Genomic DNA, 72,089 nt, shown 5'->3' on the forward strand with positions numbered 1-72,089 from the left:
AGGGTGGTGGAAGGTATTCAATACAAGTGTTCAAAGGGGAACTGGATAATTAATTGACGGGCAAGTAAGTGTTATGGGCAAGACCAAGGCTATGATTTTGCACCCACATCCATGTTTGGGGGGTGAGAGTGGGGGGGGGGGTGTGCCCTTGTGCATGTGTGTGGGGGCTCTCCGTGTATGTGGTGGCGGTGCGGCGAGGGGGGTTGGGGGGGGGGTGGGGGGTTCCTTGTCTCTTATTGGAGATTGGTGTGCCCATTTTTAAAGAGGCACAGTGGTCAGCACTGCTGCCTCACCGCGCCAGGGACCCGTGTTCAATTCCTGGCTTGGGTCACTGTCTGTGCGGAGCCTGCACCTTCTCCCCGTGTGGGTTTCCTCCGGGTGCTCTGGTTTCCCCCCATAGTCCGAAAGACGTGCTGGTTAAGTGCACTGGCCCCGTGCTAAATTCTCCCTCACTGTACCCAAACAGGCAGCAGAGTGTGGCGACTAGGGGACTTTCACAGTAACTCCATTGCAGTGTTAATAATGTAAGCCCACTTGTGAAACCAACAAAATAAACTTTTAAAAAGCACTAAAAGTGAGAGAAATTAGAATAATTTTAAACTAAAGGGCGCCCCAATCTTGACATTACCGACATTCTCCAGCCCCGCCCTGCCAGTGTGGCGGTGTGGGCTATGCCTGCAGGTTGTATTTTGGACAGAGTGCTGGTGAGAAAAGTGGGCTGTGCAGCCAACGAGCTGCACAATGGGAAACTGGGAAATTCTGCCACGAGTGGGTCGGACTAATTGCATAGCGATTGGATAGAACGAGCACAGGCACGATGGGTCAAATGGCCTCCTACTGTGTTGTATGATTGCATGACTATTTGTGCCTGTGACAAATGCTGTATTATACTCTGTGTATCTTTGGTTATGGGCTAGCAGCCCGAACGAACTAACGGCTACAGCAGTGCGATATTGTGTATTCAGACAGTTAGAGAAAAGCGCCACATCCGAAACAAGCAAAGCTGAATCAGTTAGTTTATAAAGTCCAGAAGTTTGTTCTGGCTCACTTTACCCGCTGCCCCTCCCTCAACAATATAAGCTTTGTCAAATGTTTTTTTTTCCCCCACTGGAAGACTGTACTTCTTTAAGGCTTTCACAGTGAATTGAGAAGATCAGTTTGTATACCCATGCAGCTGACCTCCACTTTTCACCCCTATGCTTTCTGGTTTAGTGATTGGCAGCCACTCAGGAACAAAGAGCAGAGGTCAGGAGTATGAGTACACAGCCTGGACGTCACTGAAATTAATCTCGGTGGCAAAACTTTAACTACCTAAACGTAGGTGGGACTGGGAGACCATTTCTCTGCTTTGACCTACCGGTTTACTATTACACGTCAGTTCGCCCCTGAATTTCTGGATTGTCCCTAATTGTTTTGCATCCCAAACTGAGTCTGCTTTTATTTAAGGCCAAGTTAGAAAAGGCTTCACTCACTTCTTCGCCATTCAGGCTACATTTAAGGGAATTTGCTGGACGCGGACATACAAAACATACCTCGAATATTACAACGCAACCGTGGGTCAGTGCAGCTGTAACATGATTCCCGAAGGATATGTATGAAGGAAGAAAAAACAGCGATAAACTGACAATTAGAGCATTTCTGTCAATGCCAGCCATCAACTAGTTTCACAGTCGCGGAATTGAGGGAAGTTTTAAACACAGAGGCAAACTGAATTTTGTCAAAATTGGAGACAGCTTCTTACATTTCTCCTTTCTACTCCTTCCACATATAATCCAGACAGTCTTGCACCTTTTGAGTGCCTGATTGATATTTGTATACATGCATGGTCCCTTTGTCAGTATGTTTGCTCACACCATCACTTTCACCGACTTCCCCCATTTGGCAGCCTGTTGGACTTCTTCCTGTCCTGAATGCCAGATTCCCCAGTATTCATGCCCAGTCATTAGCACCCTGTCCCCTACTGAAATTATGAATGAAAAGGCTTGTTGTTCTTTACAAATAATGCAGGCTTCCTCAGTCAGTCAAATTCAAATGGGACTGGCCGCAAGACAAAGCGCCTGTATGATGGACAGCCCCTCTCAGCAAGTGATCAATGCGCAGGATGTTTTTTTTTTATTATTAGCACAATATAGGTAGAGCTAGTTCACCCATGTCCACGCTGGCTGAGGAGTTCTTAGCGGAGGGCAGGAAGGGATGCAAAGCCAGTTCTGCCTGAGCAGCACTTATAAACCTTCCCCCCTCCCCTCCACACCGCCCCTCCATCCCATTCATCTCCACATACACCTTTAGTAATGCTACTCAGGGAAAGAAAAGGGCAGGCACCATTTATTTGGTTTTGAATGCTGTGCTATGCAGAGAGTGGGCTGCATACTCTGGAGCAGCATAGACCCCAGCTGGGAATCCATTGTCCTTGGTCCTCTTTTCAAACCTTGGCGGGCGGGGAAGGGGGTGGGGGTGGGGGTGGGGGGGGGGGGGGGCGAGGAGGGAGGTAGGAGGAGGAGGGAAGTGGGGGGAGGTTGGTTGGGAGGGTGAAGAGGCAATTGACAAGCTTATTGTTCCGTCTGGAGTCCCACTGCTTTAAAATACTCCGTGGCCCCAGTCACATGTTGTCAATATAAAAAAAAAACTGTCAGGACTGACGGGTTAAGAAGGGCGGTTCAGGAAACAGCTTTTACCCTTCAAGTGGACAGGCCTCAGTGACTTCTCCAGTGGTCCGTCTGCCACAGCCATTCCAGCCAAAAATAACCCCGCAGCCATAATTTATGCCTGTTTCCTGAGGCATACAAGCAACAGCTGGTGATTTTTTTTCCTCTTTCACTTTTTTTTTACAAAGTAAAACAGTCAGATTTACTTTGGCATCGGAGACAGGGCACGCCGAATGTGACAGAACATTTAATCCCATAAGCCGCAGGTTTAAACAATATATATTTTTTTACCCCTTTAATTTGGACTCAAGTCAGATTCAGATGTGGTTCGGGTTGCAATATACAGAGGAGACACATTTAACATGGAACAGTGAGACTCTGGAGCCATGTTTGCATTTACTTTGATCCCAAATGTCCAATCTGTAAATAACAAGTAAGCACATTCAGCATCTCAGGCTGGTGCCTGGCTTCAGCCTATTGATGACAACATCCTTCCAGCAAGACACTGAAGTTTTACAACGCTCTCTTTCATGTTCATTCCATTGGCAAAGATTAATTATTTTTTAAAAAAACACTATATTTGGGCATGCATTTCTAAAGTTCTATTTATTTACTTAGTATGTTTATATTTTGTACTTTCATCATGGCATAGCACTTGAAAGCAAATTAATAGTGTATCAGGCAAAGCTCGTGTACACTGTTAACCCTCTATTGCATTGTTGCTACCCAGTCCACTACCTGGCAATAAGCACCACTCTACCCCCAGCCCAAAGGACACAGTCAGAAGCCTCACAACACCAGGTTAAAGTCCAACAAGTTTATTTGGAATCAGGAGCTTTGGGAGCGCTCAGGTGAGTGATGAAAGAGCAGCGCTCCGAAAGCTTGTGGTTCCAAATAAACCTGTTGGACTTTAACCTGGTGTTGTGAGACTTCTTACTGTGCCCACCCCAGTCCAACGCCGGCATCTCCACATCCTAGCCCAAAGGGTAACCTTTCCCAGTTCTGACACAGTGTGCTCCATGATAGAAAGGAAATAATTAATATACCACCTTTTACATCCTCCTGATTTCAAAGGGCTTTAGAACTAATAGATTACATTTGTTGTTGGCGTGTCTTAGACTGCTTTACTTACAGGTGCACTCCTCATTTTCCCAGTCCAGACGCAGATGGAATTCTTAAATACTTTCTCATCCTCGACCTCTTTCTATCTCCTCACCACACTATCAATATTCAATGCAGCCAAGGAGTTTCCTGATACCTCCGCAGCACCGCCTCTACCCAAAGCAAATCTGCCAGCCCTTACATCGCAGACACACGGCTGATTTTCCACACACTTGTTCCAAGTTCACTTTTATTGTTAATTTACATGATATTACCAATCCCCAGCCCAGATGTATTCCTGTAATTACCTTGCTGACATAAACCCCCTAAATACTGTTAATCCTTCATTAAACTGATGAAGAGCGGCATGGTGGCACAGTGGTTAGCACTGCTGCCTCACAGCACCAGGGACCTGTGTTCAATTCCCAGCTTGGGTCACTGTCTTTGTGGAGTTTGCACATCCTCCCTGTGTCTGTATAGGATTCCTCCGGGTGCTCTGGTTTCCTCCCACAGTCCAAAGATGCGCGGGTTAGGTGGATTGGCAATGCTAAATTGCCCCTTAAGTGTCAGGGGGACTAGCTAGGGTAAATGCATGGGGTTATGGCTGGCCAGCATTTATTGCCCATTCCTAATTGCCCTTGGAAGATAATTGAGAATCAACCACATTGCTGTGGCCCTGGAGTCACATGTAGGCCAGACCAGGCAAGAACGGCAGATTTCCTTCCCTAAAGGACATTAGTGAATCAAATGGGTTTTTCCGACAATCAACAATGGTTTCATGGTCATCAGTAGATTCTTAATTCCAGACGCTTTTTGTTGAATTCAAATTCCACCATCCGCTGTGGTGGGATTCGAAGCAGGGTCCCCGGAACATTAGCTGAGTTTCTGGATTAATAGTCTAATGATAATACCACTAGGCCATTGCTTCCCCTTTCTTTAGGAAGCAGAATGAGGCCTTCTGAGTGTCCAACGCAGAATAAGCATTGTAGAGTTGAAATCTCAAAGCTCTAGATGCACATCATATTCAATAAGGTTGTGATTGTTGTGTAAGTTATGGAATGTCCCCATAGTGTCCTGGAGTGCCTGGTCGGTGACCCATATGCTCAGCATCCATTTGAAGTGGGGCAGCTAAACTGAACCATCTAAATTTTAGTTGGGCCTTCAGATTTCTCTGTAACAGTTGTTCATACTGTTTCTGTGCTAGCGTGTGGGAGAAACAAAGTTAATGAAACTTAGCCTCACTGAAACCGCATCTGTTATCTTTTCCCAGGAATGGCCATTGTGTGTTACTTAAAGAGAAATACTATATGTATGCCTATAGGCACATTTCTTCACTTGCAGGATCTGAGGGAAACAAGAAGCATTCTTGGAGATATGCCAGACAGATGTACTTGTACATTAGGAGATCAGTCAGAGTGCCGGTCATGCCTGTAGGCCCAGTTATTTTTACACACAAACATACGAATCAGGAGCAGGAGTAGGCCACTCAGCCCCTCGAGCCTGCTCCACCATTCAATAAATGGATCAGATTGTAACCTCAAACCCACATTCCCACTTACACCCAATAACCTTTCATCCCTTTGCTTATCAAGAATCTAGCTCTGCTTTAAAAATATTTAAAGATCCTGCTTCCACTACCTTTTGAGGAAGAGTTGCAAAGACTTATGACCCTCAGAGAGAAAAAAAAATTCTCCTAATTTCTGCCTTAAATGGGTGACCTCTTATTTTTTAAACAGAGACCCATAATTCTAGGTTCCCCGACAAAAGGAAACATCCTTTCCATATCCACCCTGTCAAGACACCTCAGCATGTTATAAGTTTCCAATTCAGACATATCAGATGGAACACACACACTTTTCATCTGCAATTCCATGGTTTCTTGGAGGGCAAAAGTACTATATTGCTCCAGTGTAGTTGACCAAAGATTGGGCTCATCAGGTTTGTCAGAGTTATGTCCATTCAGAAAACACATTAAATTACAATGGACTTGCATTGTAATCCAGCAGAGGATGTCCCAGCTCCTGGAAATGCTTCAAGTGCACATACAATAGGAGAATAAGAGAAACCCTACCAGGTCAGGAATGTTAATGAGCACTTATACGACTTAAGATTGTGGAAAAGACTGGTAAGGAACCCACATGACTCATCTATCAGACTATATAGGAGGGATTTTACGGCCTTGTTCGGGCGAGATTGTAAAATCCTGCCCAAGGCCAATGGAGATTTCCATTCTGGGAATCTCGCTCGCCCCCATTCCGGTGGTCGAGTTTCAGCCTATCGGTCTGCAAACTTCCTCTGAAATATTAGTTTTGATTGGAATGGCTCAAAGCCTCTTTGCTGCGTTTTGCTGATAAGAAGAGTGGGGTAGTGAACGAATGATCCAGCGGGCCTAGGCTCATGGTCTGAGGCATGGGTTCAAAGCTTACTGTGGCAGCTGGAGGATTTTAAATTCAATTCACAAATCTGGAAATAAAAACTAATCTCAGTGATGGTGACCGTGAACACAAATCTTGTAATGGCTGCTAAATCTCATGAGAGGCCAAAAACGAGATTTGCACCAGCGAGATCTCAGAATGGGATCTTCCGTGTTGCCCCAAGCCCCTCACCGGTGATGTAATTAGGTTTGCGGCCAGGAAAGGCGTGAGCCTGATTTGCATAAAGTAACAGTACATTAACGGCCTTGACGCCACTTCTTCCACCCTCGTCCTAATTTCCCACCCAGCCGACGTCATGTCCCATGAGGGCGTATCACTAGTGGTTGTTAATATTGAAAACCAGTCGCGGTGACCTTGGCAGGGCGCAGAGGTAAATATAGCCCCCCGGAGGGTGAAGGACATGCCTAGGCAGTTCTGCTGCCGGGGGCACGCCAGGGGCTCTGCTCGGGAGCTCCACTGCAGCAACTCCCCTTCAACATGGAGCAGGTGGGCTGCCCTTTTGCGTGTGGGGTCTCAATGGCCATGGGGGTGGGGGTGGGATGGTTTCTTTGTGTGCATGAGGGGGTCTCGATGTCTGTTGGAAGGGTTCCTGACGTCCGTGGGGTGTTTCGGTGTCCATGGAGGGGTTGGGATATCTTTTATTTAAATTGGGCGTCCCGATTTCAACCACACTATAGAAAGCAATGGCAAACTGCAGTACTTTGCCAAGCATAATCATGGGCCAATCCAATGGAACTGCATGGTCATCAATACCCTCTTAAGGGGATGGCAGGAGGAGAAGGAGGACTCTACCTCGATTTGAACTGATGTTCCATACATGTTTAAAATGATATCCTCATTTTTATATTCTATGCCTCACATGATAAAGCCAAGGATTGCCTATAGAGTCATAGAGGTTTACAGCATGGAAACAGGCCCTACGGCCCAACTTGTCCATGCAGCCCTTATTATTATTATTTTTTAAACCCCTAAGCTAATCCCAATTGCCCACATTTGGCCCATATCCCTCTATACCTACCGTACCCATGTAACTATCTAAATGCTTTTAAAAAAGATAAAATTGTACCCGCCTCTACTACCTCTGGCAGCTTGTTTCAGACGCTGATGAAGAGAAATGTTTTCTCTCAGAGTTGTGGAACTTTCCAGCTCAGAAGGAGGTGGAGCTGGGGTCATTCAGTATTTTTAAGGCGGAAGTAGATCTATTCTTGTTCAGAAAGGGCATCAAAGGATATCGGAAGTAGTTGGGAATGTAGAACTTGAAACACAAACAGATCAACTATGATCTTCTCCAATAATGATACAGGCTCGAGGGGCTGAATGGCCTACTTCTGCTCTTATTTTGTAAGGTTGAATGCTTTATTAATCCTTTGTTAACCTGCCCAATCACCATCAGATATTTGTGCATGATCAATCTCTTTTCTGGCACCTCCTTTAATATTTCAGTTTCTCTTTGTTACCTATGAAGGAAAACCCTGTCAAGATGTTTTTCCTACTCAGGGTCAATTATATTACTGCTAAATAACAAAAAGGGGGAAATTGTTCGTATTGCTATGGTATCATTATAAATATACCAGCCTAGACAATTGATACACCCAATCTTAGATGCTTTAACCTCACAGTGTTAACTGCTCAAATGGACTGGTCTGAGGAGCCCCACCTGGACTTTAGGCCTGGACCTTCATCCTAATGCCCACGTGCTGCAGTAGGAGCCTGCATCAGCTAGAGTTCCAATTTCCAGGTAAGCGATGAACTGGTTCAAGAGGGCGTGGAGGAGGAAATGCTGGGCTTTGGAGTCTGTGATCAGGGTTCAGTGGGAGATTAGGTGGGAAGATTACAGGCCCTGGGAGTGCAGTTGGAGGTGTCGACGCTGTCGTCCGAGATCAGATAGGCAGATCACAAACCTTGAGAGTACCATTGGGGCTGTTCAGGAGTCCCACCAGCGGTTTGGAGGGTGAGGAGTATGGGCCCTGAGGGGATTGTGGGGTGATCAGAGTCGACAAATGTATTTCAGGGCCAGGGGCAGCGGTGATTATGGTAAACACTTAACTAATTCCTTAACTTAAGTGTTGTTTAGCATTGGTTTTCCTGGAGGCAGTCAGAACTGGCACAGGCTGCCTCAGAGCAAATTAAGTTACAGCAGGGATCAGAAGCCCTTCATTTATAATGCAAATGGACAAACACCTCCTTCAGGCAAGGGTATGGGATGCTTCCTTTTTGTCCTTCATCAAAATGATGGCCGACATGATTCACGGCATGCATACATCAGATGCCACTTCTGTCTCCAGTTGGTGCTAACTGGTGCCGCTAAGAATGGGCATGAACAAATCCCAATTTTGAGCCCATTCTATTCGAATATATTGATGAGTCATAGAAACATAGAAACTAGAAGCAGGAGTAGGCCATTTGGCCCTTCGAGCCCGCTCCGCCATTCATTTTGATCATGATTGATCATCGAATTCAACATCTTGATTCCCCTGTCCCCCCCGTTTCCCTTGACCCCTTGAGCCCCAAGAGCTATTTCTAATTTCTTCTTGAAACCAGACAACGTTTTGGCCTCAACTACATTCTGTGGTAACGAATGCCACACATTCACCACCCTCTGGGTGAAGAAATTTCTCCTTACAGTTCTAAAAGGTTTACCCCTTATTCTTAAACTAAAACCCCTAGTTCTGGACTCCCCCACCATCGAGAACATTATTTCTGAACCTACCCTGTCTAACCCTGTTAGAATTTAACATTTTCTATGAGATCCCCTCTCGCTCTTCTAAGCTCCAGTGAATACAATCCTAACTGACTTAGTCTGTCCTCATATGACAGACCTGCCATCCCAGGAATCAGCCTGATAAACCCTCACTGTTCTCCTTATGTAGCAAGGACATTCTTCCTGAATCCCCACACATAGTGACTTCCTCCCTAAATTAGTACTTTTGAAATCAAATTTAACGCATGCACTAGCTCTAATTTCGATGGTAAATTAAATTCAGAAGCGTGGTCACACTTTGTTAAAGAGCTACCTTTACATCGACCATTCCATAGAAAATCCACATTTTAAAGAGGTCTTAAAAGACATTTTAATTTTCAAACCAGTCCATTAAGTACCTCATGTGGGGTTTGAACCGATAACCCCCTGGCGAAAAATTGCAAGTATTCCCATGGCTATATTGTACACGTTCCTCTTGTTTCTTGTGTAGTCGTATGTTCATACATATTGGAGACATGATATCTGGTATATTTTTCAGCCATTCCACTTATTTTTTGAATTGTCCATTTATTTTCTTGGGTCGAATTCAAATTAAAACCAGACCTTTTTTGAACCGCACCAGCGGGACAGCAGGATCCTTCATCGGCAATGGAACAGAGCACAATTTTTCTTTGCACCTTCAACTGAGTGTTGTTCTGATCAATAATCAAGGTTGGCAATGAATACACTCAATTTTGTTATTCTGCATAATCGTAAAATCGGTTCAGAGACTGCCAAAGTTGTGTGTAACTGGCATTACTGAAGGTTGCAACCTTGAGACAATTTTCACAGATTACATTAATTTGAATTTGTTTGAGGTTAACACGTGAATCAAATGAAACAGAATGGGGTTCACAATTAAATTCAATTATAAAATGCAGGCTGCAGCGTATGGCACTGGTTCCAGTGTTAATTCAGCCTTTTCCCCGTAACAAGAAGTTTACTTATCAGGGCTGTAATATGAGCTGTACACTGAGTACATTCTGACCATAAATCTTGGAACAAGCAAACACAAAAAAAACGGATTCCAGTATGTTGATGTCACTGTGTCTTGAGTTTGGACACAAAACTCGAATGAAGACCCTAAAAGTAAACCTGCATCAACTGATGTTGGTAACTGCACCTATAGAAGAGATCAGAAATCTTGTTCAGACTTAATGCAGGCATAGTCAACAAATTAAACTCTGGGTTTATCTTGCCTTCTGGTCACTGCAGTCCTGGCTGGTTTTTGTTCTATGTCTATTGCACCAACACTGAATTTCATAATTGCTGCCCTATCTTGCACAGTTGCCATACAGATCCAGTAACCAGGAGGAGTGATCTCTGTAGGAAGAGCTGGAAGGGCATCATGGCCAACTTTAATGACCCATGACTCCCTCAAACCCCTTTCCCGCCCTCCACCCAACAAAGAAACAATCATCCATAAATTCCACACGAGATCAATGTGCGGACATCAGGTAGAGGCAATACTGGGCTCCTCTGTAATATTCCTCATGATCAAATAGTGCTCCAGCACTTGCTGTGAACAGGTCCACCCATGAAGATGATCACTTGGGTGAGGTAACCATTCTCAGTGGGGCCATGCACAAGCATTAATCTTTGCCTTTAGAAGTGAAAGGGAAATGGACAGAATTTCTGCAAATGTGGCACTGTATCGTTGTGTGATGCAGAAAAGAGTGTATAATCTAAAACACAAAACACCATGCAACTGCATTGCAGTTAGATGGCTGAAATATTGGAGATTTTGGTTTCATTCCAACTTTAAGCAGTTTTGGCTAGGCCATGCTTCACATTAGCAGTTTCAATTTCATTCTAACTCACAGTTTTTCAAGTTGAAAGCGTGTGGTATAACTGGGATATAAAAAGTGTTTTAGGGGGTCTGACAGGCACACTCGATGTTTCCCAATTGGGACTGTGGGCCCAAACATACACAAGGCTGCAACCCAGAGTAAATGCTACGATGTGTCTGCCCATGACATTTTAAAGATTTATTTATGGGTTGTGGGCTTCGCTGGCTAGGCCAGCATTTATTGCCCATCCCTAATTGCCCCTGAGAAGGTGGTGGTGAGCTGCCTTCTTGAACTGCTGCAGTCTATGTGGTATAGGTACACCCACAGCGCTGTTATGGAGGGCATTCCAGGATTTTGACCCAACGACAGTGAAGGAACATTAATACATTTCCACGTCAGGATGGTGAGTGGCTTGAAGGGGTACTTCCAGGTGGTGGTGTTCCCATGTGTCCTTCTAGATGGTAGTGGTCGTGGGTTTGGAAGGTGCTGTCTCAAGAACCTTGGGGAGCTCCTATAGTGCATCTTGAGGATCATGCACACAACTGCCACTGTTTGTCGGTGGTGGAAGGAGTGAATATTAATGATTGAAGTGCCAATTAAGTGGGCATTTTTGTCATGGATGGGGTTGAGCTTCTTGAGTATTGTTGGTGCTGCACTCATCCAGGCAAGTGGAGAGTATTCAAACACACTCCAGACTTGTGCCTTGTAGATGGTGGACAGGCTTAGGGGAGTCAGGAGGTGAGTTACTCGCTGAAGAATTCTGAGCCAGTGAGCTTTATATGGCTAGCCCAGTTCAGTTTCTGGTCAATAGTTAATCCCCAGGATGTTGATAGTGGGCAATTCAGCGATGGTAATGCCATTGAATGTCAAGGGGCAAGGGGGTTAGATTCTCCCCTGACTGCCACCGCTGACCCTGCCAAAGGTAGAACTAAATTACATTGTCTGTACTTTTAAGACTTGATTACCTGTAAAGACTCACATTCCAACCATTATCTTGTAAATTGAGTTTGTAGCTATATATGCCCTGTTTGTGAACAGAACTCCCACTCACCTGATAAAGGGGCAGCGCTCTGAAAGCTAGAGGCTTGTGCTACCAAATAAACCTGTTGGACTTTAACCTGGTGTTGCGAGGCTTCTTACTGTGCTTACCCCAGTCCAACGCCGGCATCTCCACATCTTGTCAAATGTCACAGGGTCGGAGGGTGACTTCATAAAAGTGGGCCTTTGGCACCTGAGGAGAAGCATTTATGGTGTCACTACTAGAAAAGGGCACAAGCACAAGAGGAGATACAGACAACCCACCAGATTGAACAGAAGAATTTTCTGCGATTTTTGGCTGGACAGTTCTTGCTTTCTAAAGAGAGTCCGCTTCATCTTAAGATATCCAGATCCATTTCCAGGCCGGATCACTCCATACTGGGGCTCATTTGCGCCTGAGTGGAGTCAGGTGCAGTGTTTCTCCTTTAGGTTATTGGCATGTTACAATAAGCTTCCTGTAAGCCACGACACGGAATCACTCAGTGATGGGAGCTTCTACCCTCAACCTTGCTCCCTCTGACACAAATGCCCATGCATCCTTACAAGACGCTGTAGTAAGTAGCAGAAACAACATCTGCACAGCACAACCGAGGAATTTCGTAGAATCCCTCAGTGCAGAAAGAGGCAATTCAGCCCATTGAGTCTGCACCTACAACAATCCCACCCAGACCCTATCCCCATAACCCCATGTATTTACCCTGCTCGTCCCCCTGACACTGAGGGTGAATTTAGCATGGCCAATCCATTTAATCCGCTCATCTTTGGAGTGTGGGAGGAAACCGGAGTACCCGGAGGAAACCCACACAGACACGGGGAGAAGGTGCAAACTCCATACAGTCACCCGAGGCCGGAATTGAACCCGTGTCCCTGGCGCTGTGAGGCAGCAATGCTAACCACTGTGTCACTGTGCCGCCCTTGAATATAACTCAATCGGAAGGTATGATAGTTTTTTCCATCTGATGCAGTAGCTGCTAAGGGGGCTAAATTAAACAAGTTTTAATCCAGTTTACATTGTATTGTGCAAAGCTGTTTGTCAGTGGCAAGAGAATGGAGTTGCAGATGGGGACAATGAATGCACCCTAACATCCAATAGCTTAATGACCATATAATGCACCAAAAAATTAGCCATGAATAATTTACTCCTGAGTTGAATCTACTGCAGATTCATTCTGGACTAAAAAGCTTGAAGGGAACAGGGCTTTGGTATTTGACTGAGTTAATGACATACATTTTTCTACCTTATTGGTGCAGCACAATGATTCATTTTACGTTTAATTCTAATTTCCGATGTATAAGTAGGTTAAGTAAAATCTGCACAATACATCGAACAGGGACCAAGAAGGTAAAGGGCAGAGGTCAATCTAACTTGCTGATGGGATAGAGCAGGAGTGTTTTAAAGTTTATTTATTTATTAGTCATAAGTAGGCTTACATTCACACTGTAATGAAGTTACTGTGAAAATCCCCGAGTCGCCACACTCCGGCACCTGCTCGGGTATACTGAGGGAGAATTTAGCACAGCCAATTCACCTAACCAATATGTCTTTGGACTGTGGGAGGAAACCTGACCACCCAGAAGAAACTCATGCAGATACAGGGAGAACGTGCATACTCCACACAGATAGTGACCCAAGCTGGGAATCAAACCAGGGTCTCTGGCGCTGTGAGGCAGCAGTGCTAACCACTGTGGCCCCGGGCCGCCCCGGGTAGGTTACCATTCTCAAAGATCATCTGGAAAAATATACCTAAACAATTGTAAATGAGCAACAGCTAAAAGAATTCGGAGCCAAATATGTCATAGTTACATAAACCAACCAGATTTTCATCGGTAAGTGCCTCATAGAATATAATATTGGCCATAATCTAGGAGCATACAGCTTTGGTGCTGAATGAAAATTAAATCACAGGACAGTTGTTGAATGTTTAAGGTCTTCAGTTTTGAGATAACCTGTCTATTCTTATGCATCAGTGGATGGGTTGTTGCATGTATGATTCCTTGAAGGATCTACATTTGAATTCTTTGATGATTAAGTTAATAGCTAAAGGGAATTTGTACCCACGATCAATCAAATTACACTATGATAATATTATATTACAGAAAAACAGTTTATTTTCTTCTTCATTTTCTCCGCTGCTGAAGACATAGAGGCTGGTGTGACTCAGGAGCACGTGAGTGCTGACCTTTGTATGATGGGGTTGATCTGACAAGTTTTTTTTTCTCCAAAAAGACATACTTGTTGCTGGAACGAATATAGGCCAGAGGCTCAACTCAGGGTCAAACAGGATGCAAAAATAGCACACAACTTGGTTGAACCTCAGAGACTGGACAGGGAGGGGGATGGAGCTGGTGGCAAGGAAATGAAGAAAAGGCCACTTCTCCAGCCTGAACCCATCTGGAGGATGGTAGGCCACATGACAGGGGTTGCATTGGCATCCACTGAAATGTCAGGTGCCAACGCCATTGGAATGAAAGCCCCTGCCTGCCGTATCCTCCACCAGTCCAACCCTCCTGACAATAAGTTTCTGCCACTTTCCATATGGAAGTCGGGCAGTTGTCCGACTGAAACGCCTCTGAATCTCTGAGGCAAGTTTCCTCTTCCGCCTCACCCACCAGAGCGGCACTGTGGCACAGTGGTTAGCACTGCTGCCTCACAGCGCCAGGGACCCATTCCTGGCTTGGTTCACTGTCTGTGTGGAGCCTGCGTGGGTTTCCTCCAGGTGCTCCGATTTCCTCCCACAGTCGAAAGATGTGCGGGTCAGGTGGATTGGCCATGCTGAATTGCCCTGTAATGTCAGGGGGACGAGCTAGGCTAAATGCATGGGGTTATGGGGATAGAGCCTGGTTGGGATTGTGGTTGGTGCAGACTAGATGGGCTGAATGGCCTCCTTCTGCACTAGGGATTCTATGATTCAATGTTAGATTGCAAGTGTCAATCGATTGTTCAATGAAGACGGAGGGCTAAGAATGATCTGGTTCACTCACTTTATTTAATGATATCCACAAACAAAAACTCCCCACCTGGAATCGGATGTCAGGACCAATAATGCTGATCTATTGCCCTATCTGGGAACAAGTATCTGTGCACAAAACTGAACCTGGGACCTTTAAACTGTATGACATATTATGCCTGGCAATGTCTTTACTCAACCAACTGTTGCATTTAAAAAATATTCATTTACAGAATGCGGGCATCGCTGGCTAGGCTTGCATTTATTACCCCTTCCAAATTGCCCTTGATAAGGTGGTGGTGAGCCACCTTCTTGAACAGCTGCAATCTCTGTGAACTCCCACCCACCTGACGAAGGAACAGCCAGTTCTGAAAGCGAGTGGCGTTTGCTACAAATAAACCTGTTGGACTTTAACCTGGTGTTGTGAGACTTCTTACTGTGTAGGTATATCCACAGTGCTGTTACCGAGAGAATTCCAGGAACTTGACTTAGCGATTGTGGATTGGCCATGCCGAATTGCCCTGTAATGTCAGGGGGACGAGCTAGGCTAAATGCATGGGGTTATGGGGATAGAACCTGGTTGGGATTGTGGTCAGTGCAGACTAGATGGGCTGAATGGCCTCCTTCTGCACTAGGGATTCTATGATTCAATGTTAGATTGCAAGTGTCAATCGGTTGTTCAATGAAGACGGAGGGCCAAGAGTGATCTGGTTCACTCACTTTATTTAATGACATCCACAAACAAAAACTCCCCACCTGGAATCGGATGTCAGGACCAATAATGCTGATATATTTCCCACTCAGAATGATGAGTGACTTGGAGGAAACATCCAGGTGAGATGTTCCCATGTGTCTGCTGCCCTTCTCCTTCTCGATGGTAGAGGTCGTGGGTTTGGAAGGTGCTGCCTAAGAAGCCTTGATGAGTCCTAACAGTGCATCTTGTAGATGATACACACTGATGCCACTGTGCATCGGCGGTGGGTGGATTAAATGTTTGTGGAAGGGGTGCCAATCAAGTGAGCTGCTTTACTCTAGATGGTGTCAAGCTTCTTGAGTGCTGTTGGAGCTGCACTCATCCAGGGAAGTGGAGAATATTTCATCACACTCCTGACTTGTGCATTGTAGATGGTGGACAAGCTTTGGGGAGTCAGGAGGTGAATTATGGCCTTCGTCTGTGCTGTAACTTTTCTATGGTCCTATGGTTCTATGCTAAGATTCCAGGCCTTTGACCTGCTCTTGTAGCCACAGTATCTATATGGCTTGTGCTGTTCAGTTTCTGGTCAGTGGTAACCCCAGGATGTTCAATGATGGTAATGCCACTGAATGTTAAGGGGCGATGGTTAGATTCTCTCTTGTTGGAGATGACCATTGCCTAGCACTTGTGTGGCATGAATATTATTTTCCACTTGTCAGCCCAAGACTGGATATTGTGCAGATCTTGCTGCATTTGAACATGGACTGCTTCAGTATCTGATGAGTTCCTGAACACTCTACAATCATCAGCGAACATCCCCACTTCTGACTTTACGATAGAAGGAAGGTTGTTGATGAAGCAGCTGAAGATCGTTGGGCCTAGGACACTACCCTGAGGGACACTTGCAATGACGTCTAAGAATTGAGATGATTGACCCCTCAACCATTACAACCATCTTCTTTTATACTCGATATGTCTTCAACAACGGAGAGTTTCCCCTGGTTCCCATTGACTCCAGTTTTGCTCAGGCTCCTTGATGCCAAGTCAAATGGTGCCTTGATGTCAAGGACAGTCACTCTCACCTCACCTCCGGCATTCAGTCCTTTAGTTTATGTTTGAATCAAGGCCAAAATGAGATCCGGACCAGAGTTACTCTGGCAGAACCCAAACTGAACATCAGTGGGGAGGTTATAAGCTATTGCATCTTGATAGCACTGTTGATGACATCTTCCATTACTTGATGTTTGATAGTAAACTGATGGGGTGGTAGTTGGCCAGGTTGGGATTCTCTTGTTTTTTGTGAACATGACATACCTGTGCAATTTTCTATATTGCTGGGTAGATGCCAGTGTTTTGCTGTACTGGAACAGCTTGGCTAGGGGTGTGGCAAGCTCCAGAGCACAAGTCTTCAGTACTATTGCTGCAATATTATCAGGGCCCATTGCCTTTGCAGTATCCAGTGCATTCAGCCAATTCTTCATATCACATGGATTGCATCAAATTGGTTGAAGACTACCATCAGTGATGCTGGGGACCTTTGGAGATGGCCAAGATCGATCATCCACTCAGCACTTCCGGCTGAAGATTGCTGCAAATGGTTCAGTCTTCTCATTTTGTACTGATGTGCTGGGCTCCTTCATCATTGAGGTTGGGGATATTCGTGGAGCCTTCTCCCCCAGTGAGTTGCTTAATTATCCAATATCATTCATGGCTGGGTATGGCAGGACTGCAGAGCTTAGATCCTTCGGTTGTACAATCTATTACTTGCTGCTTATGCAGTTTGGAATGTAAGTAGTCCTGTTTGGAGCTTCACCAGATTGACACCTCATTCTTAGTTACACTTGGTGCTGCTCCCGGCATGCTCTCCTTCATTGAACCAGGGTTGATCCTCTGTCTTACTGGTAATGGTAGAGTGGAGTTTGAAATCTATCCCATTTAGCATGGTGATAGTGCCACACAAGGGCAGCACGGTGGCGCAGTGATTAACACTGCTGTCTCACAACACCAGAGACCTGGCTTGCGTCACTATCTGTGTGGAGTTTGCACGTTCTCCCTGTGTCTGCATGGGTTTCCTGCGGGTGCTCCGGTTTCCTTCCACTGTCCAAAGATGTGCTGGTTAGGTGCATTGGTCGTACTAAATTCTCCCTCAGTGTACCCGAACAGGCGCCGGAGTGTGGCGACAAGGGGATTTTCACAGTAGCTTCATTGCAGTGTGAATGTAAGCCTACTTGTGACTAATAAATAAACTTTAAACTTTAACTTTCAAAACTTTATGATGGAAAGTATTTTGAATGTGAAGGCAGGACTTAATCTCCACAAGGACTCTACAGTGGTGCCTCTGACTGATACTGTCATGGACAGATACATCTGTGACTGGCAGGTTGGTGAGGATGAGGTCAAGTATATTTTTCTCTCTTGTTAATTCCCTCACCACCTGATGCAGACCCAGTCTAGCAACTATGTCCTTTAGGACCCAGCCAGCTTGGTCTGTGATGGTGCTACTGAGCAACTCTTGGTAGTGGACACTGAAGTCCCCCACCCAGATTACATTGTGCATCTTTACCATCCTTAGTGCTTCTTCCAAGTGGTGTTCAACATGCAGGAGCAGTGATTCATCAGCTGATGGGGGGTCGGTAAGTGACAATCAACAGGAGGTTTCTTTATCCATGTTTGACCTGATAGTATAAGACTTCATGGGGTCCAGAGTCAATGTTGAAGACTCCCAGGGCAGCTCTCCCCTGACTTAGCGCCACCTCTGCTGGGTCTGTCCTGCTGGTGGAACAGGACATACCCAGGAATGGTGATGGTGCTGTCTGGCACATTATCTGTAAGGTATGATTTTGCATGTATGACAATGTCAAGCTATTGCTTGACTAGACTGTGAGACAACTCTCCCAATTTTGGTACAAATCCTCAGATGTTAGTAAGGAGGACTTTGCAGAGTCAACGGGGTTTATTTGCCATTAACATTTCCGGCGCCTAGTTCCATGCCAGGTGATCCGTCCAGTTTCATTTCCTTTTATTGACCTTGTAGTGGCTTGATAAAATTAATTGGCTTTCTAGGCCACTCTGGCTTTCAGAGGGAAAGTAAGAAGTAACCACATTGCTGTGAATCTGGAGTCCAGAATGGGTAAAGACAGCAGATTTCCTTCCCTAAAAATATTAATGAACCAGATTGGGTTTTAATGACACTCAACAATGGTCATCGGATTCAATTCCAAATTTTTATTGAATTTGAATTCCACCATTTGCTATGATGGGATCCAAACCCGGGTCCCGGGTTTCGCTGGGTCTCTGGATTACTAGCCCAGTGACAATACCGTTAGTTCATCTCCCTGTTATGCCTTGATATACATTCAGTTATACTTCAGCTTGAGATCAGTTAACTCATCAGAGGTGATGAATCAAACTTGGGAGATATTTGTATAAGCAACCTTTTGTTCCAAAACTGATTTTGTTGTAAATTTATTTCACAAATATTTACATTTTCCCCTCGTCCAGTTTTCTACCCTCCTCTCTTAATGGCACTAACTCTTGCTAAGCAATGGTTCCACAGGTGTTACCTTTTCATTAGTTGATGCAAAAGGCCAATCTTCATTATCTGGTGAGATTACACAATTTAAACTCAAATTCTCTGGAATTTAGAAGGTTAACTTTTCAAGATGTAAGGGTTAATTTTCACAGTGCATCTCCTTGCTTACATGGCCTTACCTTTCAAATGCGTGGATTATTTTGTGCATCTCTGCATGCAATACTGCTTGGTAAATGTGAAATAGTTCCAGAATCAGATCATAGAACAGAATCCCTACAATGCAGAAGGAGGCCATTTGACCCATCGAGTTTGCACTGACCACAATCCCACCCAGGCCCTATTCTCATAACCCTAAATATTTACTCTGCTAATCCCCCTGACACTCAAGTCAATTTAGCACAGCCAATCCGCTTAACCCGCACATCTTTGGACTGTGGGAGGAAACCAGAGCAGCTGGAGGAAACCCACGCAGACACAGGGAGATTGTGCAAACTTCACACAGACAGTGACCCGAGGCTGGAATTGAACCCGTGTCCCTGGCGCTGTGAAGCAGCGGTGCTAACCACTGTGGCACCATGCCGCAATAATGGCAGAACCACTTAAATCAACCTTTCTTCTAAAAAAACACACTTCTTTCCTGTAAAATGACACGCAAAAGTAATTAAAATGAAATGTTTTGATTACTTGGTAGAGAGGAAGAATTTCTGCTGGCTGCAGTGGGAGGGGTGGGGGGGAGCGGTGACTAGGGCTGGGGAGGCACAGTCCAAACACTAGAGTGGGTTTTTTTAAGGACCAAAGTTAGAAAGCACTTCTACATCCAAAGGGTGATAGTGGAAGTGTCAGAGGGTAGCATTCTTGCCCCTGAGTCAAAAGGATGTGGGTTCAATCCCGCTCCAGAACTTGAACCCAAAATTCAAGGCTGACACTCAGGTGCCGCACCGAGGGAATGCTGCACTGTTGGAAATACCATCTTTCAGATGATAGGTTAAACCAAGTCTCTGTCAGGTGGACGTAAAGAATTCCATGTCACTCTTTAAAAGAAGAGGAGGGGAGATAAGCCCGGTGTCCTGGACAGTATTTACCCCTCAATCTAACCTACATCACAAAAACAGATCTTACGGTCATTATCACATTGCTGTTTGTGGGAGCCGTAGTGTCATAGACTCATACAGCACAGAAAGAGGCTTTTTGGCCCATCGTGTCTCCACTGGCTCCACACCTGCTCTGTGCAAATTGGTTCCTGCGTTAATGTGGTAACATTTCCAAAGTGCTTCATTGTCTGTAAAAAACACTTCATGTTTTCCAGTGTTTGTGAAAGGCACCAAATAAATGCACAACCTTTTTGCACAAATGGCAATTGATGCGCAATGAATTAATAATTAAATCTGAGACTGGCAGATTTATGTTCACCAAAGATATTAAGAGATTTCTGTCAAATGCAGGTATGTGGATTGATGTTACAGATAAGTCATGATCTCTTAAATGGTGAACAGACCAAAGAGGCTAAATGATCTACTCCTGTACCTGCGTTCCTGTGATTGTGTCAAGACAGTGCAGACCTCAATTTTCTGGCTATAGTGCCCACCAAAAACATATGTCTCTATTCCTGACACATGGAATTCCCATGACCCTTATGTCCTCACCTGAGTTGATTCTTGCAGTGCTGCACCTGAAGAAGGCTGAAGTCTCCAAATGAAGTGAGAATGAGATATTCATGCCATTGAATGACCTACAATTTGATTTCCTGTCCTGTCGCCAGTCACAGGTCATGTGCTCTCTGCCCAATTAGAAAAAGAAAGGTGCCAGCAAAAGTCAAGAAAATTCTGAGCACTTTCAGAAACTTGAAGTACAGAAATTTTTAACACTGAGAAAACTTCATCCATTGTTGCTAGCCAGACCTTAAAGTGGACAGTTTTGCCCAAAAGGTTTGGTGAGAATAAGGACAACTGAAAACACTGCAGAATTGCAGCCCTATCTATAATTGAGAGAAGGAAAAGCAGAAATGCCTTTAGGGTGCAATATTGTACCCCAAAGTTTCGAGAGCAACAACTCACCACTATCCAACTGGGCAGGTTTATAGACCCTAGTTGGACATTCCTGGATATTATTGAGGAGCAATTCCTCTGGAGTCTTTGGTTGAGTAGGTAGATCACCAAAGACTTGTGTCATCTGCTTGGTCAGGACCTGAAAACACAAGATCTAAGTTCACCGTACAGACTGTGTCAATGACGATTAATGTCTTTATCACTGGAGGGTTTAACGGTGGCCTCTGAGGACATACATTGACACGCCAGTCCTCAGGGCATCCATCAGGGTGTGATGTCTTGTTTATTATTAAATCATCAGGACATTGAGCTTTCCATGAATACCTAGCACATAGCCTTGCCTTTTATACCAACTCATTTACCCTGGATGTAGCAATTTGTTGACAGGGTGAGAGGAATGCCCTTTACATAATTCAAAAGGGACACTACTCCATTATCAACTTGCTAGCATGATATCACTAGCACAGGTGAATGCCAGATTCCTTAGCAACTTCTGCAATGCCATCCTCCTCAGACAGTCCAACATATTCCACCCTTGTTTGAAGAAGGGCAAATATTGAAGGGCTATTTGACAGGGACCGTGATTGACAAAAACCCCTCCATTAAATTTGCCATTTTATGTAAGATTTTTCCCTCAGGATTGCAAATCCATGGAACAATTAACCTTCCCGCTTTCATTTTCCTTTCCTTCTTCTGGCTCAGACTTTTAAACTCCAAACCTGACATTAGCGAACCACTGCCTCATGTACTACTTTTTTTTAACAAGGTCTTGATCCAATTCCTTGACCTCTAGAGCAAAATAAGATAGTTGAGAATCCCAATCTCACAGATAACTATAGGTTTTGACTGTGCCAACTGAGTGTCAGTAGTAATCACCATTAATAGTCATATATATTTATCAACCAGCATGGAATGATGGTATTAACCAATTAGGATGATAATAAACTCTAATGAGAGAGCATCGCTGTCTACCTCAAGATCAATTTTTCATTACTGCAGAGCAGCAAGCTTATGAGTCATGACTTTATCAATTTGTAATTTGATTTTAAATGAGAAATAGTGGAGAGTTTATTGGCGAACATATGCAAAACAATACTTACAAAACTCATAGCTGTAGTTAACCGGATTTCAGGGAGTTTTTCCTGGATCTGGAACACATGCCTGTAAAGGACCAGCCAATTTCCATTCCATTAAATGGGCTTAGACACAGGAAAATCTCTCCCGCTGTTCCAACTACGTACTAAACCAACTAACAGAACATTATGTTAAATTAGTACTATGTATTATTTCTTATTAAACAACTTTGCTTAGCATGTGTTAAACTAGTGTTGAGCTGTGGTACCTTTAAATGCTGATATAATCACTGTTAGCAACGTGGTTCATATAAGCCATTGACCATCTGTTTAAACATCTAACTATTACAAAAAGAGATTCAAAATTGAATGGAATCACTCCCAATTTCTTTCCAATCCTTATCATTAAAAAAATTTCCTGAAAATTATTTCAAGATTGCAATCAGAACTTGGGTTGTGATAACCTCTGTGGTTCATATTGTCGTGTGAAACATAAGACCATAAGATATAGGAGCAGAATTAGGCCATTTGGCCCATTGAGTCTGCTCCACCATTCAATCATGGCTGATATGTTTCTCAACTCCATTTTCCTGCCTTTTCCCCGTAACATCAATTATTCCCTTTTAATTTCTATTTGGCTTCTATTACGTACGGGACATAAGGAAAAAGCATTATTTCAACAAAATCCTACAAACTATTTAATAAAAATGAAACAGCTCTAATAACAGGATAAAAACTGTCCAAAACGCACATGTCGGGAGTGTGGTGGATTATTCTCGACTTGGGTGACTCCAGCTCCAAAAACAGTCAAGGAGTCAACACCATCCAAGATGAAGCAGGCCATTTGATTGGTACTGTATCTGCCACCTTAAACATTCACTCCTTCCATCTCTTTGGCACACAGTGGCAGCAGTGTGTGCCATCTACAAGATGCACTGCATCAACTCTCCAAGCCTCCTTCACCAGCACTTTGCAAACCTGCAACCTCTGCCACTTAAAAGGGCGAGGGCAGCAGGTGCATGGGAACACCACCAGCTGCCAGTTCCCTTTCAAGCCACCACCATCCTGAGTGAGAATAACATCACCACTGTTACTGGAACCCCCTCCCTAACAGCGGTATAGCTGTATTCACCACAGGGACTGCAGGAGCTCAAGAAGGCTGCTTGCCACCATCTTCTGAAGTCTGATTAAGGGCAGGCAATAAACATCCCTCCATTTTAATTGTTTCACTTTTGGTGAACCGGAGGCATCAACGGCAGTGGCAGAGCTTCTGGGTCTGCAACACAGTTGGAAATGGAGCAGAGGCTGAAAGATCTGTGCAATACCCTCTGCCAACTTGACTCCTCCATACTCCATTACAGTGATATGATTTGATTTGATTTGATTTATTATTGTCACATGTATTAGTATACAGTGAAAAGTATTGTTTCCTTTACAGACAAAGCATACCACTCATAGAGAAGGAAAGGAGACAGTACAGAATGTAGTGTTGGAATCATAGCTAGGGTGTAGAGAAAGATCAATTTAGTGCGAGGTAGGTCCATTCAAAAGTCTGATGACAGCAGGGAAGAAGCTGTTCTTGAGTCGGTTGGTACGTGACCTCAGACCTTTGTACCTTTTTCCTGATGAAAGAAGGTGAAAGAGTGTATGTCTGGGGTGCGTGGGGTCCTTAATTATGCTGGGGCTGCCTGGCAGGCCAGCCAATGCACCCAGCATCCTCATCAACATGCTCCTGTGTGCCATCCCATCAAGGTCCTTATCTGAGACCCCTTCAGCCGCTTGTGACGTCACCCTTCGTGAACTGGCACATGAACCACGCTTTACCCCTGACCCGGCTGTACCCACTCCTGGCTGGGTGACTCGTCAGGTGCTCATCCCAACTATATTCTATTCTTTAAGATGCACACAGTGTCAGTATCTGAGCAAGTAGCTGTGAGTGTCCTTTCTTGTGTCAGTAATTCTTCATTTATTGTGTGGTGTTTCTCCCTCTCCATTCCCTGCCCTGCTGAGGATGGATACATAGCAATTCTAGGGCTCAGTATCTGATCACAGAAAATTAGAAGGGCAGAATTGGAGTGAGAGCAGGTACAAGGTGAAGGTACGATAACCACAATCATGTCACCTGCAACTTTCTCAGCATGCCTGATATCAGGATAAAGAGCTGGGAGCCACAAGGGACATAAGACAGGAAGATGGCATCATGTTCAATGTTCTCAGCAATGCCGGATACCATGGGCTGTGAGACAGCTGGCCCTGTGATGCAGAGAATCATCTTGGTCCATGGAACACAGGGAATGCAGGTGTCATTCTCCCCACTTGATCTGCTTTTCTCCCTCCTGCTGTGTACCACCTGGTCCTGTAAGAGAGAAGGCAGAACATCAGTGACTGTGTAATGCTGTATCTGCCATGGCTGAATAGCTGGAGATATGTGGTAGCAGTGAGAGGTGGGTGTGGGGCTGCCAATATTGGTGGCTAGTTCAGGGTGAGGCGGAGTATCTGGATGTCAGAGGTGAGTGCCAGAAGCTGTTGATGGCTTAGGCTTGATGTACACTGACCAGTGTGAGTAGCTGCTTATGTTGTGGGTAGGTGATATCCTGTGAAGTTGATATTGACTGTTGTGTAAGAACAAAGAACAAAGAACAATACAGCACAGGAACAGGCCCTTCGGCCCTCCAAGCCCGCGCCACTCCCTGGTCCCAACTAGACCATTCTTTTGTATCCCTCCATTCCCACTCCGTTCATGTGGCTATCTAGATAAGTCTTAAACGTTCCCAGTGTGTCTGGGAAGGGTAAGGTCACTGGGCTTCTCGTGGCTGCCACATCCTGAATTCCAAAACCCTGTATGTCCACCTGCTGCAAATCCCTTCAGGATCTGATCCTTGAGGGCCTCCTGGCCTCCTACGTAACTATGAAACCTCTTCACCTCCACCACAGAGGCCTCCAGCATAACATTCATGATTATGGAGTCTCATCTGTATCTCTTGTTCCATAGAATAGCAGCAATATCACTCAGCCATGGTTCCCTGTTCTTCGGGCAGCTTGCCTTTAAGAGAGGCTCACTGCCTTTGAGAATGGAAGGCTGACTGCACCACATGGCATCAGCACAACACTGTTCAGTCCCCTGCTGCATGCTGAGGCAGCTGGCAGCATACAGGGGCAACCAGGATCCACTTGGACTACTCTCAGAGAAATTAGGTGGTCACAAAAAGGTTGCATGCTGACCACTCCTACTCGAACTAATGTGACCAGATCACTGCAGTGTCCAACTGTTCTGTGTTTAATTACTTGAGTCTGTTTACTATTGATGCTCACTGTGTTTGATTAGTTAAGCCTGGGTGCTGACTCAGAGGAAAGTAAACAAATTGTAGGAGTTGCTGTAAGTCTGGGGGCCAACATTTTAAAGCACTGTGAATAAAACCTGTTACACACACATAGAAACCAGTGTCATCTCTGCATAGCTTCAAGGCAAACATAATACACAACGTTGTGACCCCCACATCGTATTCAATGCTATCTAATCTTTAGCTCAATGACCTCTCAAAGGCAGTGAGGCTCCACATAGCTGACATTAATTTGTTGCTGCAATAAATGTTTTTTGTTGTAATTATTCATATATCTGTATTTGTGGTTTAACACTCAATCTTCTCTATTCTATTTTTTGTTGCAGATGGCTTTAAAAAGTCATTTGAGTTATCTGCCTCTTTTGGCACATGTTCTTACTGATTCAGTGCACGGTGGAACCTATCCCCATTTCAATTTGTCTGCAGCTTTGAAGATGCCTAAGACATTTCCTTTAAGTTATACTTTTTTTGGAATGTAAATTTGGCAATCACACGAGTTACTTAAGTTACTTAAAATAAACTTACTTTATTTTAGTTTGTTAAGGGAAAACAAATCAAACCTACATGATTGTGGCTTGCAGCTTCTGTTTTTGTGTTAGTGGATAGTCTCAGTGGAAGGTGGACTGATTTCGTGTAGAATGAGTGTTTTTACAGAATGTATTTTTCTGCACTTGACTTGACTTTTTTATCCAGACCTGATGAAGAGAGAAATCATTATTTAACAGCTGGTTTTGACTGTTGTGGCAGGAAAGCGGGCGGTTTGCACATTCAATTCGGATTTGAGATCTGGGTTGGCGTGAAATGTAACTCAAACTGAAAAGTGGTCAAACTTTTGAAACTTTGAACACTTCTTCATGGGCGGTGGCATGGTGGCACAGTGGTTAGCACTGCTGCCTCACAGCACCAGGGACCTGGGCTCAGGTCACTGTGTGGGGTTTTCACGTTCTCCCCGTGTCTTCGTGGCTTTCCTCCGGGTGCTCCGGTTTCCTCCCACAGTCCAAAGATATGTGGGTTAGGTTGATTGGCCATACTAAATTGTTCCTTAGTGTCAGGGGGGCTAGGTAGGGTAAATGCATGGGGTTACAGGGATAGGGCCTGGGTGGGATTGTGGTTGGTGTAGACTCGATGAGCTGAGTGGCCTCCTTCTGCACTGTAGGATTCTGTGACTATGACTGGACGCACCCACACTTTCCCCACTCGAGACATGTTATGGGATCAGCATATAATTTGTACCTAAATATAAATAAATTATTGTTGTCATTATTTCCCATATTTTAGTTATAGCTTCTGTAGTACATTTGGCTGAAGTCGTATTGATGAATGGCCCCACAGCAAAGGAACACGTGGGCAAAGTGTTGGAAACAGGGACCTGTGAAATAATCTCCCAAGGGATAACGGCTCAAACAGAGAAGGGGTGGAAAATTGGATGAAAAAAAAGTGGGGAAAAATTGTTATTAAAAAATAGCAAGGGACAAAACAATGCCCCCCGTCCTCCTCCATCCCCTCCGCCACCCTTTATTTTATGGGAAAAAAGAGCCAGACCGGTGGTAATGTAAAGACAAAATACTGCGGATGCTGGAATCTGAAACAAAAACAGAAAACGCTGGAGAAACTCAGCAGGTCTGACAGCATCTGTGGAGAAAGGATGCAGCCAACATTCTGAGTCTGGTGACCATCCAGACTGGAAACATTGGCTCTATTCTCTCTCCACAGAGGCTGTCAGACCTGCTGAGTTTCTTCAGCATTTTCTGATGACAATGAGCCTAGCCCTTAGTATTGAATCTTGAGAGAGGCATGTGTTTAGCACAGTTTTATCTATATATGGTTGAGACATACATGGCATAGATGAAGCATCTTGATATGGCATGAGTTGGAACTCGAGTGGCTGAGTGGGAGAAGGGACAGAAACATTTGATTTCCAGTAGATTCTGCACTGGAGGTTTGATCATTTATGATTCCTGATAACTATTTGATCCCCAGTAGTCTTTCACATCTCTTGGTGCAGTGTACATCTGCTTATAATAATTATTTGCGTGTGTGAGAGAGGGATTCAATTAATCATTTGGTAATGATGTACTAACTCAACATATGGCAGACCTGTCCTGAGGGTGGTAATGACTAAGGATTTTGAATAACATGAAGAACTTGAGTTCCCAATTTAGCTTTGAAAACTAACTGTGGAAAACTGGGTGGTTCAGTGGGTTTTAATCTGGTCTAGAATGAAAGTCTCCTCAGTCTATTGGCTGCAATGGATAAAATGATACCATGTTATTTATTTTCCAAGTAGATATGGGTTTACAGCATATGAACTGTCCCGAATTCAGCCTAATTGGCAATCTCACTCAGAGACACCACAGATTAGTGTAGGAAATACAGAACATTTAATACTAGTGCAGTAGGAGGTCGGTTTAGCTCAGTTGGCTGGACAGCTGGTTCATAATGCAGAGCGCCGCCAACAGCGTGGGTTCAATTCCCCTACTGGCTGAGATTATTCATGAAGGCTGTACCTTCTCAACCTTGCCTCTCACCTGAGGTGTAGTGATCCTCAAGTTAAATCACCATCTATCAGCTCTCTGCCTCAAAGGGGAGGGCAGCCTGTAGTCACCTGGGACTGTGGTGACTTAATTATTATAGGGAGAATAAAGCAGGGATGGGATTTTCTACCCCCTCCCACCACCGTGGCATGTTTTGCGCAGGTAGCCCACCATTGGTCGGTGGCAAAAGCTTCCAGTCCCATCCTGTCAACGGGTTTTCCCATTGTTCACACGTTCCGCCTCTGGGGAACCCATGGAGGGGGGGATGCCGTCGATGGGATCAGAAGATCCCGTTGGCAGGAATAGCCAAAAAATCTCAGCCTAGGTCTCCGAGAATGGGCTGAGGCATGTTGTGAATGTCAAGTGTCGGCAAGCTATTTAATTATGCAGGGCATCACAGTGAAGCTGTGGAAGAATCTTCAGGTGCTGGAAGAAAATTAACATTGTCGCCCAACATCTTCCTCCCTAGCCAAATCTTTCTGCAATTTATTTTAACCTCTCTCAAAGAAAATTAAGAGTTGTCTAAGTATCTGTACCAGAACCAGCTGCTTTTTCCCCCCCTTTTTTCTTTCCAGGTGATAGGGCAATTGAGGATGCACGTTCGTACTCCATGTGCTGAACTTGCAATTCTATTTGTTATCCAGTTGCTGCTTAAGGGCTTGCTCTGCCAACCCAAATACTGCCAAGAGGAGGTGGAGCAGACCTGATGATATGCCACAAAAACCTTTCCCTTTGAAAACAAAGCCGAAGTGTTTTTCCCACAAAAGAATTCCTGTCCTTGATGGGATAAGAGCCAGGCACATTAATAAAATATATTTAATCCCCAAAACACACTAATTCCAATGAAAATAACGTACAGTAAAATGGGAAGCTTCTGTCTTGAATGAAAACCCCAGTGGGTCAAATCTGGTATTAAATTCATTCACAAATACAAATCTTTGGTTGTAATTCAGAGAAATTCAGGATAAGAATTACCTATTAAAACATAATGTAAGTATAGAAAAACAAAGTAATATGCTGGGCAAAAATGATGATCTACATAATCCCTCATTGAGTTTTCCAACATTATGATGGGTGACATTTTACCCGATTTGAGCCAGAACAAATAAATATGTATTGCTTTTCAAAATTTCTAATGCCTCTCTTAATTGATTTTTCTTTAAGCTCAATTATTCCCTTCATTTCCTGAAGGTGCTGACCTCTTCTCATATCCAGTGTCTTCAGTGCTGTGTAAGGAGTGATAGGAACGGAGGAACATAGGAATTAGGAGCAGAAGTAGGAAAATTCAGCCCTTCGAGCCTGCTCCGCCATTCAATCAGATCATGGCTGATCTCTCCCTGGTCTCAAATCCACCTCCCCACCTGTTCCGCATATGCCTTTATCCCATTTTCTTATTAGAAATATATCTATCTTCTTTTTGAAACCATTCAATGATTTAGACTCTACCGTGCTATGAGGCAGCAAGTTCCACCAATTCATCACCTTCTGCGAGAAGTAGTTCCGCCTCATCTCAGTTTTAAACCTACCGCCTCTCAACCTTTATCTATGACCTCTTGTTCTAGATTGCCCCATAAGAGGAAACATTTGGTCTACGCTTACTCTATCAACCCCTTTTTAAATTATATATACCTCGATCAGATCCCCACTCATCCTTCTAAACTCCAGCGAGTATAAGCCCACACTATTTAATCTCTCATTCTTTACTTGTGAGTTGAGGTAGTGATTGTTACTTGAACATTTAATGATGGAAGCATCAGAGGCAGTCTCAAATCTGGGTTTCCTCTGGGTGCTCCGGTTACCTCACACAGTCCAAAGATGTGCGGGTTAGGTGGATTGGCCATGATAAATTGCCCCTTAGTGTCACGGGGACTAGCTAAGGTAAATGTATGGGGTAACGGGGATAGGGACTGGATGGGATTGTTGTTGGTGTAGACTCAATAGACTGAAATGGCCTCCTTCTGCACTGTAGGATCCTATGATACTATGACTCTATGATACTCGAGTGCATTACCATTGATTGCAATCAGGGGCAGCAGCCCAGGCTGATTTTCCCACCTTAAGGTTAGATGTTAAAGTTTGATTGTAGCACATCAGCCTTGGCTGAGTGGTAATGCTCTCACTGTTTGATCAGTAGGTCGTTGGTTTAAATTCCACTCGACAATCAAGGTTGGCATTCCGTACTGTACGGAGAGGATGATGCACTGTTGCCTTTCACAGAAGGTGTTAAAACTGAGGGCACATCTTCCCATCTCTTCAACAAGCCTTTATATCTCTTTCTTTAACTTGATGCTAATTATACATGATTACACTCATGTGAAGTGTTTTTGGGCATTTCATGGTTCTATACGAATGCAAGTTATCATTGAGAAGTTCATTCCGGTTTTAAATTTCCAAGCAACTTAGTGTACATTTGGATTATAAGCATTAGGAAGTAAATGTACCTTTCATTCTAATCTCTAAATGGTTATAAATTGCTGGGGTTAGCCAGAGGAGTCAGCTTTACTGAGTAATTTACAAAGCAGTAGAACACATTGGGCATATGTCACAGAATCATGTTCTTATTTTTTTCTTCTTTTCAGTCTTTCACTCTTAAAGGGGTAGTTTTGTTTTGATATGTTCCACGGACACTCTTAAGCCTCCAAGACAACACCCATATGTCTAATCAACATGAAGGGCGGCATGGTGGCACAGTGGTTAGCGCTGCTGCTTCACAGCGCCAGGGACCCAGGTTCAATTACCGGGTTTGGGTCATTGTCTGTGCGGAGTTTGCACATTCTCCCTGTGTCTGCGTGGGTTTCCTCTGGGTGGTCTGGTTTCCTCCCACAGTCTTAAAGACATGCTGATTGGGTGCATTGGCCATACTAAATTCTCCCTCAGTGTACCCGAACTGGCGCCAGAGTGTGGCGACCAGGGGATTTTCACAGTAACTGTATTGCAGTGTTAATGTAAGCCTACTTGTGACACTAATAAATATACTTTAAATATACCTCTCGTTGGGCTATTTGACAATGGGTTGGTGGGGGAAGGAGTATCATAATCAAGTCGATGTTTACCTAGCTAGTTCCCCTGACACTAGGGGCAATTTAGCATGGCCAATCAACCTAAACTGCACATCTTTGCAGCGTAGGAGGAAACCGGAGCACCCGGAGGAAACCCACACAGACTCAGGGAGAATGTGCAAACTCCACACAGTCACCCGAGGCCAGAATTGAACCCGGTTTCCTGGTTCTGTGGGACAGTTGTATTAATCACTGTGCCACCGTGCCATCCCAGGATGTCTGTGGTGAGCCCTGAGTGCCACAGTGTGCTGCTGGCTGAGTGGATTGAGCCACGTGAGGGGCGGCTTGGACAGTCCACAGGAGATGTGATGTGCAAATGCATTCACTCATCTTGATGACTTGAATGAGGGCAATAAATTTCTTAAGGCTCTGCTGCCCATATTCTAAGGAAGACACTCTGGGCATTAACCACCCTTGCCTTTGCTTCCTCCTAAGGCTCCCTTTTGGAATGTTCGCAGTGGACAAGCGGCCTCTGCCTTTAAGGTCTCCACGTGTACCTCCAGAGTGGCATCAATGAAGGGCGAGGCATTTCCTGGTCTGTTATGATATTGTCCTTGACCGCGAGTGCTCCAAACCAATTCTCCAGCAACCTGCAGTGGAGCACTGCAGCTTCCCTATTGTAGGGAGCATGTCTGTAATATTGGGAAGCCATTTGCTTTGTACAGAATGTGACCTGACCACCCCCCCACCTCCCCCCTGTAGGGTGCAGAAGCCGCTGACTGTGCTGTAGAGAGGAGGGCAGCGCGGGAGCCACTCAGGACCACGCTACAATCATGGAAAGGCCGTAGGTGCACCAATTTTATGTACAGCTTACCTTGACTGTTACCAACGCGGGCAGATCACGGATCACGCTGCCGCCCTCTGCCGCCGCCATGACCAAATAATGGAGCTATCCAATTTCTAGCCCAAAGTGATTGCAGAAATGTTCACCTCCTTTTCTTCATTGTGTTCAAACAGACGGTATGACATGCACAGAAACATGAAGATAGTACATTGACAATGAGGGAACAGGGGCTGCATTGTACAAGGGCAGTCCTAACAAAAGAAGGGAATCAAAGCTCAGAACAGAAGATGTGTGTGTTGCGTTACACTCTTTCTTAACAGATTTTGTTTTTGTACAGAATATCCATCAGCGTTTATGATACTGGAGTTCAGACAATTGGGAGGGAGGGGGCAGTGGGGGCGAAGACTTTGTCATTATTTCCAAACTATCATCATCCCAAAGTACTGGACATGTAACTAAAGTCTCATTAATTGCATGCAGCTTGATTGTTGGGAGTGGCGGGGGAGGAGGGGGGGGGGGAGGCGGGGATACAAGCGTGGGGAGCTAAATAACAATAACCCCCTTAGGAATCAACAGGGAGGAAGGAAACAAGAATCTCTCTGTAATTAAGCTGCTATAAATGTCCTCGTGTCCTTTGAAACTGTGGTCTGAGGTACATTTTCAAACCATAATAGTTGTTTCTGGAGCCTATTTGGCCAATTAAGCTGGGTTATTTTCACTCATAATGTGGGGTCAGACAGATTGAGGAGGAAGTGAAGTTTCTCATATACAGCTGACTGGAGCCAAGTCAATGATTGTTTATTTCAGCTCTTCTGCATCAGGCCAAAACTATTTATCAATACCAGATTTTTTTTTTCGCTAACAAGCTTTTTAGGATTAAACCTGTGGTCTGAGGTCAGAATGCACCACATCCAAAAATATGACAGGGTCAGTTTATACATAGAATGATAATAACAAGGAAATACAGTCATCAAACCCTCCCTAAAGACTACCTATGAAATATCGCCTTAAGAGCTATCATTTGCTGAAAGCTTATTTTTATTGTGGCTCTCTGACTGATATCACCCAGCGAAAGTCTTCTGTAACAGGCACTGAAGCTATTCTCCACAGCTATCCCAAAGTGCATAGAATCCCTACAGTACTGAAGGAGGCCATTCGGCCCATCGAGCCTGAACCAACAACAATCCCCCCGATCCCCATATATTTACCCTACTAATCCAAAACTAGGGTCAATTTAGCATGGCCAATCAACCTAACCTGCGCATCTTTGGACTGTGGGAGGAAACCCACGCATACACGGGGAGAATGTGCAAACTCCACACATACAGTGACCCAAGCCGGGAATCGAATGCGGGTCCCTGGTGCTGTGAGGCAACAGTGCTAACCACTGTGCCACCGTGCTGCCCCAAATAACTTGCAGCATATAGTTTGTGCATTCTGAAAATTGCCTTCAAATGTTTTCCAGTTTTCTTCTCACTTCTACTGAAGGTGTTCTCGCATGTTGTGTTTTAGTTTAGTTTATTTATTAGTGTCACAAGTAGGCTTACATTAATACTTCAATTAAGGTACTCTGAAAATCCCCTAGTCGCTACACTTCGGCGTCTGTTTGGGTACACTGAGGGAGAATTTAGCATGGCCAATGCACCTAACCAGCACATCTTTCGGACTGTGGGAGGAAACCTTAACCAATGCTCCTCAAATACTTTGTCTAATTGATGTTTCTTCATTTATACAAGCATTGAAACCCTATAGTGCAGAAGGAGGCCAGTCTGCCCGTTGGCTGTGCACTGACTCTTACCCCAGGCTTACCCCGAAACCCCACATATTTACCCCACTAACCCCCCAACCTACACATCTTTGGACACTAAGGGCCTGATTTTACCATTTCGAGTCTAAGTGCCGAATCCGGGCGTCAAATAGATCTGTGCCTGGAACCCTCTTTCCAGTGCGCCCATACGCGTTTTGCTGGCTCCAGTCCGATCCGCGCTGTGGGCGGGGCTTAGCGTTGGCAGACCGATCGGAGCTCTGAACTGCGCATGCGCAGTTCGAAAAAAATCTGACAGGGCACGAAAGAAAAAAAAAACAGAAAGCGGAGAGAGTGGCTCTCTGATGGTCATCCTCTGGGGCGGCGAGGGGGGGGGGGGGGGGGGGGGTTGGGAGGAGGAGGGGGTGCAGGACCCAGATCATCCCCTGGTCGGGAGGTTGGGAGGGGGGGGGGTGGTGGGACCCAGATCATCCTCTGGTCGGGGGCCGGGGGGGGGGGGGGGGGGGGGAGGTGGGGGGGGGGTTGCGGTGGGAGGGGGGGCGCGGGACCCAGATCATCCTCTGGTCGTGGGGGGGGGGTTCCACTGCCAGTCTGCGGCCGATTGGTGGGGAGGGAGGGGGCAGGGGGGTCCGCCGCCACTCTGCGGGCGATCCCTCCTCCCCACTGGAGGAACGAATCCCTCCTGCCATCCCACAAAACCTTCAGGATGAAGCGATTCCTCGCTAAGAAGATGAAGCAGAACCGGCCGATTCCACAGTGGATCCGCATGAAAACCGGCTACAAGATCAGTACAAGCCCAAGAGGAGACACTGGAGAAGGACCAAGCTGGGCCTGTAAAGGGATACACCATCACTGGTACACTACCAGCCACAGCCATCTCTCCCCTGCAGGGAAGAGTAATCTGTGGTTGGTAGTGTGGTGAGCTGCCTTCCTGAACCACTGCAGCCCCTGGGGTGTAGGTACACCCACAGTGCTGTTAGAGAGGGGATTCAAGGATTTTGCCACAGTGACAGTGAAGGAACGACGATATATTTCCAAGTCAGGATGGTGAGTGGCTTGGAGGGGAACTTCCAGCTGCTCTGAAGAAAGGTCATCCAGATTCGAAACATTAGCCCTATTGTCAGACCTGCTGAGATTTTCCAGCATTTTCTGATTCTGTTTCAGATTCCAGCATCCACAGTAATTTGCTTTTATTCCAGGTGGTGGTGTTCCCATGTGTTTGTTGCTCTTGTTCTTCTAGATGGTAGTGGTCGTGGGTTTGAAAGGTGCTGTCTGAGGAATCTTGGTGAGTTCCTGCCGTGTATGCTACGGATGGTCCGCACTGTTGCTACTTTGTGTCAGTAATAGAGGGAGTGAATGTTTGTGGAAGGGGTAGCAATCAAACGGGCTGCTTTATCCAGGATGATTTTGAGCTTCTTGAGTGATGTTGGAGCTGTATTTATCCAGGCAAGTGGAGAGTATTTCATCACACTCCTGACTTGTGTCTTTTAGATGGAGGATAGGTTTCAGTGAGTCAGGAAGTAAGTTACTCGACACAGCATTCTTAGCCTCTGACCAACTCTTGTAGCCATGATGTGGAGATGCCGGCATTGGACTGGGGTAAACACAGTAAGAAGTCTCAAAACACCAAACCTGTTGGACTTTAACTTGGTGTTGTGAGACTTCTTACTGTGTCTACTCTTGTAGCCACAGTGTTTATATGGCTATATACAGAGTTCTATCGAAGGGTCATATTGACTCGAAATGTAACTCTGTTTCTCTCTCCACAGATATTGCCAGGCCCGCTGAGTTTATCCAGCATTTTCTGTTTCAGCATTTGTAGTATTTTGCTTTTATCTATATGACTAGTCCAGTTCAGTTTCTGCTCAATGTTATCTCCCAGGATGTTGCTAGTGGGGAATTCAGCGATAGTAATGCCATTTAAAGTCAAGGGGTGATGGTTAGATTCTCTCTTGCTGGAAATGGTCATTGCCTGGCACTTGTGTGGTGCAAATGTTACTTGCCACTTGCCAGCCCAAGCCTGGATATTGTCTAAGTCATGGTGCATTTGAACATGGACTACTTCAGTATCCGAAGAGTCACAAATGGTGCTAAACATTATGCTGATCTCAGCGAACATCCCTACTTCTAACTATATGATGGAAGGAAGCTCGTTGATGAAGCAGCAGAAGATGTTTGGGCCTAGGACACACCCCTGAGGAACTCTGTAGTGAGGAGCTGAGATGGCTGACCTCCAATCACCACAACCATCTTCCTTTGTGCCAGGTATGACTCCAACCAATAGAAGATTTTCCTCTGATTCCCACTGAGTCTATTTTTGCTGGGGCTCCTTGATGCCACACTCAGTCAAATGCTGCCTTGATGTCAAGGGCAGTCACTCTTTCGTCACCTCTGGCACTCAGCTCTTTTGTCCATGTTTTAACCAATACTGTACTGAGGTCAGGAACAGAGTGATCCTGGTGGAACCCAAACTGAAAATCCGTGAGCAGGTTATTGCTAAGCAATGCCGCTTGACAACACTGTTGATGACTTTCATCACTTTACTAATGATTAAGAATAGACTGAGGGGGCGGCAATTGGTCAGGTTGGATTTGTCCTGTTTCTTGTGCACAGGACAAGATTATGAGGGGCATGGACAGAATGGATAAGGAGCAGCTGTTCTCCTTAGTTGAAGGGTCAGTCATGAGAGGACAGATTCAAGGTGAGGGGCAGGAGGTTTAGAGGGGATGTGAGGAAAGAGGTTTTTACCCAGAGGGTGGTGACAACCTGGAATGCGCTGCCTGAGAGGATGGTAGAGGTGGGTTGCCTCACATCCTTTAAAAAGTACCTGGATGAGCACTTGGCACATCATAACATTCAAGGCTATGGGCCAAGTGCTGGTGGATGGGATTAGGTGGGGGTTCAGGTGTTTTTGGGTGTTGGTGCAGACTCAATGGGCCGAAGGGCCTCTTCTGCCCTGTATGATTCTATGATTCTTTTTTTGGTCAATTTTCCAAAGACCAGTGTTATAAGATACAATAGACAGCCATGCATTGGCTGCCGGTCATATATCTGACCCATATACTTGCCAATTGAAGTGAATGAAAAAGGGAATAGGGCAATGATAGCTTATAGGCAGCCTATCTGTTATCATGTATTTTCCTGTTGATGTTGAACTTTCCTTCCCTGAAGCTGAATTTCTCTCTTTGCTAATGTAATTGAGGCATTAAACTGTGTAAATGAAAGGGTTAATGCTTTGTAAGCGGAGAGAGGAAATTTGACACAAGCACCTGGAACATACATTGCAGCAGCAATTTCCAACCTAGCGGCATTTAGCATGATTATAGATTCACTGAATTTCCAAGACCATTAGAGCTGGAAGCAATGTGGCAACAAAAGAACGGTTTCATAGTGCAGAATATCTGGATACTTTATGACTGTAAAAATGTATACTTTGGGTGAATTCTTTTAAAGTTTTTCACTGCTGTGTGTTGTCCATTCTCCTGCTACTGGGAGTGGTAAAACATACCCCTGTGGGTCGGGTTGTGCCAATAAAGACCGCAGCATCATCTGGCACTTCTTCCTGTCTCGATTCATTTGGAGACCTCCGAGATGTTATCACTGCAGTACTCCAGCTTTCATAAATAACATCCCATTTACAAGGGCAAGTCAACACAGCTCTGTTCCAGTGAAACTGGCAATGATTCCTCGTTATCCCTTAAGCTCATTTCTGTCATTTCTATGGGAGTGAAGTTAAAGTTTGGGGCCAGACTTAAACTCGTGCCCAAACCGGTTCTGATTGTTCCCCTCCTGGTTGAAAAGCTAAACAAAAGATAAGCGTGCACGTCTAAGCTTTCAACCTGCCAAAAGGTTCATCTCTAGTTCAATTGCATTGCAAGTGTGGGACGTCACGGTGGCACAGTGGTTAGCGCTGCTGCCTCATAGAGCCAGGGACTCGGGTTTGATTCCTGGCTTGTGTCACTGTCTGTGTGGAGTTTGCACATTCTCCCCATGTCTGCGCAGGTTTCCTCCGGGTGCTCTGGTTTCCTCCCACAGTCTGAAAGACGTGCTGGTTAGGTGCATTGGCCGTGTTAAATTCTCCCTCAGTGTATCTGAACAGGCGCCGGAGTGTGACGACTAGGGGATTTTCACAGTAACTTCATTGTAGTGTTAATGTAAGCCTACTTGTGACACTAATAAATACACTTTAAAGCTAAACCCCATGAAGTTTTAAACCCCAGGTTAAGATCACCTAAGTACGGCTTCTTGATTTGTCTTGTCTTCTCTCCTTCTTTTAGTGACGTTTTCCCCACACTGAGGCTTGTTTCTTCACTTTCATTTCTCAACAAAATAAAAATTACATTTATTCCGTCTGCACACCGTTCACCTTCAAGATTGTGGACAACTATCCAGGCCTACTTGTGACACTAATAATAAAACTAAACTAACTATTTTAACCTAAAGCCCAAAGCTTGCAATTTACCTCAAGTTTTCTTTATTTTTTCATCGAACGAAGAACGATCCTAAACCTTGCTGAGGAGTTAAACTGGTTGAGTTACGTCTCAGCCGCTGTGACAGATATTTATATTACACCAGCCACAGATATCATGGCCACGATTTTCTGGTCTTGCAGATCGTGCACGTCCCAGAAAATTGTGTGTGGGCCTAAAAACACGTTTTGCGCCCGGCGCCAAATGGTTTGCAATCTTCCCGGTCCCTTTCTGCTGGCGCAAACCAGATCGCGCCCAGAGGCTGATTAGCACAGGATTGACTGGCTTTCAACCTGGAATTGCCAAGATTCTCCAATTGGGAAGCGCGATATCCGGTAGCTCCAACCCCCACCCTTCGCCCCCGCCCCCTCTTCCCCCAGAAAGCCTTCAAGCCCCTCCCTTCCAGAACCCTTGCCCACACTCCTCGACATAGCACACCCCCATCCCCCCTCTGAGGCTCTCATTGACATCACACCAGGGTGATGGGCCTGGGGTGACCATGTCAGTGAATGACTTGTCAAGGTGGGAGGGTGATGACGACTCGCTGTGATGCTGCTCTGATTCTGCACAAGTCTGACTCCTACCTGCCTTCTGACTGCACACAGACTTCCAGGTTCATGTCTTAATGAGGGTGGGGGCACCATTGTTCGGCTCAGTGCTCCAGGGGTGGGTGGGGGGGGGAGGGGTTTGGGCGGGTGGCGAGGGGGTTGTGAGGGTGGAGGGGGGCTGGGTCTAGGCTTATGTGGCTGATGAGGCTGCCATTTCAGTCCATGTGGGTGTCCATGTTCAGCACGGCTGGGATCGCTTGGACGGCCAGTAGGAGATACTGAGTACAACACGGTAAGAAACTCCCTGTGGGAACAGCCAAAGACAGAGGAGTTGTGGCTTTGAGGTGCCTCACAGCGCCAAGGACCTGGCTTCGATTCCCGGCTTGGGTCACTGTCTGTGTGGGGTTTACAGGTTGTTCCTGTGTCTGCGTGGGTTTCCTCCGGGTGCTCCGGTTTCCTCCCACAGTCCAAAGATGAGCAGGTTCGGTGGATTGACCATAGAGTCATAGAGGTTTACAGCATGAAAACAGGCCCTTCGGCCCAACAGAGGAAGGGATGTCCATGTTAAATTTCCTCTTAGTATCAGGGGGACTAGCAAGGTAAACATTACAACATTACACAGATAGGGCCTGGGTGGGATTGTTATCAGTGCAGGCTTGATGGGCCGAATGTCCTCCTTTTGCACTGTAGGAATTCTGTGGATTATTTAATACGGCCTATCTACCGTGCCAGTAACCCTACCCTAACTACAGTGTCTACCTTCACTCATCCCCTCATGGTGTCCCTACATCTTTTTAGTCTTGCGTGGCCTGATGCTACATCTAAGTGAACCCCCCTCCCAGGATGCACATTGGAGGTGGAAGAGGCCTGCTGTGTTCCATGCCCCTTAACGGGCGTCCATTAGAGGGCTGGGCCCTGGGGGGCCCTGGCCCATCTCTGCGTATCATGGATGCACTCATGCCACCCTGTTCAGCCCGCTGCCCATGAGATGCACCGGTGTTGGGACAGCAGGCACCCAGAAGGGCTGGAGACTGTTGGAGTCTCCTTGGTGGGAGCCCTGGGAATGTCTCCAGTACTTCCTCCTCACTTGGGGCACCCATGGGTTTCTAGGACACCCCATGGGATGGAGGGGCAGCTGGAGTGAGCCCAGAAGCCTTTGTGTTTCCTAGACACTCAACATTGCCCGCACCATGGTGTGTGAGCCCTCTAAGTCTGGACCAAGCTCCTGGTGTGTCTGGAGCACGCTCCTGAGGACCTCAGCCATGGTCCTCTGAGACTCGGCCATGCCTTGGACCCTGCCACCCATGGCTACAAATTCCTGCCCAGGCTTTCCACTACAGTCGCCACCCTTGCAATGTTGGCCTGGGTGCCACGCAATGCTGGCACCATCTCCTGTGCCTGAAAGCTGTAGGAATCCTCCAAACGGCCTTGCAGTTGCCAGAATGTTGCTGCCACCCCCTCCTTCAATCTGCCACTGCATCTCCAGCAGCTTCGGGAGAACCTATTCCAGCGGGTTGGCACGTGGGGGCCAGCTCTTTCCTGGGATCCAGGAGACATCCACATGCCCGATCCATTGGACGTTCCCGCCTCCACCTGCTGTGCATCAACAGCTGTGTGGTGCTCGGCAGATAATGACCCTGAAGCATGTCTGCTAATTGTGCCCAGTGAGGTGTGTGTCTCTGCGCTGGTGGATGGTGCGGGTAATGGCTGTGACATCTGATTGGTGTTTACCTCGGGGCTTTCCACTGAGGTGCTGGTGGGGGGTCATGGGGGGGGGAGGGGGAGGGGGAGGGGTGGGGGTCGTTGGCTCCTGAGGCCCCAGCCTCATCAGTCGTTGCTCCTGAAAGACAAGACGCATGGTTCAGAGAAAGGGAGGGACAAGTATCTGGGCAGCTTGGAACTCACTTTAGACAGGTCATATAGATGAAGGTTCTGTGGATCCTCACGTCAGTGGTGCAGCCCAACCTCACAGACACTCACAGCTCTCTCCCTTGAGAGCTCCATCGCTGACTCCTCATCAGGGGCTAGCAGATGCAACTCAGGAATTCCCTGCCTGTTTTCTCTTCTATGATTGGCCATCTTCTCCCACAGGGACAAACAGGAATGATTGAAAGTCTGATGGCTGGCAGACCTGGGGTGTGGGAGGGGGGAGGGGGTTGGGGGAATGGCGTGTGGAGGGGCAACATCTGTTGGCATTGTACCTTGACAGGCAGATGTTGTGACAAGGAATGCCTGAGGGGTTTGAGGGCGATGCTGGAGCATCGAGTGCTGGAAGATCGAGGGTGTCAGGGGATAGTTTGATGTGAATATTCCAGGTGACAGACGGGACTGATGTTGGGATGTGACAGATGGATATTTACCCTGCCAGCTCAAATGAGGGCATTCATTTTCTTGCGGCATTGGGCGCCAGTCCTTAGTGTCAGGCTGCTGGCACTGACCACTGCAGTCGCCAGGCCGCATTTGCTTCCCTGCTCCTGGGTCATCTACCCACTCGGGGGTAGAGGGTGGCCCGCCTCTCCTCTACTGCGTCCAGAAGCCTTCTGAGACCTGACTCCATGAAGCAGTGAGCCACTCTCTGCGCTGTCATCCTCATGGTGTGAGTGGCTGTGAGTGCAGGGGGAGCATTTAAATGCAGCTCCCCCTTGTTAACAGTGCACAACTGTGAGCCAGTTTGGACGAGTCACACACCTGTGGACTGCATACTGGTGTGGGGGTCTTTCAGTGCTCTAAGTGCGGGACGATTGTGGTCCAGACCATGGCGGATAGACTGGTGTGGCTCACTCCAGTTCTCTCGCCGTTATGCCACTTAGTCACTTTTTTTTGGAAATTTCCACCCCATGTGTTTCTAATTGTTGTTACGCTGCACACCACAGAATTTAAGTCAGATTTCCTCTATGTGTTGGAAGCAATGTTCATGAGTGTTTTGGACAATAACTTTTCTTTGTTAGTGCCAGCATTTAAATAGTTCTCTTTTTCTGCTTTCTTGAAAATATTCATCAATGCCCACTATTAATGTCGAGATGACGTGAAGAAGTTATTTGTTTGTTAAGTCTTTTATAATGTCTTATTAATAGGAACCATGCTAATTTTCTCATGCTTTCTATCATTTCCACAGCATCATTTCTTCATCCAGTTGAAACAGGAGTAAAGGGCAATGGAAGGAGTGTAGATTTTAAGGGGTGCACAGAGCAGGTCTATCGTTAAAATACTGAACAAGATGTGTTTCAGTTCACACAGAAACACAAATGCAGGATCTAGTCTGTCATCAGCTTTGACGAAGGGTCATCCAGATTCGAAACGTTGGCTCTATTCTCTGTCCACAGATGCTGTCAGACCTGCTGAGATTTTCCAGCATTTTCTGTTTTTGTTTCAAGTCTGTCATTCCTTGACTGTTGAGAGAAGAGGAGCAGGAATGGCAAAAGAGGAAACTCTATAGGAGATTTATCGGGCATAGGTGGCGAATCATTCGGACACCTTCCAGTGTAAGTGCTTGGAGACCTGCAAGAAGTCATACTTCCAATATTAATGCAGAGTTGGAGAGGGTACTGTGAAGTATTATGGGGCATGCCCCTTTAAGAGAACGGGTCAGGTGACCCGGGACTCAAGCTCCACCCTGGATGGAGCTTGCCTAGCCAGTCTTGTGCTGGGGAATAAGTGGATAAATAAACAATTCCAGTTAGTTTACTCCCACTTACCTCGTGGTCTTTTATTAGTCCATATCAGACCTTATATATAAGAGGTACAGAATGCCCTAAATTGGCCAAAGAGCTGGGTAAGGATACCTTGCTGATCCTCCCATGTCCAGCCAAGCCTGTGCATCTGGAGGGCAAGAAAAGAAAGATGGTACATCCATGTAGAAGCTTTCATATCCTCAAGCTGCCACCAAGTATCTTACACCCAAAGAAGGTAACTGCAGTTACTGTTGTAATGTACAGTTTGTGCACAGCCATGTTTGCAACAGAGATAATGACCGGAATTTTATGCATAGGGCAGAATTTTCTTGCCCCATCTGCTACGAGAATCGTAGCGGGCGGGACAGACGACCATGCAAAAGTCCGTTGACCTCAGGCGGGATTTTCCGATCTTGGGACGAGAGCGGCCGGAAATTCCTGCCCACCAAGTTCAACAAGCAACACAACAGCAGCTGGAGACACAAAGACATTTAATGAATTAGATGGTATTCTTAGGCTATGAGGTACAGTTGATTGAATGATCATATTATATCAACTTTAAGGACCATAATTCTCCATTTTATTAATGGGAAGAGTTACTGTCGACTTAATGTCCAGATGGTATGTGGTGCCGGCAAAATATTATGCAAAGAAATTTGTCGTTTTCCCTGAAGCAGACATCTTGATATAATCAAACATGCTTCATGCTAAAATGGTATAATACTGAGAGATATGTTTACCTGGTCGCGATGTGACTGAAGACATATGAATGAGTACATGAATATATATACACATAAATCAAGCACAATTCAGAGAAAAGAATGATCATAATAGAACATAGAACCTTACAGCGCAGTACAGGCCCATCGGCCCTCGATGTTGCGCCGACCAGTGAAACCAATCTAAAGCCCCTCTAATCTACACTATTCCAATATCATCCATATGTTTATCCAATAACCATTTGAATGCTCTTAACGTTGACGAGTCCACTACTGCTGCAGGCAGGGCATTCCACGCCCTTACTACTGTCTGAGTAAAGAACCTACCTCTAACATCTGTCCTATATCTCTCACCCCTCAATTTAAAGCTATGTCCCCTCGTGTTAGCCATCACCTTCCGAGGAAAAAGGCTCTCACTATCCACCCTATCTAATCCTCTGATCATCTTGTATGTCTCTATTAAGTCACCTCTTAACCTTCTTCTCTCTAACGAAAACAACCTCAAGTCCCTCAGCCTTTCCTCATACGATCTTCCCACCATACCAGGCAACATCCTGGTAAATCTCCTCTTTCCAACCCTTTCCAACACTTCCACATCTTTCCTATAATGCGGCGACCAGAACTGTACGCAATACTCCAAGTGCAACCGCACCAGAGTTTTATACAGTTGCAGCATGACCTCCTGGCTCCAGAACTCAATCCCTCTACCAATAAAAGCTAACACACCGTACGCCTTCTTAACAACCCTATCAACCTGGGTGCCAACTTTCAGGGATCTATGCACATGGACACCCAGATCCCTCTGTTCATCCACACTACCAAGTATCTTACCATTAGCCCAGTACTCTGTAATCCTGTTACTCCTTCCAAAGTGAATCACCTCACACTTTTCTGCATTAAACTCCATTTGCCACCTCTCAGCCCAGCTCTGCAGCTTATCTATGTCCCTCTGTAACCTGCCATTTCCCTCCGCACTGTCTACAACTCCACCGACTTTAGTGTCATCCGCAAATTTACTAATCCATCCTTCTACGCCCTCATCCAGGTCATTAATAAAAATGACAAACAGCAGTGGCCCCAAAACAGATCCTTGCGGTACACCACTAGTAACTGAACTCCAGGATGAATATTTCCCATCAACCATCACCCTCTGTTTTCTTACAGCTAGTCAATTCCTGATCCAAACCACTAAATCACTCTCAATCCCATGTGTCCGTATTTTCTGCAAAAGCTTACCATGGGGAACCTTATAATAAGAGGTCACTGGACAGTGTTATAGAAAGATGTAGTTCCCCGGCACTACTAACACATCCTGATAATGTTGATGCCTCAGTTATTGTATGAAGTGAATTAGAATCTATATCAATTATCGTAGGAAGTTCTTTAAGAAAAATAAATTAGTGAAGGATTCCACCTTCGATCATAATCCTGTGACTCCTGATACTAACCACACCTGGAGAAAAGTTGAATGACAAAATGATTGGGCCAGGCTCTAGTGCTCTTTGTGACAAAACTGCTTCTTGACGCTTGCTGTTGAACATGAAGAATGCTACTTCAATGAGGGACCAGAAGCTGGCAGTCCAGGGGGTCATCAGCCACATTTGAAGTGGTTATCTCTTGTCTCTTAGAAGCTGCCTTTTAAATGTGCTTCAGGTCGCAAGTCGTCAGGTGTCTTGGACTGTTACAGGATGAATGAAGTATGGGAATCCTACTGTCATGATGTGGAGATGCCGGCGTTGGACTGGGGTAAACACAGTAAGGAGTTTAACAACACCAGGTTAAAGTCCAACAGGTTTATTTGGTAGCAAAAGCCACACAAGCTTTCGGAGCTGCAAGCCCCTTCTTCAGGTGAGTGGGAATTCTGTTCACAAGCAGTGAATGTTCTGTTTGTGAACAGAATTCCCACTCACCTGAAGAAGGGGCTTGCAGCTCCGAAAGCTTGTGTGGCTTTTGCTACCAAATAAACCTGTTGGACTTTAACCTGGTGTTGTTAAACTCCTTACAATCCTACTGTCACCAGCAACAAAAATCTTTTTACAGGTGTACAATGATGCAGTCGAAGCCTTTGCCGCTGACTGATTGATCTGGTGGGTGCATAGATTGAGACGTGTTGGCAGCTAGTGGCGTCCTGTGGGAAATCCGTCAGAGACCCAAATTTGAGTGTCCAATCACCAGCTTCGGTACGGTGGCACAATGGTTAGCATTGCCTCACAGCTCCAGGGACCCGGGTTCGATTCTGGCCTCAGGTGACTGTCTGCGTGGAGTTTGTGCATTCTCCCCGTGTCTGCGTGGGTTTCCTTTGGGTGCTCTGGTTTCCTCCCACTGTTCAAAAATGTGCAGGTTAGGTGGATGGGCATGCTAAATTGCCTCTTAGTGTCCAAAGATGTGCGGGTTAGTTGGTTTGGCCATGTTAAATTGCCCCTTAGTGTCAGGGGGATTAGCAGGGTAAATACATGGGGTTATGGGGATAGGGCCTGATGGGATTGTTGTCGGTGCAGGCTCGATGGGCCGAATGGCCACCTTCTGCACTGTAGGGATTCTATGATTCTAAGTAAAGTTCATGTAAGTGCCAGCCCTGGCAAACAACTTTGCTTTTGGCATTTGTGGCCCCCTGGCTGGAAGATCATGAATACAGTGTCCATGGCAGAGTGCCGGGAGGGTTTGGAGGAGAGAAAAAGTTCATTTCGAATTGGACAGCCACTGATAATGCCTGACCAGCAAGCTCAGCTGAGAGTCTTCAAGGAGAAAACCTGAGCCTCATGAAGCATCGCGGTTCCGATATATCAAGGAAACTCGAATCTCTGCCACGCACTCCGTGTCACAGGTGGTTCTTGCTGCTCCTCTCTCTCTTGCTTCCCTCAGCTGTCCACTTACAGGTCACTTCAAAATTATCCCCACAATGGACAAGTATTTCATCGTTTCAACAGTGAGCCGCTTCACAGGGCTGGTCTTACTGCTCCTGCTTAGAGCGCCCAATCTGAGGCAGTAAACCTTGATGCAATTTAGAAAACTGTTGACAAAAGTATTGTGAACCAATCTTCTCCCACTACTAGTAAACTAACTGTGAGTATTGAGTATTTATTGCAGTGTATGAGTTTGAGTCATTGTTTTCAATTGCAATCATAGAATCATAGAATCCCTAAAATGCAGGAGGCCATTCAGCCCATCAAATCTGTACGAACTCTCAGAGAGAGTATCGTACCCAGGCCCTCTCCCCCACCCTATCCCCATAACTCCACACATTTACCATGGCTAATCCAGCTGACCTAAACATCTTGGGACACTAAGAGGCAATTTTACCATGGTCAATCCACCTAATCTACACATCTTTGGAGGGCGGGAGGAAACTAGAGCACCTGGAGGAAACCCATGCAGACATGGGGAGGATGTGCAAACTCCATTCGGATAGTCACCCAAGGCTGGAATCAAACCCTGGCCCCTGGAGTTGTGAGGCAGCAGAGCTAACCACTGTACCACTGTACACGTAGTCAACCTGGCTTCACTGGCAAATTTCAGGAGGAGGGGGAAATTGACTTGCTTTCATTTCAAATTGTGATGAAATATTCCTATAATTGAACAATTACCGAATGGTAATAGACAACCTCCCTCTCCTGAAGGGCTTGCACACAGGCTATCGGCGCTGGAGTTAAAGGTAGAAGTTGATAGGATAGAGATGGCTTCCCTCTGTGTTTGTGTCTGCTAATTTTAATTCCCACATACCCAAAGCCACGGACTCCTCCAGCTTCATGTTCCCCCCACAGTATCGCATCACTATTGCCTCGTTTGTAGGTATCCATTGAAAGAAAATGGATGAATGCTCCCTTCAGCCATCATAATTGATGACGATGTAAAGAAAATGGCTGCTTTTGGGGCAAGAGTTTCATGAAACAAAACCTCGAATCTTCATAGAATCCCACAGTGCAGAAAGAGGCCATTCGGCCCATCGAGTCTGCACCAACCACAATCCCACCCAGGGCCTATCCCCATAACACCATGCATTTACCCTAGCTAGTCCCCCTGACACACAGAGGCAATTTAGCATGGCCAATCCACCTAACCTGCACATCTTTGGACTGTGGGAGGAAACCGGGGCACCCGGAGGAAACTCACGCAGACACGGGGAGAACGTGCAAACTCCACACAGACAGTGACCCAAGTCGGGAATCGAATCCGGGTCCCTGGTACTATGAGGCAGCAGTGCTAACCACTGTGCCACCATGCCACCCAAATCTTGATCAAAGAATTTAGATTGGGAACTTCTTAGTTGTGGGATCATTCTCGCTCATTTCCCGAGTCACCTGTGATTCTGGCTCGTAAAAGTCATATGGCACTTGTTGAAATTAATTGCTGCAGCATCCCCTATCTAATGATAATCCAGAGGTTCGTCTGCGAGATTGTCTTTAATCAGCTTTTTGCTTGTGCAAAAATAATCGGATGATCCATTTTAGCTGCATGATCCAGGAGAGGAGTGTCTGCTAACCAGATTCAGAGCTCATCGTACACTCTCAGGGAGCAAAAACATCAACACAGAGCCAGCAAGTCTGCCTCAACATCTGGAGCAGCATGGATTTTATGAGTGGTTCAAAGGTTACAGCTTTTTCCTTTGGAAAATTGTGGGATGCTTGGACATTCCTTTCTTTTCGAAAGAATTGCAAAGTAATCCCCATTTTGAGCAACATCTCAGTGCTCTCTCATAAGGAATCTTGCGGATATTATTAGCCTTCAAAGGGAACACTAGGCAGGAGCACATTTTTGAGAATGTGAATTGGGAACACTATCAGATCTGCACTATCTCTCTGAACTGCCAAGAACAAAGCTTCCGGATTGGTAAGATGTCTTCAAGTTGGAACTGTTAGGTGGAAAGGACGCTGACCAGAAGTAGGACTACTATGTTTCCATGCAGACTCCACTTTGTCTTAAAGGACCAGTTACCCCAGCAAAGGGAAATGTACTTTATCATTTAGTGCTTTGTCTACACTTGAGAATGCGTGCTATTAAAATTCCTTCTAAATGCTACTCAGATGCATAAGCGGGGCTAATGAGATGAATATTTCCGATTAGAAAAGGCTGAAGTGTCATATTCATGTACTGACATTAAACATCATAAGTAATCAGAAGACATTTCTTTAAAAATATATATTGCAGCTCCAGCTTTATATCTGTCATAAATGTTTGACCTACAGTTACTTTTTCAGTTTGATGAGAGTCGAATTTGCTGTGAATTTGAGTCACATTTGATATAAATAACACTATAAATAGATTAACCGTTCCCATTTAACGAAACAAGTTTTACTACTTTTTAAACATCCATTACTCATTTGTTTTTGTTATTGTAAGTTACATTCAAACTTAAATCCAGCCCAGCAGGCTGTGTCCCAAGCTCCATGCCAGATGTTGTAATGGTTTCTGAGCTCACTAGCGATTCCATATATGAATTTTTCTTTCCCTAACCCAACTCCACAAATGGAAGTTTTTCTCTGTCTGATTCTGCAGCGCTCTGCCAAGGAGCAAGTCGGAGCCAAGGAACATCGTTCAGTTAATTTATAGGACGCAGATGAGTGGGAAGTCTGTCCTCTTCCCAACATCAAGGGATATTTCAAGTCAACCTAGCTTGGCCCAGTTCACATGGAAAGTCAAACGCTGCCAGAAAACGCAGCCAATAATCATTTCAGATTGTTGAACCGAAGCATTCCTTCACTAGTCAAATTGCCCCATCATTTACGTAGGTTCCTTTTTTTTTGTCAATGAAATGAGCTGAGGATGACTTGTTTTGTCCCATCAGGCCAAACAACAGTGCCATTCATCTAACAATGAAGTGATAGGAGCATTGCATGCTTTGCAGTTTCCGTGTTTCATTCGTGCCTCTCTGTGCAACTCCTCGGAGGTAAAGACAAATATTTTTTGGCAAAGAGAGAGGGAGAGTTTTTGTTTGAGAAAAAAAAAATGTCCTGTCTTCTTAATTTATGGTTGTAAGTAACAAAGTATTCCCTCGGGCAGAACACAGAAAATATGAACTTAGGAGAGAGCAGCGATGTTTTTGAATGATGCACTTTAATTGATTGCAGCATCTTGCACGACATGTTTGTATATTTCTGAGGAAGTCAGCTCTACTCAGAGATGAGGGAAAATACCGAATGCCGTTACTGCAGTGAATTACAACCAGTTTTGATGTAAGGTTATCAACCTAAACTGTTAACTGTTTGCCCTGTTGGAGAAGTTGCCCGAACTGCTTCGGGTTTCCTGCATTTTCTGTTTACGTTTCAGACTTCCACAATATTTAGCCTTTATTTTATTACAGTTTGACCTTGTTTGCATCATATAACGGTTTTATATTTCAGTTTTTACAGAAATACCATGGGAGCGATTCTCCCAGCTCGCTGCACTGCTCTAGTCTCCATGCCCCGGATTAGCAGTATTTTAATCTTATTAGCGGGACCGGGACTGAAGTCTCCGAGCCTGCTAGCCCCCCCCCCCCCCGGCCCCCCCCCCGCCCCGCCCCCTCCCCCGGCCCCTCCCAGGAGTGGTTCACTCCAGCGGGCTTTACAACAGCTCCCCACTAATGGGGTGCTGGTGGCCTGACCCCACTGGAGTGCAGGGGGCCATGGAGGACCCCCAGGAGGTCGGGGGTAAAGGGAGAATGTGTCCCCCTGGGCATTGCCAGTCTGGCAGTGCCAGCCTGGCCCCCTGGCACTGCCCAAGGGGTAAAGTGACAATGCCCAGGGGCACCTTGACACTGCCCACCAGGCAGTGGGCAGTGCCAAGAGGGCGGAGCCACAGGGTAGCCTATTTGGGGCATGGCCTGTGGGGGGACATCGGTAGGGGTAAGGGGTCCTGCAGCCACTCTGCATTTGGGATCAGTGACAGAGGGAGGGAGGACAGCGATCATTATGGTTGGGGGAGATGGTTGGGGGTGGGGGGCGGGGTCGGCCTGCCAATGGTGTCAGGGCTGCAGTGGGGTGTCGGGACTGTGGAGGGGGATTTGGGGCTGCAGGGATGGGGTTGGCAATGTGGTGGGAGGGGTGGGAGTCGAGGTTGCTGGTGAGGGAGAGAATCGGGAGATCAGAACTGTCGGGGGTGGGTGGTGAGAGATTGAGGTGGGCCGGGTGGGTGGGGGGTCGAGGCTGGCCCAGAGATGTCCGGGAGGCCATCGATCAGGAGGTGGGGGGGGGGGGGGGGGGGGGGGGGGGGGCGTGGGGGAGGGGGGTTGGGGAGGCACCGTTACAGATCTGACAGATTGGCACATATGCAATGGCCCGCTCAGCGCTATGTTGCCGGCCTCTCCTGTGGGAGTATGCCCTGCCCACTGGTTTGTGGTGCAGTTCATGCCAGTGCACTCTGCAGTGCGCAGAGTGTGGGAGATTCATTTGAAAATCCCGCCGAAAAAACCAGCGGGAATTACTCCAGTTTTTACACAAATTCGACACTGAGAATTTTTTTAGGAGAATCCCGGTCCATGGCTGGGATCAACCTCTCCACCCCCACCTCCATGGTGGATTTTCCAGCGGTAGAGACAACCTGCCATTGGCCAGCGGTGGGCTCCTCAGGTTCCAACGAAGGCAATGGTATTTTCCACGGTTGGCCACGCCGCCGGGAAAGCTGCCGGCCAATAGCGGGCCGCCTCCAACCACGGAAAACCTGCCGGGGAGCTGCGGGGGGAGCCGGTAAATCCCGGTCCACGACTTTCACTGTACTTATCAGACTATGCACATTATTAATAGTATTATAGAATGATGCAGTATTGCAATAGGCCATTCAGCCCATTGTGTCTATGCTGGCTCATTGACAGAATTATCCAATTAGTCCCATTACCCTGCACATACCCCAGAGCCCTGTCATTAGATTCTCTTCAAGTATTTAGCCAAATCCCTTTTGAATGTTACCACTGAATCTGCTTCCACCACCATTCCAGGCAGTTAGTTGCAGAATATAATAACTATTGTATAAAAAAATGTTTTCTGGTGTTGTCTCATGTTCTTTTGTCAGTAGCCCTAATTCTGAGCCCTCCCATTACCAATACTTCTGCCATTGGAAAAAAGTTCTCAATATGTAATGTTATCAAATCCATTCATGATCTTACCTCCATTAAATCACCTTTTAACCTTCTCTGTAACAAGGAGAACAACTCCAGCGTCTCCAGTCTCTCCACAGCGATAATGTCATTCGGTTAGTAATCCAGTGACCCAAGCTAATGCTTTGGAAGCATGGGTTCAAATCCCACCATGGCAACTGGTGGAATTTGAATTCAATTAATAAGGAGTGGCACAGTGGCACATTGGGGTGACATGGTGGCACAAAGTTTAGCACTGCTGCCTCACAGTGCTCAGGACCTGGATTCAATTTCGGCCTCAGGTCACTGTCTGTATGGAGTTAGCATTCTCCTCCTGTCTGCGTGGGTTTCCTTCGGGTGCTCTGGATTCCTCCCACAGTCAAGACGTGCGGATTAGGTGGATTGGCCATGCTAAAAAATTGACCCTTAGTGTCAGAGGGCTAAGCGGGGTAAGTGCACAGGGGAACAGGGTTTGGGCCTGGGTAGGATTGTTGTCAGTGCAGGCTCAATGGGCCCATCGAGTTTGCACTGACAACAATCCCACCCAGGCCCTATCCCCTTAACCCCATACATTTACCCTACTAACACGCCTGACACTACGGTCAATTTAATCTGGCCAACGCACCTAACCCGCACATCTTTGGACAGTGGGAGGAAACCGGAGCACCCAGAGGAAACCCCCGCAGACATGGGGAGAAAGTGCTAACTCCACACAGTCACCCGAGGTTGGAATTGGACCTGGGTCCCTGGCACTGTGAGGTAGCAGTGCTAACTACTGTGTCGCCATGCCGACCCTGACGGTGCAGAAGGAGGCCATTCAGCCCACCGAGCCTGCACTGACAACAATCCCACCCAGGCACTATTCTCATAACCCCACACATTTACCCTTCCAATCCCCCTGACATTAAGGGGCAATTTAGCATGATCAATCCACCGAACCCACATATCTTTGGGGTGTGAGAGGAAACCCATGCAGGAGGCCATAAATGCAATTAGATTTTACTATTTGGCGATGCAAATATACATTTTTAATAGAGCATCAAACTGCATCAACTAATAAGTTGTTTGCTGGATCGATCACAGGAATTTCAAAGTAGCGAATGTGTATTTTAGATCCCGGAGCTATAGCAGAGATGACACTTGTTTCTCTGTGTGTGACAAGTTTTATTCAGTGTGTTTTAAAGTGTCTGCTCCATGCTTACAGCTTGAACTTCCGGCAACTTCCACAGCTGTTTACATTTCTGAGTCGCACCCAGGATTAACCAGTCAAACACAGTGAGCATCAATAGTAAATAGACTCGCATCATTAAACACAGAACAGTTGAACAATTTAGTACCATAGCATGTCGGCTGCTAAAAAACTGAAGATTTTAAAAATGGAAGAAATCATTGGAAGTTATCATAAATTCTAGTTTGGGATTGGGACTAAGAACTTGAGTTTAGTTAAAGGTAAAAGTAGCAATGAGCGGCCTTTGATTGAATTCAAAACTAACCCATGCCAGAATAAAATGAGGCTGGGCATATCTTGGCTACTGGGCCTCATTTAAATACAGTAAGAAGTCTCACAACACCAGGTTAATGTCCAACAGGTTTATTTGGTAGCAAAAGCCACTAGCTTTCGGAGCGCTCACTGCTCCTTCGTCAGGCCCTCGTTTAAATGCCATTGGCAGACATTTGACCCGCTTGGGGCTGTAGTACAGAAATCAAAGGCTGCAAAATGCATACGGTGGACACTATTTTAATGATGTGGTGTTGGGGTGCATTCACAGAGAGTTTGCCCAGGTGCTTCGAATGTTCACCTGCACTGAGATATAGGTGCTATACCTGTCATTGCAAATTGATATAGTTGTGCTCAAATGATGGTGAACCTTCCTGAATGGCTGGAGTCCATATGGCGAAGTTGCTCTCACAATGATGTCAGGGAGTGTATTCCAGAATTTTGTTCAAATAACATGTCACTATGCCTTCTTTTCAAAGTACATAATCCCAGCTTCCAATGCCTGGATACCCTCGCTGTAGGATATTTGTTCGACAGACACATTCTCCCCATGTCTGCGGGGGTTTCCTCTGGGTGCTCCGGTTTCCTCCCACTGTCAATCCCAGCCTGAATATTGTCCAAGTCTTGCTCTGTCTGGGCAGGAATTGCTTTGATCCTCTACAATGAGAACCCGGGGGTGGGAAATTCCAGCCGTGCTCACCCCGGGACCGGCAAATCCCACCTGAGGACGACGGACCTCTGCATAGTCCATGCCTCACCCGCTACAATTTCTGTGGTGGTGAGATAGGAAAATTCCACCCAGGGTGTTAGAATAGGCTCCATTGCTCCAGGAATGGAAGAGAGAATCAGTAGGAATTTCAATTTTGAAGTGACCAATGCTAGAAAAGAATCAGGACCGGATGTTAATTGAGGACATGGCCACATTCAATTATGTTGTTTCTCCACATCAACAATAGCATTCACAATTTGCTCTTGTATAGCAAATATGAGGCAACCCATGACTGCAAATGCTGGGAACTGCAGCGAATCCTCTAGCACAAAACAAATCTAAATTTTAAAAACATAGTTCAATTGCCCAAACAATATTTGTTACATAAATAGAATACGGCTTCAGAATGCAATTTGGACAAGTCTTTATTCCAACGATGAGGCTGAACTTTGCAAACGTGAGCTATAAAGCATTTTCCCATGCAATATCTTCTGATTTTTAACATACATGTGGGGTTTGTACTCTTGGTTTACAGACATCACATTCCATTGCTGGACTCATTCTTTCGCAATGGGTCACATTCTCCTGCAACACATTTATCTCTCTCCTATGTCTATTCTCTAATTCATGTCCTCTGTGTTTTATCCTCGACTGTTCTATGTTCTGCTTTCATTTTAAAAAACTGAGGTGAACAGAGATCTTGCAGTCCTGCACTGACGTAGCCGTACAGTAGGCCTTCACCTTGCATTTCCCCATTTTAAGTCATTTCAATGTAACATTGATCCGTTAATGGAGTGGTTATTGCCTGAAGTGTTGGGAGTCTTAATTGAATGTTGTTTTGTGCTGGGCCTGACATCGGATGATCTGATGTGTGTCATTTTGAAAGCGGCCTCTCCTGCCCCCCTGGCTCTCTCAGTTGTTGCCTCTCCAGCTTGCTGTTTACCTCTGCAACCCTGCAACTCAAAGCTGCTCTCACTCCGCAGGTTTCCTCCTGCCTCTTGCTGCTCACTTCCGAGGCCTCACTCTCAGTGAAGGTTCAGAAGAGGGAAACAGAGAGCAGAGAGGTTGGTAAGCGAGTTGGAGGGTCAGGGAATGGAAGTGGTGGTGACTGGGAGAAGCGAGTAGCGGAAGAACAAAGAACATTGCCGATATCCCTCTGTTCACCTCCCATTTATGTGTCTATCAAGATACATTTTAGATGTTGATAACATGTCAGCGTCCACCACCTCCACTGGCAGTGCGTTTCAGGTACCCACCACCCTCTAAACGAAATACATTTCCCACACATCTCCCCTAAACTTACCACCTCTCATCTTAAACCTGTGCTCTCTTGTAGTCAACCCTTCCACCCTGGGAAAAAGCCTCTGACTGTCCATCCTATATGCCAGGCGACACGATGGCAGAGTGTTAGCACTGCTGCCTCACAGCGCCAGGGACCGGGGTTCAATTCCGACCTCGGGTCACTATCTGGAGTTTGCACATTCTCCCCGTGTCAATGTGGGTTTCCTCCGGGTGCTCCGGTTTCCTCCCACGGTCCAAAGATGTGCAGATTGGGTGGATTGGCCATGCTAAATTGCCGCTTAGTGTCGGGGCTAGAATGGGGCCTGGGTAGGATTGTGGGCGTTGCTGACTCATTGGGCTGAATGGCCTCCTTCTGCACTGTATGATTCTATGCCTCGCATAATTTTGTAGACTTCTAAAAGGTCGCCCCTCAGCCTTCACCTTTTCAGTGAAAACAATCTGAATTTATCCACCCTCTCCTCCTAAAACCTTCCAGATCAGACAACATCCTGGTAAACCTTTTTTGCAAAGCTTCCATGTCCTTCTGGCCAATGGGTAGGTGAGACAATGAGCGTGAGGTAAGCAGCATGTTTCTTTTTTTCTGTTTTTATTGTATTTCAAAACTTATTTGCTTGACAAATATATTAATTTAGTGATGTGCCATTTTAAATTCAGTAAGAAGTCTCACAACACCAGGTTAAAGTCCAACAGGTTTATTTGGTAGCACAAGCCACTAGCTTTCGGAGCACTGCTCCTTCATCAGGTGCGTCAATACCATCCAATGCCGGCATCTCCACATCATGGCTACCATTTTAAACTGACAGGGTATAATGTTTTAAAGTTATTTTCTGATGGGAAAAAACCCATCAGAACCTAACTAAAGCTTTCACATTAATTGTAATGGAAAAATCTGCTTTGGTTAATGTTGTTTCATTTAAAGTTGCCCTTTTCAGGAATATTGCTGCAACACTCAGTGAGGAAAACTAATTCGCAGAATCAATTTTATCAGCTTAGTCACCACCTGAGGAAGTATTATACAAGATCGCATATCGCTGATCGTTGCAGTGCAGATAGAACAGGTTGTTCTTGTAGATGAAAATACTGTAGATAAACTGACTATAATCAAACTGTTCCAAATGTAAAGAGGTTTCGACCACAATTCTGATGAAGTTACAATGATGTAGCATCAGAAAGCAACGAAATTCAGAGCCTTTGTTTTCCTTCTGAAATATTTGCCCTGGAAAATGCATTCTGCCCAAATCGGGGGTTACGAAGAGACATAGAGAGGTTAGGTGACGAGGCAAAAATTTGACAAATGGAGTATAGTGTGTGCAACTGTAAAATTGTCCATTTTGGCAGGAAGAATAAAAAAGAAGCTTCTGTTTAAATCATGAGAGATTGCAGAGGGATCTGGGTGTCCTAGTGCATGAATCAGAAAAGACTGGTATACAGGTACAGCAAGTAATTAGGAAAGCTAATATAATGGGGTATCATTTATTCTGAGGGAAATGGATTACAATAATAGGGAGGTTATGCTTCAGTTGGACAGGGCGGCACTAGAGAGACCACACCTGGAGTGTTGTGTACAGCGTTGGTCTCCTTATTTAAGGAAAATGTAAATACGTTAGAAGCAGTTCAGTGAAGGTTTACTAGACCAATACCAGAAATGGGTGGATTGTCTGATGAGGAAAGGTTGAAGAGATTAGGTTGTTACCACCAGAGTTTAGAAGAGTAAGAGGCAACTTGATCAAAACGTTTATCATTCTTGAGGGGTCTTGACAGGGTGGAGGTGGAGAGGATGTTTCCTCTTGTTGGAGAATCTAGAACTAGGGGTCACTGTTTAAAAATAAGGGGGCACTTATTTAAGACAGCAATAAGAATTTATTTTTCTCTCAGAGGGTCGTGTATCTCTGGAACTCTCTTCCCCAAATGGCAGTGGAAGCAGAGTCTTCGAATAATTTTAAGGCAGAGTTAAATAGCTTCTTGATTAACAAGGAGGTGAAAGGTTATCGGGGTTGGTAGGAATATGGAGTTGAGATTACAATTAGATCAGCCATGGATTGCAATGCTGCGATTCACCAAAGATTCTTAGATAGCACCCTCCAAACCTATAACCACTTCCATCTTGACAGACAAGGGCAGCAGATACATGGGAACACCATAACCTGCAAGTTTCCCTCCAAGCCGCCAACCATCCTGACTTGGAAATAAAACGCTGTTCCTTCACAGCCGCTGGGTCAAAATCCTGGAATTCCTTCCCTAACGGCATTGTGGGTCAACCCACAGCATGTAGACTGCACGTTTTAAGAAGGCAGCTCACCACCACTTCTCAAGGGCAACTAGGGATGGGCAATAAACGCTGGCCAGCCCATGCCCCGTGAATGAATGAAAAGAGATCTGATTGAATGGTGGAGCAGACCCAAGGGGGGGCCGAATGGCCTACTCCTGTTTTTAATTTGTACATTTGTATGATTCCTGTGTCATTTATTTGCATGTGCCTATAAAGGCCGGCAGATGGTCCATGGCAAATTGGTCTGCTAACCTCATTTATTATCAATCCTTCATGGCTGCCACTCATGGATCTGGAGATCGATCACCAGTCACGAATGGGGAGTGATCCAGCTCGATGCCAGACAAGATCCTCAGCGGAGTACAGGGGAAGGGTAATCAGGAGACTGAGTGTACAGTGGTTGGCAAGGGCGATAGCCATCCTAGCTAATATGGATCTGTTCATGACTCAATAATGAAAACTTACCTGCCGGGGCATCCGCCAGCAATCCTGGTTTTGGCTGTGGAAGAATCTGGTCACAAAATGCTTGCGCTATATAGCAGTCAGTCACTATCTGCAAAAGAAGCCTCAAACAGGCTGTGAGCCCCCTTGTTGCACGTACATAGAAGTTATTGCTAGTTTCAGATGTGTGCCCTGGATGCCTGATGCACCATTGATTTACGCAAAGCCTCGTTGTTGCGAAACAACAGGCTTTTATTAACAAAGAACTGGAGCACTCCCAAACCGATAGCTAATCCGAACTGAGGCAAAAGGGGCAGAGAGCAGCCACCTTTATACCCCGAAGAGGGCGGAGCCCCGGATTGAGTCAGCAGGGGCGTGTCCAGGCATATCCCATAAACTATCACATAAACAGACAACTACAGTGGTTCACCACAATGCCTATGGGGGAGCCCTAACCAATATAACAGGTTTTCTGATTTATTTCCCCTGACTGTCCTCTTCCACCCTGAGAAGGTCCCTTTGACTCAAACTGAGTTGGGTCTTTTTCTTCTTCCTTACTTCTTCCCTATTGTTTGAGGTACTGACTCTTGTGGGGATCCAGTTCTAAGCAAACCTAAAGATTCCTAGTGCTTTGCCAAAGTGGACATGTGAGCAAGATGGAGAGGCAACAACTGAGAGGGTCAGGGGGCAGGAGAGAGCTTCTAACCTCTTTGAAACAGTAGGTAATCAATTAAAAACCAAAAACAAACAAAGGGAAAGAATAACCAATGCCAGATTTCTGATCATTACCAGGGTCAGTAAAGGCATGTCATATTCATAACTTTAGGCATGGATGGAAATTTTTGGAACTTTTATTATTTATTTAAATGGACATTGATGAACTGTCAAAATGTCCACTGAGGGGTCAGGTGACATTTGCTTCTTCAACACAGGCTATCAAGATTCCAGAAAGTTCCAAATCGAATAACCAGAAGTCATATGACAGCTGGTCATAACGTTTCCAAAACATGACAATCAAATATGAATAAAAATTCTAGCAAGCTAGGCATAATGGGTGAGATTCTCTGGCCTCCCAGCCGTGTATTTCCCGCCGGTGGGAGGTGGCGCGTTGTTTGCTAATGGCGGGATTCTCTGATCCCGCCGCTGTCAATGGGAATTTCCATTTGATGTCACCCCACGGGGGTGCGCTGTCAGCGGGACCGGAGAATCCCGCCATCGTGAATGGCCGGAGAATTCCAGCCAACATAGCTAGGAATTTTAGAAAAGGGTAAAGGGGATAGAAGACACTGGAGCCATGAATACAAGCCTTCCCAACACCTGAAGCAAGTCAATTATACTTGCGTCACATCCCAAAAAGTACGAGGAGGAATCGAAACATGAAAATAAAACTGTTCAAGTCAATTGCAGCATCTTAATGTGTGGATGATAAAATGAGCGCAGAATGATCCTTTTCCAGAAATAAATGTAAAAAAAAGTAATTATATTTTCCCTGTGCAGAAGAGGCGTTTCAGTGAAGGTATGTCATATTCATAACTTTGCACATAAATTGAGCCCATGTGGAAAGTTCTGGAGCTTTCTTTGATTTGCTTGAAATAAACATTGATTAACTGTTAAGATGATTACTAAGTGGTTAGTTAATCCTTGCGTGTTCGTCACAGACTATCAAGCTTCTGGAAGGTTCTGAATTCAATAATCTTGGATGATATCCCTACCCCCCCCCCCCCCCCCCCGCCCCCCGCTTAAAATAGCCATACCAGAAAGAATGTTACCTGTCAAATGCACACCTGAAATCATTGAAAGTTGACTGAAAACATAGAGTTTGTGAGCTCCTGGACTTTTTGTCTCCAGTTTGAAATTCAGAAAAGGAAACTTGACAAGACCAGTTATCTTCAAGTTAAGTGTGAAAGGCCACAATCTATTTCCAATTGTATGTCACTGGCCTTTTAGCTTTAAACCATTCTGGGTGCACAATGGACATTGACCATGTTGAAACTGGCTTCTGAAGCTGGGTCTTGGGATCATATAGGATCCTATATGATCCCAAGACCCAGAAGGGCCCAAGGCAGCCTACAGAAGGACACTGACAAGACAACAGCTGCAGAGAAAGACTCTGCACCTTTGCCTTTTGGGAATGAACTTGCATCAGCCACTCTGAGAACCAGACTCTGAATCTAGCCACAGGTCATCAAGGACACAAAGTACTTCACCAGTTCCAGTTTAAAAGTTCACCTGAGAATCAGCTTCCTAGACTTTTGACTGCAAGAAACCTGCTGTGAGCCCTTCACTTTACAAAACCTTCACCTCAACTTTAAATCAAGAAACCACAAAGCCAACCACATGGGACACTTGAAACCATAGATCAGAAACTGAATTAACTGTAATCTTGAAAAGGTACTATATTTATATGTATACAAATGTTATCTGTGCCTATTGGTGCATGAGGCCGAGTGTTAAGTTTGCATTAATTTGAGTAAGTGTGTGAAAATAAATATTTTCTTTATTTGAAACGCCCAAAACCTTGCTGCTGAAATATTTAATTGGAATTTACCCAAGAAGGATAAGAAAAGACACGCCTTTTTACATACAAAACATACTGATTATGGGCAGCAGGAGAGCAAATGCATTCTGTCCATAACAGAATAATGAAACTTGAGTGCATTTTATAATATGACAGATTTGATTTTCAACTTTGTTATCATGCACATCATTTTTATGGCCGTAATAATCGATGTACGACTGCTGCAAGGGGAAACATATGCAGGACTATGGGGCAAGGAATTGGGACTAATTGGATAACTAAAAGAGCCTGTACAGGCATAATGGGCCAAATGGCCTCCTTTTATGTGCTTTATCATTTTATAGTTCTATAATCCCACTTCCTTGTCTGATATTTCTGTGGTATTGGTTACTACAACAGCCATACAATTCCAGCTAGGGAATGTTGCTGCCCAGGATAATGTCTTAGAATATGAAATGGGTAACCATAGAACCCTTACAGTACAGAAAGCGGCCAATCGGCCCAACAAGATGGTGCAGACTCGATGGGCTGAATGGCCTCCTGCTGCATTGTAGGGTTTCTGTGAAGACTGCACCAACAACAATCCCACTCAGGCCCTATCCCTATAACCCCATGTATTTACCCTGCTAGTCCCCCTGACACTAAGGGGCAATTTAGCATGGCCAATCAACCTAACTCACGGATCTTTGGACTGTGGGAGGAAACCGGAGCACTTGGAAGAAACCCATGCAGACACGGGGAGAATGTGCAAACTCCATACAGACAGTCACCCAGTGCTGGAAATGAACCTAGGTCTCTGGCGCTGTGAGGCACCAGTGCTAACCACTGCGCCACCATGCTGCTCACGTACACTAAATATCACAAGATATGTTTACTAATTTCCGAATGGAAGTACTTTCCCTCTTGAGAAGAGGGTTGCTTTGAAATCTTGGATTAATTAAATCCCCACAGTGCAGAAGGAGGCCATTCAGCCCATCGAGTCTGCACCGACCACAATCCCACCCTGGGCTCTATCCCCATAACCCTATGCATTTACCGTAGCTAGTCCCCTGACACTAAGGGGCAATTTAACACGGCCAATCAACCTAACCTGCACATCTTTGGACCGTGGGGGGAAACCGGAGCACCCGGAGAAAACCCACGCAGACACTGGGAGAATGTGCAAACTCTCCGTGAAAAGAAAGTTATTGGGTGGGATTTTTCGTCCGCGCTCACCCCATGATCGGAAAATCCCACCCGAGGTCAGCGGACCTTTACATGGTCCATGTCCCGCCCGCTACGGGGTCAACCGACTAAGAACAGCTTCTTCCCTGCTGCCAGCAGACTTTTGAATGGATCTACTCTGCGTTAAGTTGATCTTTCTCTACATCCTAGCTATGACTGTAACATTACATTCTGCACTCTCTTGTTTATTTCTCTATAAACGGTATGCTTTGTCTGTATAGTGCACAAGAAACAATACTTTTCACTGTATGTTAATATATGTGACAATAATAAATCAAATCAAATCAATGTCAAAATCCTGTGGCGGGTGGGACGGGAAAATTCTGCCCATTAAGTTGATATTTTCTGATTTTACCAGATCTCAATCTGATCAGCAGGGTGAGAAAAGTTCAGAAGTTTTCTGACTTCTGGGATGTTCATCAGGATTTCCCAGATTTTTCTGGCTAACCTCGGATTTTTGTGGCATGGTGATAATTTTCATCAATCCTATTAAAAATATGCTTATCAGTAACTTCAACTCACTTCAGGCTTATTCTTAATTCCAGTGTCTCTGTAAGCCTCTGTTTCCCAATTATTCTTTTCAAGTGTGTCTTGTTCCTGAATTGTCCATAAAATTCATGAGCCTTAATTTAGAAATGTCAAACTAATCCAATCAGTTAGGTATTAGATTTATGACTATCGCAATTAGATACACAAGGAGCCAGATGCAGCAGTATATCTAAAGTTAAGATGAAAAGAAATGATAAAACTCTAATATAGATTCTTTCAGAGATAGCCAATGAGTATTTTACATTTAAGGCTGTTTTTTTCCTCCAATGCTATTTTGTCACCAGTTTTCTCCCCTCTATTCCTACTTTTCTGTAGTGACTCATTCCGTATGACTCTGGGCATCAGTAGCCTTCTGTTAAATTATCCAAGTGACCATCCTTCAGCGTATGAGTCTGGATTGTAATCCTTGGGCAGCATGGTGGCACAGTGGTTAGCACTGCGGCCTCACAGTGCCAGGGACCAGGGTTCGATTCCTGGCTTAGGTCACTGTCTGTGCGGAGTCTGCATGTTCTCACTGTGTCTGCATGGGTTTCCTCCGGGTGCTCCAGTTTCCTCCCACAGTCCAAAAGACGTGCTGGTTAGGTGCATTGGCCATGCTACATTCTCCCTCCGTGCACCTGAACAGGCGCCGGAGTATGTACAATTAAACCCAATTTTATTGACATCCTGGTCAGGCCTCAGCTGGAGCACTGTGTCCAATTCTGGGCATTTTTGTTGCGTGTGACATCATGGTCAAGGAGCAGGTGCAGAGGAAATTTTCCAAATAATATCCGGAATGAGGGCAAGGGGCGAAGTTTGAAACGTTCTCCTGAGAGATCGTTCAGGAGGGATTAAATTGTGGTGTTCACAATTATTAGGGCTCTTAATAGATTAAATAAGAGTGGCACAGTGGTGAGCACTGCTGCCTCACAGATCCAGGGTCCCGGGTTCAATTCCAGCCTTGGGTCACTGTCTGTGTGGAGTTTGCACGTCCTCCTTACGTCTGCGTGGGTTTCCTCCAGGTGCTCCGGTTTCCTCCCAAATTTCAAAGATGTGCAGGTTAGGTGGATTGGCCATGTTAAAACATCCCTCAGTGTCCCAAGATGCGGAGGTGAGATGGATTAACCATAGTAAATGTGTGGGGTTACGGGGATAGGGTGGGGGAGAGGGCCTGGGTAAGGTATTCTGTCAGAGAGTCAGAGCAGACACCATGGGCCCAATGGCTTCCCTCTGCACTGTAGGGATCCTAGGATTTTATGATTAAATAGGACATGTTGTTTCCAATGGCAAGCAGTTTGGTAACCCAATGGCACAGATTTAAGAGAATTGTCAAAAGAATTGTTTTATGGTCTAAAATGCCCTGCTGAAAATTGAGGTCCAAGAGCAAAATTTTCAAAGTAAAATTTGAAAAGGAAAAATTAGCTGATTTATGGGGAAATGGCAGTGGATTAGGACCAATTGAGGTCTTCAAAGAGGTGGTTCACACACAATTGAAGTCTTCCTCTCTGCCACAAGATTTTATGACTGTACGATATCCAATACATGGTGGGGGAAGAGCAGGCTTATTTTCCCATGGCCTTACTTGGCGGCACGGTAACACAATGGTTAGCACTGCTGCATCACAGCGCCAGGGACCTGGGTTCAATTCCTGGCCTGGGTCACTGTCTGTGGTGAAGTCTGCACATTCTCTGGGTGCTCCAGCTTCCTCACACAATCTGAAAGATGTGCAGGTTAGGTACATTGACCATGCTCAATTCGCCGGAGTGTGGCGACTAGGAGATTTTCACAGTAACTTCATTGCAGTGTTAATGTCAGCCTACTTGTGACACTAATAAATAAACTTTTTAAAAAACTTCATTTAACCACTTCAGCTAAGATAAGCAAACTCAGCATTGACTTTGATCGAGCACAGTACGATTTTAGTCGATACAACTCAGTTACACATTGAGCAGTGCAACAACCATGCAATCTCTCAAGTAGAGACAAGCACCTATTTTACTAATAGGATAAAAAAAAGACTTGAAAAATTTCAAATAACCACTATTTGCGAGCAGTACCCAACCCCAAAACAGATAGAATCCTAATTAATGATTCTTTTAGGTTTTGCAAAGTCAAGAACGTTACCATTACTGCTTTCTCAATTCGCCCACAAATTAGGGATGATATTAATCATGAGATGCCCATTTCCAATGGTGTTTGAAAGGGTCTTAAGTTGCTGTTGGGTACAGCAGGAAATAGGTTCCACAATGCAGTTTACTTCATTATGTTTGAGACTTTTAAGCTTAAAGTGCTCCATTAATTAGAAACAACTTCCTTGACGTGTTCCTTCGATTCCATTTCAATCTGTTTCTCTATTAATCTCCCTGCCCCATCTTTTTAAACCCTTCTTCTCTACCAACAAGCAACAAGATTTATGCTAGCAAGTCACTACATGAATTTTGAATCAAGCCCAATTCTGAAAATTAAATGGGCCTCCCATGGATGCCATTGATGGGTGAGAGTGGCAACCTGCCCATTGCACAGTTGGCGTATTCCAGGAGCCAAAATTGACACCATTGTATGTATTTTCTCAAACCCCCTTCAGGCTTTACCCGCTCCTCTTTCTGTAACCAGGGTTACTAAACCTCCAGGATTGTCCTGGAACCACTAGATATTGAAGGTCAATCTCTGGGATGCTGCGGGAATTGCCTGCCCCCCTGCACTGGTCGAGTAGGTGTGAAATTTCAGCGGGGAGATAAAAAATTGAAATAGCGCCTGGCTAATCTTCCTGGGCCATTTTTTGTGATTTAAATATTGATAACCTCACTTACATTTACGGGGCGGCATGGTGGCACAGTGATTAGCACTGCTGCCTACAGTGCCAGGGACCCAGGTTCAATTCATGGCTTGCGTCACTGTCTGTGTGGAGTTTGCACGTTCCCCCCCTGTCTGTGTGGGTTTCCTACGATGCTCCGAAAAACGTGCTGATTAGGTGCATTGGCCATGATAAATTCTCCCTCTGTGTACCCTAACAGGTGCCGGAATGTGGCAACTAGAGAATTTTCACAGCAACTTCATTGCAGTTGTGGTAATATAAACAGGGCATTGTTTTAAGGCTGATAAAATTGGATATCCTAAATTAAAGAATTGGGCACATTGAAATCAAACACAGTCAAACCTCAGGCAGGCCAATTGTACAATACACAAATGTGTCTGGGCCTGACCCATCAACCACCCATCAAAGGTCGTTACACTCTACTTGAGACTTAGCAGGAGACCATGGCACCTCATTGAAATGCATCGGTCTATTGTTAGAAGCCCAGATCGGGCCAGAATTTCTGTCACCAAGAGATCCTGTAGAAACCTTACCTGATAACAAGTTCAACAACATGGAGATGGACACCTGGGGGGCGGACCCTGGTGTCCTGTCAGGCAGACATCAAGAAACCCACTGGGTATTGGAACCCCCTCCTGGGACCTCATTGGCCGGAAGCCAGAGAAGTTTCTGGAAAGGCAAGCAGGCTGGGGATAAAGGGACACACTCAGAGGCACACTGCAGTGAAGACTCGACAGGGGAGACAGCCGTGACCATTCGGAAGACTGACCAGAGAAGGAAGGAAGGAAGAAGCGGCCATCGAGACTCACCTTCGTGACGACAGACCAGAGGGACTCAGAGAATCGGGCCTGCAGTTTAACCAAACCACCTTTACGGGTAGTATACTTGAATCTGGGGTATCCTCTTGTTTTATGTGGGCAATTTAAGGGTTAATAGTGTTATTATTAATAAACTTGTTGAACCTTTACTTGTGTTTGTCCTTTGTCCACCTTGCAAATAAGGGCACCGGGGTAAAACCTTGGAGTAAGTAAACTGGTTGAAAGTATCTGAGAATTAACAGGTACAACAGTGGCGACCCAGATGGGACTTCAATAAGAAGTAATATGTTGCTCCGAAGTCGAACCTTCAACCCAGTATTCTCCAACACTCCGTCTGAGCCTGAATTAAGAGGGCAGATGCCCCACGTGATGGCCAGTCTTAAGTGAGTGAAGGACTAATACAGATTCAACCAGTAAATTGGGCCATAAACCCGGTGTCTGTAACACAAGGTGGACAAACTGTGTAGTCAGAACTAGACCAGTCTAGGGAATTTGGGTAAAATCTACGGGAGGGAATTTAGTGAAAACCGGACCCCTACAGCGATCCCTTACCTATACTCAAGTGACGAATCCTAAAAGGAAATAATCATGGCCAGTCATGCTGCATGGGAGGACCTCTGGGATTGGGGTTCAAATGTCCAAATCCACCCATGGGTCCGCATTCTGTCACAACTGGTCGTAATAGGAATCCTACTTATGATAGTGTACCTAACCATCCTCACATTTAAGTGCGCCCGATGGAAGACTGCGCGCATACAACAATTGGAAGCGGAGGTAAACACACGAGAGGAAAGGAACCAAATCAATATGATACACATGAGCCAATTCCTGGCTCAATGTGATAAAGCCTGCCAAAAGGCACAGCGTGCTGTCCGTGAGAGAGAGGCTGCGCTGCAACAGGTAGAGGAAGTTAAACGTAAATGCAGCGACCTACAGGCTGCAGTAAAGGTTTTGCACCGAGTAGGAAAAGTAAATACAGCCCGCGCAACAGACCACTCCAAATGCCTGCGCGAGATTGAAGATTTAAAAGCACAACTAGCCATAAAAAGGGGGGTAATGTGTGCATACACGACTGAAACAGGGGATAGTGACCCAGGGGTAGAGTGGGGGGATTTAGAAGAGGATGCCTGCCATTATGCAACAGCTAGCATCACTGCCGACTGGGGACCCCCACCTCCCTTCCCGGTAGTGGAACCAACGGCACCACCTAATCTGGCCCCCATCTGGGGAAACTCAGTCTCAGCTCCTAGTCCTTGTACCATCCCAAAAAGCCCAGTCACTAATCCGGTTCCTGTACCGATGACTCTGGTCACCACCCAACGACAGGACGGACAGAACCACAATGTGACTTATGTAACTCCATACACCATGACACAGCTCACTGACATAGCTAAAGTGATTGGAATATTTGAACCCTCCGGGGATCCACATGCTCTCTTTGACCAGGTTACCCAATATTGTGTTTTAAACAGCCTAGATGAGGCAGAAGAGGTTAAACTTATTGTGTTATGTTTAAGTCCTGCCATCCGTTCCGCCCTACCCGAACCCCAGAACGTGGCCGGGGGAACCCTACCAGAAATGAAGGCAGCCGTTCTGGCCGCCATAGGCTACAATAGGGATGACCCGGTACAAGGCTTAAACAACTGCCAACAAAAGAGAGGGGAACACCCGACAGCCTATGCTGGCCGACTATGGAACCAATTTGTTGCGGTTTTTGGCTAATTAAATCGAGTCCAATTAAATGCACACCACCGGCCCACATGGATCCGGACTCTGATAGCACACGCCACCGAGGGGAGTCGGAAAGCCTGTGAGAATTTTGATCCCGATGATAATACACACACAGAAGCCTGGGCCATCCGCAAAATGACTCGTGTGTGGGAACGGGAAGTCAGACAAACAGACACCCCCAAGCCCACAAAACACGGAACGATGAACCCAATCCACACAGACCTGGCCCCGGTTTGGCGTAACGAAGGGGGTGGTGGAAACAGGGGACAGGGAAACTCACCCCCATATACCCCTGCCAATCATCGATACAGAAAACCGCAGCCCCGCGCAGAACCCCGATATATCCCCAACCCCTGGTACAGGGAACAAGACAAAACCAACCCCAGATATGCACCCCCACAAGCACAGTGTTATACCTGCGGGCAACCCAACCATTTCGCCCGGAACTGGAGGGCAGCACCCAACTACCCCACACGACCATCTCAGCGGTTCCCCGATGATGGACCCCGACCCATGCCCTTTGAAGGACCGACCCGACAAGCAGGTATAACCCCTACATTCCTGGCAGACAACCTAACCTATGGCGGGGAGCCCCATGAATACCAGGTTCCGGCAACAAAAGACCCCAAGGGGCCATTCTTGCCAAAACAAAAGGGGGGAGGAGCCAGGGGAATCAGTCAAACCCCGGCTCGGGGACCCCGACGGAAAGGATGGGGAACCCGCAAACCTTACCCCCTATGGCGCCCCTGGTACCGGGACTCCCAGAACCGTTTGACCCGGCGCTCACTGCCAGAGGTGGTAATGCAGTGGGTACCTGGCAGCCAAAGCCCGCCCATATAGGTTCCCTCCACTAAGAAAGAATCAGGACATCACAGTCCAGATTGTAAATAGCTTTATCCGTCCACTCCACGCATCACCCAATTGAAAAGGGTTTCTTATCTGCCCACATTATACTGCGTCATAATTTTCCGACACACCACAGTTTGGTTGTGAGATGAAGGATCTATTGTTATACTGTGCCATAGTCCTCCAACAACAAGGACACATGCCACATACCCAACATTTTATTTTCACGCTCTGCAAACTCCTTACCCCACTACCCTTCGTATGACACTATTGGGCCTTTATTATTCCTTTCCTTATTTCTTTGTTTTTTTTAAAAAAAGAGAAGTCATACGACATTCTAGTAAAGAAAAGGAAAAGAGAATCAGATATTAATAAGAATTAACAGGTGCTACCTTGATCTTCCCCAGAATGAACTACATACTTCTCTGCTATCTGGGACTCCTCGTCTCAGACCGAACCACAGACACCACATCAACCAAAGACCAGAAGATCAGCCTACGATACCCCGGATATATGTGGTTCACCCCACGCCTGATGGAAGTACACTCGTCAGAGGTCAACCTTTTGGCACCCCTTAGAAACTTTCTGGAAGGGGACTACAGAACAATATCTAAAGAATGTAAACTCTTACAGAATAAAAGACTTGATTTAGATGCAGCAAAAGCAAGACTGAAGAAGGCAAAGGTCTCAGAGGCCCGTTCAGCAGCAGAACAGGAAATGCGAATTACACAAAGTGAATTTGATCGCCAGGCAGAGATCACAAGACTTTTGCTTGAAAGAATTAGCAGTACACATGCTCACCACCTTCGTTGCCTGCATGGCTATGTTGGTGCCCAGTTGACCTACTACGCTCAGTGTTACCAGTATATGGTTGATTGACAGAAGCAACTTGGAAGTTTTCCAACCACGTTTTCTTCCAACAACAATCAGACTGCTCCGGCTTCCCGATCATCCTAAGGAATTTCGGCAAGGGCCATCCAACATCGGGAAAGGCTCTACAATCAAGAGCCTTGATACTCTCCCATTTTGGTCACTTGTCATTTTGTACTGTTTATTGCTTTGGTTTGTATATGCCCAATTGACGTATTGTTTCTTGTTGTTTTTTAAATTATTTTACTTCATTTTGTACTGTTTATTGCTTTGTTTTGTATATACCCGATTGCTTATTGTTTTTTTAAATTATTTTACTTCATTTAAATTTGTTAGTACTATTGTGGGTTAGGGATGACACTGTCAACTCCAGATTCGGGGTACTTGCTTGTTCAGATAGTTTGGTGAGAATTGTGTGATCCGGTTTGCTGATGCTCATTGGATCAAGAGGAGGGAATGTGGTGATATAAACAGGGCCTAGTTTTAAGGCTGATAAAATTGGATATCCTAAATTAAAGAATTGGGCACATTGAAATCAAACACAGTCAAATCTCAGGCAGGCCAATTGTACAATACACAAATGTGTCTGGGCCTGACCCATCAACCACCCAACAAAGGTCGTTACACTCTACTTGAGACTTAGCAGGAGATCATGGCACCTCATTGAAATGGTTCGGTCTATTGTTAGAAGCCCAGATCGGGCCAGACTTTTTGTCACCAAGAGATCCTGTAGAAACCTTACCTGATAACAAGTTCAACAACATGGAGATGGACACCTGGGGGGCGGACCCTGGTGTCCTGTCAGGCAGACATCAAGAAGCCCACTGGGTATTGGAACCCCCTCCTGGGACCTCATTGGCCAGAAGCCAGAGAAGTTTCTGGAAAGGCAAGCAGGCTGGGGATAAAGGGACACACTCAGAGGCACACTGCAGCGAAGACTCGACAGGGGAGACAGCCGTGGCCATTCGGAAGACTGACCAGAGAAGGAAGGAAGGAAGAAGCGGCCATCGAGACTCACCTTCGTGATGACAGAACAGAGGGACTCAGAGAATCGGGCCTGCAGTTTAACCAAACCACCTTTACGGGTAGTATACTTGAATCTGGGGTATCCTCTTGTTTTATGTGGGTAATTTAAGGGTTAATAGTGTTATTATTAATAAACTTGTTGAATCTTTACTTGTGTTTGTCCTTTGTCCACCTTGCAAATAAGGGCACCGGGGTAAAATCTTGGAGTAAGTAAACTGGTTGAAAGTATCTGAGAATTAACAGGTACAACACAGTGTTAATGTAAGATACTTGTGACTAATAAATAAACTTTAACTTTACTTTATATCTGTTTACTGATCCCGGGATGCAATTGCCTGGGCTCACTTAGCTCTCTGACCTCGCCAGTGGAAGTTCTCACTGGTGAGGATCACAGCTGGTCCCCAGCAGCAGGGACCAGATGTGATGGCCTTGCCGGTGGGACCAGAGGCCATTGAGGCCCCCTGGATGGGCAGGGCAGGGGAGACAGTGCCCCATGGGCAGGGCCAGTCTGGCTGTGCCAATCTGGCAAACTGGCACTGCCTACCATCACAAGGATGGATTTGTTGGCCTACTAATGGCTGGAGTGTATGAACAAGTCACGTGGTGAAACCTCCAGGAATACATTCAGTCACAGTTGGCAACCTTGTCCATAAATTTAAGATTACACGAGAATGGCATTGGCTAAATGGAAGTTAAATTGTTGCAGGGCTAGAGTAGGGGAGGAGCAGGAGGATTTGTGTTACTTTATCTCCCTACTCCTGCCTTCACTCCAACATCTTGCAGGGCACTTAGTGAGAGTCAGTTGAGACGGAAATTACGTCTGGTGGCTCTGACGACTGGAAAGTCATAAAATAATCTTATGTCTTATGAAATGCGCTTGGTGGCAAACAGAAAACCAAACCATGCATTCAGCTGGCTCCTGTAAGCCGTTGTAAATGAAGCATCATACCACAGATACAGCACAAAGCCGCTCTGAGGTTTCCACACACCACACTACTTTACAAAAAGCCAAAGGACACTAAACAGCAAGTGCAAAATCATGAAGTCCACTCACCCCACTAGGAAATGCAGAAGAATGCAAAACATTTCAATCAAGGTCATTGGAATTGGTGATTTTCCAACCATTCTAACGAACAACTTCAAAATAGTGCCCAGCGCAGTCCTTAAAGTTTGATATGAGCACCTGGCAGGTGAAGCTCCCCGCTCGAGCTGCCAAGTCAAGATCTTTTCCCCTCATTTCCCACTCTCTGTGACATCATTCATTGTGAGCCAACTTTTCCTGTTATCAACTCCTCTTTCAAATCGGAAAGTGGTGAATCAGATTGTTCTGACACCAGATGCAGAGCAGTGCCAGGTGGGAGTGTAACTGGGAGGTGATAGCCTTTAGATACTGGACGAGTGTTTCTTTGATGCAGTTACAACTGAAAAGTTAAAGCTCCTATGGCTCTGATTTTAAAATGGGGAGGCTGCTGGGGGGAGGTCAGTTACTGTACACACAAACCTTGAATTAGGCAATGCACCTTAGGACTTCACAGGTGATGGTCTGGGCAAGTTTCATAAACATGAACTTCCCCACTCTGCTTGAAGTGTGAATGAATCACTGTTATGAGCTTGGGGCTTTATAAGAGCTTCACACTAAAAGGACAGGTGTTGCGACTGAAGCATATTAATTATTATCTAAGGATTGTTGTTAGCTCCTGCACTTTTGCTGTAATTTATTCCTCTTGGGCATTGCGATGCAAAGATGCTGCTTTCAAGAATGTGGTTTTCTCTGGACGAATGTATAAAAACCTCGATCTTCAAATTAGGTGTGGAATTCTCACATCCAGCATCCTCCAGATCTGCCCAACAGCCTTGTGACTCCTGAAAAACCTCTCAGCCACTCCATGCCTGATCACCTTATCCCAGAAGTCACATTTCTGTGAGGGTTTGGTGGCGGGTGGGAGCAGAGGATTTAGCGGGAACGCCACTGACATAAAATGATGTTGCAGTTCTCTTACCCTCCATCTCCATGCCGAGCTGGTCCTCTTGGACAACGCTGCATTATTGGACCCATGGACCCTCCAAGGCGGCCTTCACGACACACGACAATGCAGAGTCGCTGAGCAGAAACTGATAGCCAAGTTCCGCACACATGAGGACGGCCTCAACGGGATCTTGGGTTCATGTTACACTATCTGTAACCCCCACAACTTGCCTGGACTTGCAAAATCTCACTAGCTGTCCTGTCTGGAGACAATACACATCTCTTTAACCTGTGCTTAATGCTCTCTCCACTCACAATGTCTGTACCTTTAAGACTTGATTAGCTGTATTAGCATTGATTAGCTTGATTAGCATTCCAATCATTATTCTGTAAATTGAGTTTGTGTCTCTGTATACCCTGTTTGTGAGCACATCTCCCACTCCACCTGATGAAGGAGCAGCACACTCCGAAAGCTAGTGGCGTTTGCTACCAAATAAACCTGTTGGACTTTAACCTAATGTTGTTAGACTTCTTACTGTGTTTACCCCAG

Source organism: Mustelus asterias, chromosome 10 (genome assembly GCF_964213995.1).
Source record: "Mustelus asterias chromosome 10, sMusAst1.hap1.1, whole genome shotgun sequence".
Classification (NCBI taxonomy): Eukaryota; Metazoa; Chordata; class Chondrichthyes; order Carcharhiniformes; family Triakidae; genus Mustelus; species Mustelus asterias.